Source organism: Chanos chanos, chromosome 3 (assembly GCF_902362185.1).
Source record: "Chanos chanos chromosome 3, fChaCha1.1, whole genome shotgun sequence".
NCBI lineage: Eukaryota > Metazoa > Chordata > Actinopteri > Gonorynchiformes > Chanidae > Chanos > Chanos chanos.
Window position 1 is genome coordinate 54,849,223 of NC_044497.1, and position 72,089 is coordinate 54,921,311.

Here is a 72,089-nt window from a genome sequence, read left to right on the forward strand (position 1 = left end):
ATGGAATAGTGTAACACTGCGAACTACTACAGCCCGTGGCCTAAAGGTTAGAAATGCAGGCTTACGATCAAAAGGTCACTGGTTTGAGTCCAATGGCCTTTGTTTGTGCCAGCAAAGGATACTCTCATCACACATCTTGATTATCAGTAATAATGCTTTACACTGTTGTAGAGCAAAACATGTTTCACACATACATGCATGAGCCCTTAATGCAAGCAAAACATTACATCATGTTAGTATGTGTGCATACAAACATGATGTGATGTTGTGCAACCAAATGCTTGTTGTTTCATTATATCCACATTTTTGTTAATTGACTACTTCACTGACTCAGTAGATCAATTATTATTATTACATGCTTGTGGAGTAAAGAAAACAAGTTGAAATTATAAACATAAATGTCAGCTTACAAAAGAATTTACCCATAACTTTACAGAAGAAATCTGTAAATGCCTTTATAGATCAAATCTCGAAAGCTGAAAAATTATCATAGATATTTTTATGTGCAAGAAGAATGGGAATATTTGTATTTAGATCATTTATAGCTTATGGAAAACTGCGTTCAGCTAATTTGATATGATAATTATCTGAGTTTGCATGATCCACAGATATTTGGTAGGTGATAAAGTCATTTATGTATAGGTTAAAGTCATAACATGCTCTTGCAAATTAAGAAACTCACACATGCACAAAATGCACAACTTGAAGAGCTGGCTATTTACTTACCTACACATCCGTTATAAACGCGCTGGATAAACAACAGGCGAAACACAGTAATAACTGATATCTGAAGAAGATTTTACTATCCATTTTCAATAACGGGCAAGAAGTGCAGTTTTAAGATCTAATTCATTCAATTTGGCATTTTTGCAAAATGTTATGCTGTGTGTGACCTGCTTAACTGATGGCTAGTGTAACTTATCAGCTCACTAGCACTGTATTTACTTGATTCTCTAGCTTTGATTTAATTGTCAACTCATGTTTTTAGCCCTACTACAGCTTTCATTTTAGGAGAGACAATGCAAACAAGCTGAATCATAGATGTAGGTTGAAGATGAACTTTTATTTGACCTGAAACCAAATAAACAAGCAAATAAATTGCAGCTACTAGGAACTGAATTCAGGCTGTGTGCACAAAAGACCAGCAGTTTAACTGCAGTTCCAGACGGTCAAGGTCTTGCTAAGGTGTGCCCAGGAAGCAAGGGTAAACAGAGAATTGATGTTCAATAGTTTCACTATCAAATATCAAATCGAATGTGAGACTGGTAGGGTGGTTGTTTCACAAGGGAGTTGGAAACTTAATCTCAGGTGAGGGCTAAAAATAAGTTTTATTAAACCTGACAGGTCATGATAAGAACAACTGTCTTGTGAAACCACCACCCCTACCAGTTTCACTTTTGATTTGATATTTTCACATGTTTTGAGTTCTTATTTTGACTTTGAGTTTCAACTCATGTAGTCAATGAAATTCATGATCCAGAGTGTATATTAAAAAAGCTTGTAGAAGACCTGAATATTTTTCATTCATTTCCAAGACTTAAAAGAATGTTTCCACGAACCTCGTTAGAAATAAAAACTGTTGAGATATGTATGAGATGTAAATAAAGCACATTTAATGAGACAAAATTAATATATGTTTCTGTGTCTTTGTTTTCCATCTTCCAAAGCACATGCACAATACCACATTGATTGTACTTCATCACTTGATGATGCACTCAACACACACAGTCATACTGCTATATATTTTCATTTTCATTTACAAACATTTCATCTACTTAGCTAAGTACCCATATGCTGTTGTAGTTTAACTAGTTATGTATCTAGCTAATCAGTTGGATATAACTAACAGACACATTTCTGCTGTTTTGACACTGTTTGAGAAAATGGGAATATATGACAAAATTATTAAGTTGCAGCAACATTTCACTAAACATTTAACTCTGTCTTAGTCTTATGATTTGTTTGTTAATAGAAATTACACCTCAGTTCCCAAATGTATACTTTGTTGACATTTATATTGTTCCAAGATGTAACTTAGTTTGCAATATTAAAGTGAGCATTTACAATACACTTTACAGCTAACCGGTGGTTTTCAATTAGAATCCTACAGTACTTTTCCCTGGAGATATTATTTAAAAAAAAAAAAAGTTTATGTCACATTGAAAGTAGGGGTGGGTGTCTGATATTACACAGTGAAACATGGGCCAACCTGGCCTGACAAACTGACAGTTTAGGCATCCGCTCTGTTGCTCAGTGAATAAATAGTGCAGCCTGCAACTTCCTGTCCCAGGAGTGTGCCACAGGCCTTGCTATTCAATCAATGATCAGCATTCACAAGACATAAAAAAAGAATCAGAGAGGTGTTCCAGAAAGCGGGTTTAGTGAAAACTCTTAGTTAGCCAACTCAGAGCAAGTAGTAAAACTCCTAATAGAAGAGCCTTATGACTTTGTTTTGCTAGGAGAATGAAGCCATAGAGCTCTTCTATTAGGAGGTTTACTACTTCACTAAACCTACTCTCTGGAATATCCCCCAGATGTTCAATGTTGTTTTGATAAAGCCACTGGTTTCAGTTGGATGTTTGCCAAAGTCAGGCTCAGTGAAACTACTGAACATCAATTCTCTGTTGACCCTTGCTTCTTGGGCACACCTTAGCAACACCTTGACCATCTGTTTGTTTATTTGGTTTCAGGTCAAATAAAAGTTCATCTTCAACCTACATCTATGATTCAGCTTGTTTGCATTGTCTCTCCTAAAATGAAAGCTGTAGTAGGGCTAAAAACATGAGTTGACAATTAAATCAAAGCTAGATAATCAAGTAAATACAGTGCTAGTGAGCTGATAAGTTACACTAGCCATCAGTTAAGCAGGTCACACACAGCATAACATTTTGCAAAAATGCCAAATTGAATGAATTAGATCTTAAAACTGCACTTCTTGCCCGTTATTGAAAATGGATAGTAAAATCTTCTTAAGATATCAGTTATTACTGTGTTTCGCCTGTTGTTTATCCAGCGCGTTTAAAACGGATGTGTAGGTGTTACGTCCTTGGACGTATTTTTGTTACTGCTCGAGTGTTCTCTCTGTCGCTATCTCTCCCTCTCGCTCCCCGCCCCATTTTGCTTCTCAGATTGCTGACGGGTCATGATTAGCTGGGGAACATCCGAGGGAATTTTAAAAGACGACGGCTGCGCAGGACACATCTGGCGGAACCTCCTGCTCAACTCCTGCTCAACTCCTGCTGCCGCGTCTATAGAGTTTTGGTGTAAAATCTTTTTGGTAACGATGTGGACTCGTGAATTATTGTGTTGGTTTCTTTTGTGTTCTTTTCTTAGTCAGCACTCGTAGGGGGTGGGTGCCGTTTCAGTTTGAATGTATTTTCTCCTGTTTATGTTAGTTAGGGAGGGAAGTTGGTTTGTCTTTATTTTGGTACTCTCTTAGATAAGTTATTCCCTTTCCCTTTAGTGAGATGTGTTTTGTTTATTATTTTGGCCTGGCTAACCCCCGAAGTCTTTTGTGTTTTTGTAAATAGTTATATATATAGTAATAAAAAGCTGACTGGTATTATACCGGTGTCGGTATTGGTGTTTCGGGTTCACTCTGGTGGCAGGAGAAGGAGGTTTCTCCCAGGCATGGTGCAGATTCCAGCTGTTAGTGGACAATTTGTCTTCTTCTTTACATTGTCCATACTTTTGATCATATTTTGGAACAGGCCCGGCTCTAGATTTCCCCAATAGGCCTTTTTCACGTAAAGATCATGTAAAAAAAAAACCCTTGTCTTGTTTCTATGATTGTCAAAGAATTCCAGGGGCGCAATACGAAGGAGCAAATTGACACTCAGTCTTATTGCGATGTCTGCTTATGAGGTATTAGGAATCCGACCGATGCACTGATTGTAAGTCACTGTGGCTAAAAGCGTCTGCCAAATGCTAAATTGTAAATTGTAAGATGGTGACTTTCCAGTCTGAGCCAACAGGGGGTATCTTTTCTTAGCCATCTTCCCTATCACTGGCGAATCGACAATGGCAAAGTCGAGAAGCAGGAGGTGGTGTTGCGTACAAACAACAAACAAAAACAGCCCTACTTAAGCTTTCACACATTTCCCCATGATGAAGACCCCAAGAGAGTATGGATTCAATCCATCAAGAGAGGAGGCCCCGCTGTTCAATGTCTGTGATGGCACAGTTGTTTGTAGCATACAGTTTCGCAGCAACGACCTGTTTACAACAATTAGTGGTCTAAACAGAAATAAAAAAGATGCAACAATTTGCTAATTTCTCAAGTATGTTTTATGGGCAACTATTATTTGGTATCATCTACAAATTCATTTTGATGTTATGGTCATGTGAAGGATAGATACACATAAGAAGCTTTTACAGCATGATATGCCAGCTTGGCTGTCGTTCGTCTAAGGTGTCTGTGTGCCTTTTAGGTTCCTAGCTCACTAGTTTAAGACTTCTTACTGCTGCTTTAATGTATTGTTTGGTTCGTCCACACAGGAAGGCGTATTTGTTATTAACACCAAAAAATGCGCAAAAAATCACTCATACTGTCATACAGAGATCGTTCCCATTACTAGGAGGATGTTGTCTATCAGTTATTTAGTACTGCATGAAATCAGTGGCGTTTGGCACTAAACAAACGGCGCGTAGCAGTTGTTTGTCGATTATTGGTGCACACTGTGGGCAACATCATTTTATTGACAAACCAAAGCCATTTGTTGCATGGCTTTTCAATATTATTTTAGCCAAGCATCTCCTTCAGCAGACTGATGCAAACAATAATTTATTCTTCGCTTGTGTTCTTTCCTTTTGCCCCCCAACAGACTCAATGTTATCTTCACTGCACCTCCAGTTTGTGTGGCTCCTCATTCTTTTTAAATGACCTGTAGCACTATGCTCGTATTACAGCGCTACCATCTACTGCGTTGGACACTGTACCGAATGAATATGCACGTAACAAACATGAATAAATATTTAATTGTCTGGCATATGCACATTTCAAAGGGGTTTTGTCCATTGGTGATGTTTAGAGGCTATGCAGTGAAACTGCTAACATTGGGAATTGGTTTACGACTCTGTCGGACCACATGTGAAAACAATTACTCCTCAAAATTATTACAGTATTGACACATGGGCCTTATTGGAAACAATCACCCACCAACGTATGTGCAATTAAGTAAGTGGACATAAAAGCATGCACAAAAGGATGCAATCCATAGCCTAATAACAATGGCAGCTTTGGCCTTATTAGAGGACATTGTCAATGGATGAATCAGAAGGGAATGGGTATTTAGAGACGGTGCCGATTTTTTGGCCCATGATGATGACTGGCTCATCAGCCGTTTCAAATTAATAATGATAATAATGATAATAATAATATTAACAACAACAACAACAACAACAATAATAATAATAATAATAACAATGATAATAATATACGTTTATTTAGAGCCCAGTATCACTATTTGTAGTCTCAAAGGGCTTTACGTGTCTATAACAAAGTCAAATCAAAATTATGTTATCAATAAGTTTGAGAAAATAGATAAGTTTCTAGTCTGGTTTTGAAGGTATGTAGAGAGTTTGCCTCCCTAACTTCTGTAGGTAAAGCATTCCAGAGGAAGGGAGAGCAGTAGGAAAAGGCTCGGTTGTCAGTTGACTTCTTTTTAACTCTTGGAATGACTAATTGTCCACAATCTTGAGAACGCACGGTGCGAGGGGGGTGCAATTAAGTCAGACAGGAGGCTGCAAGCCCATGTAAAATTTTATATGTTAATAAGAGGACTTTAAAATCTGCCCATGCATGAATTGGGAGCCATTGAAGGGAAGGGAAGCCAGGCGGGGGGAGTGTGATCAAACTTGCTTGTTCTGGTCAGAATTCTGGCAGCTGCATTATGGACCAGCTGAGGACTTTTGATACTAGAGGCAGGCAGACCAGAGTACAGGACATTGCAGTACTTGAGGTGAGACATGACAACTGCATGAACAATGTTTCTGCATCAGCCATACTTAGAAAGGGCCTAATTTTAGCGATATTACGGAGGTGATAAAAGGCAGTTTTGGTTGTGTTTTTGATATGAGTGACTGGCATGACAATAGAGTCAAAAATCACACCAAGGTTTTTAGCTGTAGAGTTTTGAGAGATGGTGCAGTTGTCAAAATTTAGGGTACGATCATTAAAAAGATACGAATACGAATACGAAATACTTAATCCAGAGGGAAATTCAAGTGTCGCATCAACACCGTCAGCACACACTCCCCAAATTCCCTCTGACTCCTCACCAGTGCCGTTAATTCGTCCGTGTTATTTGCCAGCGATCTCACATTTCCCATAATGATGGAAGGGAGATACGGCTTGTATCTCCATTTCTTCATTCGCCGCTTTAATTCTGCTCTGCAACCAATGTTTCTTCTGAAACATGTTGTTTGCATCCCCCAGGGGAAAACGCTGTTCGCCATGACAATAATTCCTCCCGAGTGTAAACAAAGGAAGCCTGCACCCCCCTACTTTCGGTTGCATATTGTTTGGACAAAAAAGTGTTCCGATGAGCAGGAGCGTCCGAAAAACCTTCACTAAAGTGAGCGGAATGCTTTCTTTAACATACTAAAGCGCGTAAAAAAACGTGAAAAAGTACTGAAGCTTGGGTAAATAGACAAAACGATACAAACAGGACAGAGCGATTGCTACTGGCTGCCACCTTGGACAGCGCCGGAAGATGCTTATGCGTAGGGGACCAACGATCAGCATCTCAGTCTTAAGCAGGTTTAGGCAAGGGGTGGCACCTGGGTAGAGCATGCAGGAGACAGGAGGATGGCTCATCCGTAATGATGACTGTTTTTGCATTTGATATCAATACTACATGTATTTGACTGATATCTCAAAAATTGAGCTTGCAAGGTTTAGGCTCATTGTAGTTACCGGTAACTAATTTAATTCTTGGTGGTAGGGACAAAATCTTAAAATGTATGTAAAATTTCGAATCTGAGAGAACAAAATGTCGAGAGAAAAAAAGGTTGGTTTCTGAATACCCTTACAAGGCATCTTATGCTTTTTATTGCCAAAAACTGTGTATGGTCAGTAGAGAATCAAATTGTTTGAATATGAAAGAGTTAAACAACTATGTTTGGAGTGGTTTTCTGGAGTGGACACGTAACGTTTCTCTTTGTGTAATGCCATTATCTTGTTTATGTTTAAGGTGATCACCAATTCAAGATTGCTGTCGACCAAGAAGTTGTTAATGACCTCATCAACTCCCTCATTGTGGCCTTGAGCTACACTTCCTCATTGTTTTATGTCAGACATAAAATACCCAAAGGAGATGTCACTTGCCCTGGAATTCATGCAAAGGTAAACAACACATTGTTTATGTTTTGAAATGTTGTGTATAGAGCATATTGTCGTGTTGCTGTTTATTAAATTGGACTACCTCTACAGTTCCTTTCTGGCTGTCAAAATGGTAAAGAGAGTATTCAAATCCTTTACATAAATTCAATAGTGTAATGGATAAATACTCATATACTCCATAAGTCTTGGGGTATATGACTATTTTTGCACCTCAACTTGGTCCGCATGTTACTCTGTAGTTCAGTTTCATTCACTTCATTAGTTGTGTAGCTAATATACACACACACGCACACACACACACACACACACACACACACACACACATATATATATATATATATATTTCTTTAAGAGTCTTCCTGAGAGTAAATCCTGAACAAGGGTCAAAGGCTGAGATGAAGGGAACAAAACAGCTACATATTCCTCCAAGACTGCCAAAGTTCCTTTATGAACTGAACAACTTTGAAAATCCGTGGAAAATTTGAGCTTTCTTTCAAAGCTCAAAGTGGAACTTGTTGGACTGGACATGCTGATGAAAGGAAAAAGTGGAAGCTGTATGCAGTCGCTTTGCTCACACTGGCACATGGAGAGAGGTACCAAGACCGCACAGACAGACACACACACACACACATACACACACACACACACACACACACACACACACACACACACACACACATACACACACACACACACACATACACACACACACACACACACACACACACACACACACACACACATACACACACACACACACACACACACACACATACACACACACACACACACACACACACATATACACACACACACACACACACACACACACACACACACATACACACACACACACACACACACACACACATACACACACACACACACACACACACACACACACATACACACACACATACACACATACACACACACATACACACACACACACACACATACACACACACACACATGGAGCCCTGCCTCTTGCTTCATGCTTGCTCTTCCCTCAACCTTTGATCATGTCGTTTTCTTTTTAGTTTTATTTTGAATAATGTTGTCAGGCATGAGTGCATGTGCAGCGTCTGGAAATATGGGACAAAGATACAAGAAAGCATTGTTGCAGAACCATGGAAATTAAAGTTTGCGACTACCATAATTTAGCACTTGAATGAATAAGAGCTTAGCAACCCAACTTAAAGAATATTTAAGTTTTCAAGTTTCAAGTTTATTTACTTTATTTTATGTTCTGTTAAAGAAAAATGGCACCAACATTGAAACATTTCAGTGATGACAATAGTCTTGTTATGTAGCATAGCCGTTTTGGGGTTTTTTTGTATGCCAAATTTGGTTGGCGCTTGTAATTTGTTTTTTTGCCATCGAAAATGGCTTTGAAAGTTTCTCTTGTTCCGAAGTTTAAAACTTTATTGCGACCGTCCTTTGATGCAACACCTTTATTGTACAGGTATATTGCTCATTATTGAATGTATCTTCATTTCAGTGTTTTATTTTATTGAGTTTCATTCTGTTTTGTTGCTGTTTAAAGCAAAAAAAAAAGTCTTCTACAAAACAAGCACAAAATGAACGAAATAAACATGTTCAGTTTGTATATACTGTGGTGGATTTGTTTGATCATGTTGCTGTATTAACTTTTTAAATGGTTATTTTATCACATTAGAACATTACATTGGTCTGGTGATGAATACCAGTCATTATTGTATTTTAGCATTGTTTTAGAGTGGGGGAAAATACATTTATATTTACCAGAACGTGTAGGCTAGTCACTATACATTATTTTACATTTCAACTTTGAAGAAACTGTCCATAAAAAGAGTTCAGAGTTGATTATTAGAATTCTCAGTGGTGAGAAAATTTTCGGCAAACGCTACCTATGCTGTAATTTTACTGAAATTTCTGCTTAAGTGTGGACAGAAGTGTCCGTGATGGTACAGAGCATATGCTGTAAATCTACGGAATTGTCTGTTTTAGGACTAACAGAAATGCCCCTGATTGGAACACAGGATATACTGCTAATCTACAGCATTTTTCGTTTTAGGGTTGAAGGAAATGTCCATAAATTTAGGAAAAGGCACTGGTAATTTTCTGAAAGGACATTATCCGTTTTTCTACGGATTTTTTCCGACAGTGGAGGAGAATTGTATGTGCTTGCTGATGTCCTCGTTTGGAGTTACCGATACGGTCTGATACGGTTCCTTACTGTGGCCACTCTTTGTCTCGGCAGTAGTTGCTGTAGCCCTATTTTCTGCAGTCATGATAATGTAAAACTTCTCAAAACTCATAATTGATAGCACTCTGTGCTGGAGGTTAACGAGACTAATTGTCTCCACTTTTTGAGTTTTGCGTGTGAGAAAACCCTTACTGATATATCTTGTGAACCAGCGTCTTGACCTTTGAGTCACATTTAACCCCGTTAACTTGTGACGGTATAGCAAGCAATAAAAGGAGAGAGACGAAAACGAAACTAGAACAGACGGATTAAGAGGACACGGAACACCTTTTCCGATGGGTAGGGAATTAAAAACTTCGTGCCTGAGTAGCGAACCCCATTTTCCGTGTGTGTTACACCATAAATTCCCATGGATTCCAAAACTGTAAGGTGAGAAAAAATTTGTTGTTCCTATGAGACAAAGCCTCATTTTCCAATTTATCAATGTTTTATGAAATCGTGACAGGTTTCGTTTCAGAAAAAAGCAGTTTGTTGAATAGCTTCTTGAAATGAGTAACGTAAGAGCAGCGAGGACGCCAAATTTCACCAAACTTTCTTTTAGGGAAATTATAGAGAATCTTTTATTCGATGTAACTGCTAAAGTGTGAAAGTTGTCATTCTTTTATCGGCTTTTGTTCTGCATGTAATTCCAAAGCCCGTGAGGGTTCCTCTTCCAAAGCAGCCGTTACTTTGTACAAGACTACTGACCAGTGTAAATCAAAAAACTGCTTTCTTGTTTAAATCACGAAATGTCATACTGACATACTGCTTAGATGGTGGGGCACCGGGAAACTTACTATTTCTAAAAGGAGTATGAATAAAACGAAAGAAATATCCATGGCGAGCCTGATCATGGGTGGCTGCACTGTCAAATTGTCCGTGAAATTATCAGTGAAGTGCCGTAAAATATATGACATCAAAAACTGTAAACAGAAAAACAATGAAGCAGTGTTTAATTCACAGTATACCATAGCAAAATACCGAACCAAACACAACTGTTCATTTTAAAGTTAGAATATGTTGAAAGAATCAAATTTCTTTGAAGAATTTACAGATTACTGCAGTTTAAACACAGAAAAACTGTCACACAAAAACAGTATAATACAGTTAAAATTACAACATGATAGTGTTAAAATAATGGTTTTTGTCAGGTAGATTTTTTTATACAGAAAGTAGCTATGTTATAACATTTTACAAACGGGTCACAGATAAGAATGTACAAATAGGTCTACAATAAAATTACGTTAATATGAAGAGTTTAAAAAGAAACAGGTGATGTGTCCGTTTAGGAGTGAGTACACTGTAAAAATCAGGTGTCTCCAGCTTAAAAAATGTGTAGTGGCCTGTTGCACCGAAAAGTTTTGGATGGCTCAATTTAAGTAATGTAAAACAAATTTTTTGAGCTATGCTGATGACCTCTTAATGCAGGCTCAAACTGAAGTAAAGCATTGTGTCAATTAAACGTTCTATGTTGACCAGTTAGGGGTAGTTGGTCCAATATTATATTTTGAATTGGATAAGCTATTTTTGTTTAGTTTACATAATTAGAAAACCAAAGGTACAACTTTTCCATTTTACAGTAAAAATCAAATGAATTGCATACAATGCACAACGGACGGTAAAGTGAATTTTAATAAGATCTGTATGCATTTTTCTGTATATACTTTTAGAGCATACTGTATAGAACTGCACAAAGGGCCTGTATACAACAGAGCAGTGCAAAATAGAACACAAGAGATACAATGCACAGTACATTGTAAAAGCTTAAGTGCAATTAGCAGATTCTGTATGTATATTTTACATATGTCAATTTTACAGTACCAAACATTTCAAAACAGAATACAAGAAGGTACAATACACTGTGCATGTTAAAGGCTTAAGTACACTTTAGTAACAATATATATGTAAACAAAATATACAATAGTGCATTTTAGCAACAAACTATGCAATAATGTCACCTAGTGTCAGCTGGTTTGAACTGCAAAAAAAGTGCACATGAGAACTCTGATACTGCTCATGACAATCAGCTTACAAAGCTTTCTGATTTCACTTCACAGTCAAAAGTTACCACAGCTTTACTTGAAAATCAAATGTTTTGGCTTTAGATAAAAAAACAATCTGTTTCCTTACAGTACAATTTGAAAGAAATTAACGTACACTCCATAAAGCTGTCAATTAATTTATGTTGAAAAGTTCAACCATTTGAAATTCAGTTCAACAAAAATTCAAACAATTCTGTCAGAAACATCTGCTCCAAACTGCAATCCTGCAAGATATAATCACTGGCATTGTCACCAGCATGAGTATATTCTATTTACACCTGCAATAACCTGTTCTTTAGAGGCCACACTCTTGCAGCGCACTCATTTCCAAGGTTCAGGAAGATCTTCTGGACTGCCTTGAAGGTGTACCCTAGGTCCTTACGATACTCTATATTAAGAGCATAAAGCAGACCAAAGAGGAGAGTAAAGGCATTTGTGAGGTCTCCCAGATTGTCCTTAACTACTTCCTCTTCTGGTACTACTGCCTCATGGACCACCATGGGATGTGATCCTGAATGGGCAGTGCAGTCATTCACCACTTCAAGGATTCCCAATTTGATGTCCTTTGTGTGTGGCCCAAGAGCCTCAGTATCCTATGAAACACATTGAATAATATTACAGTTTTGAGGTTCATAATGGTCAGCATAAGCTAACACCAAACACCTTCATAAAGAAACTGAAACAACTAAACTGGGGCAAACCTTAAAAAACAGCAGTGCCTTAACAGTTATCAAAATAAATTACCAGAATGGTCTTTGATACTGAATCTGGCCCCGAAGCACGTTATGGATGCTTTAAAAAAAAACTACTCTAAACTCTAAATTTGCTGACTGAGGGTGGTTTCACATATCGTCCTTTTTAAACAAACCAAACTCAGTCCTCCTAAAGTGGACCAAAAAGTGGACCAACAGAAAAGGTACTCAGTTTCTATTTGCATTCACATTGTGAATCAGTTCTCTTTCTGCTCTACTTCAGCTCTGATGGAGCCTCAGTGCTCTTTCTGTTCACACTATAGTTCTTTCTATCGTTACCAGTCTATGGTGGCCCTAAGATGCCATGAATTTACATTTAATAGATTCCATTTTCTCGTGATTATGTGTTATTTATCTTTGTTTTCTTGAGATCTCATGTAATGTATGTCATTATCACAAAATAACGAAACTTTGTTTTCTCTAGATAACAACGTGGTTCATTTGAGATGTGATAACGAATAAATGATCTGTATCAGGGGAAAGCAAAGTTTTGTTATTTCATGATAATGACATAAATAAGTTGAGATCTTGAGAGAACAAAGAAAAATAACACATTATCACAAGAAAACAGAATCTTAATTTAATGTAAATTCATGGCATATTAGGGTTTCCATAGTTACCAGTGGCCATGGTTCCATCTATCGCTGTGTCCGAAATCGCTCCCAACTCACTACTCCCTACTCACTATATGGTGTTTTGTATGTAGAACACTCATTAGGGAATACAGGATAGACAGCTGTTGATACATTTCGTACACTATTTGGATGTTATGCTGCTACATAATTATGTGCCGGATACTTATAATGTTTTATCTCTGTCGCATAAACAAATGCCAGAACATCTGCATCTGATTGGTCTGTAAAGACTTGCCTGCTTTCACGAGACAGGCTGCAATGCACGATGGTCTTAGTCAGTCGATGTAGGGTACATCGGTACATCAACCCTACTTTTCGCAATGCATTGTGGGATACTCTGAGTGAACTATATAGGGTATAACAATTCTCTTTACACATTCAGACTACAAAATTCAGCACTACAAAATGACAGATTCACTGTACAGTGCACTATATAGTGAGTGGTTTCAGACACAGCAAATTCTTTTTTCGAGCGTCCCAGTGCAATAGGATGTGATATGTGTGCAGCAAACTTAGCGGGCTAAAATACATTGACAAAAGGCAAAGTGAATCTGGAGCGCGGTGTGTTCACAATGCGCAGTTAAGCAAACTGCAACTTGGACTTGAAGCGGACCGAACTGAGACCACCTTCCGAACTGAGACCGCCTTCCTTCGTTTCAGAGGGGCCTGAGTTCGTTTGGAGTGTTCACATATGCGCAAAAAATGCTGGCTAATCGCCCTGAGTTCATTTTGAGGGCTGAAAGGGACCAAGTGTGAAAACACCCTAAGTGTACTTTAAGGCAGTGGTTCTCAATCCTGCTCCTGGGGGACCCCTGCTCTGCATATCTGCTGTCCATCCTTGTTCCGAACACACCTGATTAGTGTGATTAACATGGTCTTGAATAAATCAGATGCGCTCAGCCAATCAGAAGTGCCACTGATGAGTTAAGCCAGGTAGGTAAAGCATGGAACGATGGAAAACATGCAGAGCAGGGGTCCCCCAGGGGCAGGATTGAGAACTACTCTTTTAAGGGACTCACCATTCATTTCGTGTAACGTCAGATGACGCCAGACGCGGACAGGTAAAAGATCGTGCGGTAATGTCCAGAAGCCCAGAAGTGTCCTTTTGCGCATGCTTGGAAGATTAATCATGCCCCCTCTTTTGCTAGGCCAACATAATTTTTTTTTTTTTGCAAATTTAAATTTGCCTGAGCACAGTTGTACTCGTTCACTTGATGAAACTTTTAAAGTAAAATGATCAAAATGATGCCATAATTGATAAAGCTCATTTTTCTTTTTTGACACAACCATTATCTTGAGCTGATATTCTTCATTTACGCAACTTTTCCTAAGATTTATTTTTCAAAGTGTAGGCCTATATTTAACAACATATCAGAAGGCTAAAACTATAATAACAGTAGCATAACTGGCATTGTGTATGCAAGCACAGTCCCACACCAGACTCGAACTCACTCTCCGACACCTTAAGAGACATGCTAGTGACAGAAGCTAGCACCCATGGGTTTTAACCTCCTTGCTAGCATGCCCACCTCTCATGTCCGAAGTTGCGTGTTCAAGTCCAGTGCGGGACTGTATTCAAGACTGACACACCTGATTCCACTGATCAGTTAATCATCAAGCCCTTGATTAATTCAATTAACGGTCATAATAAAGAGTTAAAACAAAGGGTTCAGGGGGTCCTCAGGACTGGAGTTTAGAACCACTGTTCTACACAATGCAGGTTACACCTGCACTTTCCTATGTAAAGGCTGCTGGATTTACCAGTTTAAATCGTAATTTTTTGTAAAAAAAAAAAAAAGAACTCTCTGCCCAGCCTCCCTCATACTCAATGCATGGTTGAATACATAGTCAACCAATGTGGCCCTGATCTCATCAGTCCTTCTTCATCCTCCTCTTTTTCCTCTTCCTCCTCTCACTTTTACTCCTTGACTTCATCTGTGGCCTTTTTATAGTTCTAAAGCTCTGATTTCTAAGTGAACATTTAAGCAAATAGTGTTACGCCTGTAAGGAGTAGGTGTTGCTGATTGGTAAATAAAGCTTGGTATTTTGATTGCCGTTGCTTTCCAGAGGAACACAAGAGATTTTAATTTTGAATGTTGTGCTTCCTGTAGAGAACTGTGTGTAGTGTTTTGCAAGAAATGTGGGTTAGAATTGAAAACTGAGTGTAAAGCAAAAACTGTGCTTGCAATTTTGCAGATTCGGTTTAGGGATTTGATACGTGAGTCTCAGGTTTCAGTGACTGCGTTTCAAGTTCCACTTTTAGTCTGTAAACAATTGTGAAAAACTGTAATATGTGCAGAGTGAGGATTGATTCTAATTGTAGAAAAATAGTGTGACGTCTTTATCTGAAACATTCCCTGTGAACGTCAGCCAGTATGCACTGCAGACGTGAAGAGTTTTGTTGGGCTTCCTCAAGTTGGTGGCAGCGTTCCGGTATGAACTATGGAGCATTAGTTACAAGTTCATAATGCATTCAGACCAGTCACAGGTTTCTTTTTATTCTCACATGGTTCTTATTGTTGGGAAAAGGAAAGAGACATCAAGCATTTATTTGTGTCTGCTCATTTAAATAAAGAGAAAACTGTCTTTTGTACAGAGAGGAATTCTGTGAGCTTTTGAGCCAGTATGTCTGGGAAACCCTCACCAACATAGAAGTAGTTCAGGAATTCTGCAGCGAACAGCAAAAATGGTCCAGTCAGAGGGAGAAAGAGCGAGAGAGGTTGCAAGACATCAAGGAGCAGCTGGATAAAATTGATTTAAAGTTTGACCATGTGAAGAAGGCTGAGAAAAAGGCCAAGGCTTTCAGGGAGTGTGTGTGGAGCAGACTGACTCGGGTAACAGCAGACTCCAGGCGCCAGGCCCTGGAAAAGGAGCTGGGAACTGTTCTGAAGCAAACTCTGGAGGGGCTGAAGAAACTCCACCCCTTTCTGGATGCGGTGGAGATCCTAGCAGTGACATCACTGTTTGTGTTTCCTGAAGATAGTTTCCTGCCAAAGGGGCTGAGTGCTGCTGACGTGCGATCAGTGATCTCAGCAGCCCGACTGGTCTCTCCACTCCTCATCCACTTTAAGAGGGACCCAGCTGCCCTCCCTACAATTTTCCTCAGAAATGTGGAGGTCCTGGCCTTTCATCTGGACAAATACATAAGCATCTCACAACAGCTTTGTGAGAGAATGGAGAAAAGGTCAGAGCAAGTATTTAAATGTGATCTGACAACCAGTTTCTTATTTTGTGAAATCTATTTTAATTCACACACAAAAAAACCTTTAAATAAGTTGCAGCAACATTTTGTGCCAACAGAAGTACAGTCATAGAGTTTTCAATCTCACTCATCAAGTGTAGTTCTTGTTTTCAAAATGATGTTGATTTTTGTCCTCTTCAGAGCAAAGACCATATTATATTCTGGAAGCAGACATAGGTAAGTGACATTAAATGTAAAAGCAGTCAGAATCACTCAAAAATTACACATAAAATTTCATAACTTTTTTCATGCAATGTTCTTGGTCAGTCCTTTGTTAGTAAAAAATGAAATGGAGCAAAGAAATTGTTTTCAGATGAATGTTGTGGCTATTTCACAAAGAATGAAAACAAAACCATTTTTAGAGGGAAGAATGGTCACCCTCAACTGAGAATCAGTTTGGAAATGAGTGATGAATCTATTCAGAAAATGCTAGACCATTTGAAACAACTGAACCAAATCAGGTAAGTATATCTTAGTAACGTTGTTTTGTGTTCTTTTTTCCAATTGTAAAAACCCTCTTTGATTAATGAGTTGCTTACACTCACCCTTCAAACTCCTTTAGGATGGATCAAGACTTCCGGATAACCTTCTTGTTTCAGGAGAAGGCTCTGAACTTCATTGGCCTCTTTAACCAGTGCCATGACAGAATGCTGAAGTTCTTATCTGAACTTGAGGAAAGAGCCGAGAAGTTGGACAAGATGAAGAAAGGGGCCAGCATCTCCCGGGTAGCAGGAGGTTCAGTTGGTGTGGCTGGTGGAATCTTGACCATTGTTGGGTTAGCTCTTACCCCTGTCACTGCAGGGGTATCTCTAGCCCTTACTCTAACAGGTGTTAGCTTAGGGTTTACGAGTGGTGTCAACAGCGTGGTCACTGGCATCACTGAGCTGGCAGTTAACAGTCGACATGGGAAAAATGCCAATGCCGTCTCCCAGAAATACATGGAAGATGTTCAGAAACTTCAGGACTTTCTGGAGCAGGTGGCCAACGGTGAAGGTCCTGCAGTGGAGTCAGATCTGGTTAATGGGAAAGTGGTTGCTAGAGCAGGGGCAGTGGTCAAAGGTGTAGATACCATAGTGGATGCTGCCTCAGCAGTCAAAGTTCTCAAATCTGAGCAAGTTATTCAGAGTGTAGCTGAAATGGGGCTCCAGGAGGCTAAAGCAACAAGAAACATGCCATATTTGGCGGCCGACCTGCCTGATATTGGGCAACTAGCTAAAGGGACCCCTCTTGCCATGTCCAAATCAGCCAGATTTGGTTTCATTGTACTTAATGCCCTCTTCTTTGGTTTTGATGTCCTCTTTATCTGCAAAGATAGCGTCAGCTTAGCGAAAGGAAGTAAGAGCGAAATTTCTGAGCTCATTCGTTCCAGGGTAGCACGGTTGCGCTCTGCGCTAGTGTCTTGGAAGAAAGTCGATGACTCTCTGTGCAGAGGGATATGGGGGTTCAGGAAGAGTCAGCGGATCCTCGAGGAGAAATTTCATCCATAGCTGTTAAGTAAAAATGATATAAAAGAAAAGGTTGAGAAATAAACTATTTTGAGTAGTGATCATTCTCATGAGATCATTCTCAATACTTCAGACACACTTTGGCATATTTTGCCAAAATGTTACATTTACATTTAATTATGAAGATCAATGATCAAAACATCTCACTGTTAGCAGTGGGAGTGCAGTGATTACTGACTGATCAAATTAAAATAAGTGATTATTGGATGATCAAATCACATGATTGCATCTCACTTCCTTTATTTCAAATCAATACAGTTTTATATTTAAAAATATAAATGTTTACACGTTTTTATGTACTGCACTTATGTCTCTATATCAGATCAAATTTGATGTTTACCATGTGTACAATATCAGCTCTTTTTAGTGCATACTGTTTGTTGACAGTTTGGAACAGTTGTGATGTAGCATTTTGTCTCATTTTTGTCAGTTTTTGTCTTTTCACACTGAATAACCTAATGAGACACATCAGATTCCAAATGCCTTTTAATATATAAAATTTGTTTTAATATGTGGCTTCCAATTTATGAGATCTTTTCGAAAAGAAATAAATATACTCATTCCAATCATGTAATGACCAATATGTTATTTTCTTCCATGATGAACTGAATAAAAGTTGTCTGAAAACCCTCATGTGGATATAGGTTCATGTCACATTGTGTGAAGGAGGCTGGATGCAAGTGCAAGTCAGTACTTTCTTTATTTAAACCAGCATAAGAGAAAACTTCCAAAAGAAGGTTCAGAACTTCAGTCAAACGGGAACTCCAACGTAACACAGCGTGAACTCCAAACAATGCAAGACAAAGAACGAGCCAAACCAAGGAGTATTTATAGCAAATAAAATGAGTCTTAAACAAACTAAGAACAGGTCTACACAATGATTGAACTAAAAGGGCGAAACAAAGAACTCAGAAGGCGACACTCTACCAAGACAAACTAAAAGAGGAGGAAACAAGAGGAACAGGGAGACAGGAACCAGACTCATCACTAGAGGGGGACAAAAATGAACTAATGAAATGAAAAGGGAACAGAGAGGAACAAAAAGGGACAGGACGTGACAGTGCACTGCTTTTCTCTCAGATAAAGAAAGTTGAGATAAAGATGGATTGTGGACTTTTTGTTCTCATCTTTTGCCTTTTCGTTAATCTCTCAGTGTGTAACTAAAGAGCCATAAACTTCTTTAATAAAACAAAAACAAAACAAGATTGTCTCCTTATTGTGGCGGTGATACTGACATCAGCTTACAAAGTGAAAATACACTTTATTCCGGAACTATATTTTTGGGCAAGAGTGGAGGCCTGCATTCCCACATGAATCCCTGATCTCCTGGTGCAGTGTTTTGGGGTGTGAGACAAACACCTAGTGGAGACTGTGCAGCAGTGGCCAGCATGACACAAACACTATTGTTTTTACTGTATGTCTTACTAACCACAACCTGTGCCAGTGTGACATTCCTCGTTATGGCCACACTACTTTTATATACTTCATTTTGGGGTAATTTCATTAGTAAATTGTTAAACACATTCTCTTGCTGTAGGCTTTGTGATTTCAGTGCATCTGCAGAGAAAAAGGAAAGAATACATTCAGAGTGCCTTCAACATGCTTCAGAGTTGAAGTTAAGATATACAGTGTTGTGGCCTGCATTCTTCCAACCCTATCTGGCATTTGGTAATGTAATTATTGGGATGAAACAGTTAATGTCTACCTGGATGGTTGGAATGAGACATTATGACAGCATTTGGCCTCCTGTAGGTCTGTGCAAGATTGGTTTTGTATCTCACAAATGCAGAGCAGCATCACACATCTTTTGGAGTTATTTGCTGCGTAGCTTCAAAGACACTGTGCACCAGTTGCATTCACTGGCCTGCTTGGAGCAAAAGTAGTCAAGTGAGTGCAATATCAATATTTCAGTCAATATACAGAATGCAATAGTTTCTATCTGATGATTTCTTCAGCTTATAAGAAATCACAAACCTGAACAACTATGTATCAGCCCTTGAGTATTATCCTGACTGCTGTTGAATGGCTTCTGCTTCTAGCTGAGGTGACAGCTCACATCCCAGCCGGCACATGACCGACCTGCAGCATCGAAATGTGGTTGCAATAATGTCAGTTGTTGTTTCAACATTGAAAAAATGTTGAAATAACGTTTAATGCCAATGGCTGTAAAAATGTTAACACATTACTTATAAGTCAAGGGTGAAATTTCGACGTTGAAAGATCTGTACATGGAATTGACATAATGTCTTCAACAACAAGCAAAAGAAAATTGAATCAACTGCTTTCCCTCATATTTATTCAGGAAAGTGCCATAATATCTTTTTCCAGGGAGTCTCATCTGATCACATTCAAGCTTTACTACTGACTTATTTAGATCTGTTTATTTTTTGTGTTTATAGTATAGGGATAGAAGTATTGCAAGTTATGCACAGCGGGTTGCATTACATATAACAGTTGCATTGAAAACATATGACATGCACTGTAAATTCCTGATTCAGACAGTATTGTCATGTTGATCCAACTGCAAACTAAGTTATAATATGGTCGGAGAGTGGTCGTTGGCCCCGCCCCTTTTGCTCTGTTGGGCAAGTTTCACTGTTTGTTTGTTAGATAACGTGTTTGAAGTACATGTGTGTTGGGGGATGTTTACCAGTGTTTTTGGGATATCTGTTTCTATGTTTAAAGTTTTGGTGTTGCAGATAATAATTTGGGACGTCACCATAATTTTCAATGCAATCAAAATACCTTGATTTGAATTCTGAGTTCTTTCTAGAGTTAGAATATATAAATGTCATCACGCAGCATCACATTAGAATGTCATTAAAAATACAAATTTTCAGTTTAGAAAGAAAACAAAATTCAATTCCCAGTAAAACCCTTTCATTGAAAGACGTTGGAGTAACGTCGCGATATCAATGAAGATTCTATTTTTGATATCAACACATAATTCAATATTGACGCAACACCTTCACCCATGTTGAAAAGTAAGACGTTGAAGCAACGTCGCGATATCAACTTTGATTCGATTTTCAAGATCAATACTTAATTCATCGTTAATTCAGCGTCGAAGCAAGACCTTGTATTCACCAAACCAGAAGCTGACAATCCTGTGTGAAGCCCTCAGGATCTGACACAATATTTTGCAGCTTGTAACTAACATTAACTACTGCAGGTGGGAAACAGGCAATCAGTAAGATCCAGACGGCCACTCCTGTTTGTGCAATATTCGTACACACCTTTTGGGGCATCTGCAGAAAAAAGGAAGGTATATTGGTTCTTGTTTTTTTGTTAATGGGTGGTAGATAGCTCTTTTGTGCTATAGCACTGCGTTCAGAATGGATGTTGCCTTTGATGAGTCATGGCGCACACTATTCTGAAGAACCTGAACACAGAGATGTACAAAACTAGCGAGCTCATGCTTGTTACTGAGCATACCTTGTTATTCAATCCTAGTCAGTGACCAGCACAAGTTATATCAATCCACTTACTAGTCTGCCTGGCAAAACACTGCAGATTTTCACTGTTGAAATAAGATACATGTTGATGGGGGCTTTCCCAATGAAAGTGATGCAAAGCATGGAGAAAAATTCAGAAGATTTATAACTGGAGCTGAATCTGTTCCAACACTATCTTTCCACACTGACTGACAACACAAGACAAATAAGGCCATTTTTTTCCTCAAATGCTCTGCTGTCGGCCCATCAAACACATACGGTTTCTCTGGTCACCCCGCCTCCAGAAGCCTCGTTAGCTCCACCCCCAATTTTTCCTTTACCTCCAGGTCTCTCCGCTATTCATTCACCTTCCTCAGACAACACAATGAAAATGCTGAGAACCCTGGAGAACCTTTTATGGTTTTGCTTTTGTTTCTTTATTTTTGTGATTATACTTTTTTATTAATATTTCCAGAAAGGCATGTTCAAAAGTAGTTAAATGCAATGTGGAAAAAAATATAGACGAGATAAAAGAAAATTAAAGACAGAAAAGCAGAATATAAACAAGGGGAGAGATATACATAGATACACGCAAAATATACACAAATCTTAGTAAGGACATCACAGTGGTAATGCCAGAGTATTTGTAATAGATAAGCAAAGTCCCTTCCATGCATGAACTGTGGATAAACTAGCTTTATTCAGTCTAGCAACAGTCTGCTCTAACATAGTGATGTTAAGCAAGGATCTAATCCAGATACATTTTTAGGTTTGTGTCTGGCACAGCTGAAGTATTACTTTTTGGGGGGGGGGGGGCAGTGAACCTGGAGATCCTTCAAGATGACTTGATTGTTTTCTGTGTTGATCTTGACTTGTCCTCAATCTCATTTGTACTCAGTCTTGATTTGGTCTCAACACCCTTTTAGATTCAGTCTTAACTTGACCTCAACTAGTCCTGGTCTTGGATTTGTTTTGGACCACCTGCAAAGGTGGTCTTGACTACCACCCTACATCCTCCTGCATCAGGTAGAGAGACCAGTGTTTTCTTTTTGTTGATTTCCTCTACAAACGGGAAACTGCAAAAGCTGTCTAACTTGCTTTCAGCCCCTCTGCATCATTCTGACTGCTGTCAAAGTGCTTCTACTTAAGGTGCATACAGTCTCAACTCAGATGTGCACGCTGCTTTTTCAGCAATGCCAGCCTGCAGAAGTTTGCTTTTAATAACACAGCGCTGAGCCAGCAGACCTCAACTACATCACTGAGAGTTCTGCATCAAGGGAAATGTGTTTACACCTGCTGGAGAGAATGCAGTCTGGAAGCAGATCCATAATTACTGACTGAACTTGGTTAAGTCCCTGCTGTCAGGGGGTGGGCTATGAGGCAAGATTCTCAGCGAGCCAATTTGGGATTCTCATGTCAAAAAGGATGCACTTGAATTTTTGTTTATATGCTAAACATCTATCACACCTACTGCAAAAATACCACTAATCTGAAATAGTAGTTCTGTAGGACCCAGGTAGTGAAGGATCAGGTTTCCATCTGTAGATGATAAATGAGCAGAGATTTTAGGAAGGAGCATTCAAACATCTTAGGCTAGTTTTTTGTTAAGTATGACTGATGAGTGACAAATATAAATGAATGTTTTCGTTCTGATTAGTCATTCTCAATCTTGCGTATTTCATATCTTTCCTGATTTCTGTAAGGAACACCCTCTACTATTTGTGTCAATCCAGACTATGGGACCAGGGAAATGTTAACACCAGGAATGTAATGTCTTAGTGTTTTCTTTTTATCCGCTGACCAGACTGATGGTATAGTTGGCACTACGTAAAAAGAAATAAATCGGCCCGTTTATTAAGTATCGTTGATAAGAAAATGACTGAGCTTGTTCATCAAACTCATTTTTATACAATACTGCCTCAAAACCTACAAATGGTCTACATATAATATCACAAGAAAAGCAAGACTAGAATTAGAAGTTCTTGCTGATGTCCTCGTTTGGAGTTACCGTTCCATACAGTCGGATATTTCTTACCAGGCTACTCTTCGTCTCGACAGCAGTTACTGTAGCCCTGTTTTTTCCAGTCATGACGATTTTAAATTTCTCAAAACCCATAACTGATTAAACTCTAAAGTGAAGGTCGACAGCACAAATTTTCTCCACTGTTTGAGTTTTGCATGTTTAAATGAGGTGGATGGAGAAAGTCCTTGTTGATTTACCTTGTTAACCAGCGTGTGTCTCTATACTCAAGACGCTGATTAACAAGGTGTGACTGTATTGCGAAAGAAAAACGAAAGTAGAACAGAGGGATTAGAAGGATACGGAACTCCAGTGGGAACAGGTATAAAAAGCTTCATGTCTGAATAGCAAACCACATTTTACGTATAGGCCTACACCATAAAGTCCCATGGATTCCAAAACTGTAAGGTAAGACTAAATTTGCTGTTTCTATGAGACAAAGTCCAGTTAACTAGTTTTTTTTAATGTTTTTATGAAATTGTAAAAGGTTCCGTCTCAGAGAAAAAGCAGTTTGTTGAATAACTTCTTGAAATCAGTAATTAAAGAGCAGAGAGGACGCGCAAGTTTCCCGGATATTTATTTTGGGGAAATTCTAGAAAATATCTTTTATTAGAAGTAACGGCTGAAGTGTGAAAGGTTGTCACTGTTTCATTCGGCTATCGTTCTGCATGTAGTTCCAAAAGCGGTCAAGATTCCTCTTCTGCACCAGCCGTATGTACAAGTTTACTGACCAGCGTAGACGAAGTTCTGAAATGTTTTCGATAAGAAAAAAAAAACTATTTTCGTATTTAAATCACAAAATGTCATAGTGCCATACTGCTTAGATGGCGATTCACTGGGAAATTTTACTTTTAAGAGGTGTATGAATAAAACGAGAGAAATATCCATGACGAGTCTGATCACTACTTGGAGTTGTTGATGGTGACGGTGGTGGTGACAAGATACGTACAGAGTGTGGATCGATTCTAATGGTAAAAATAGTGGTGCTTCTTTATGTTAAACATATCCTGTGGACGTCAGCCAGCATGCACTGAAGGCGTGATCATTTCTGTTGGCTTTAGTCAAATTGGTGGCAGCGTTGAGGAATGAACTACTCGGCGCAATTTATGAGTGCATAATGCATTCAGACCAGTCACAGGTTTTTTTTATTCTCACATGGTTCTTATAATTGGGAAAAGGAAAGAGGCATCAAGCATTTACTTGTGTCTGCTCATTTAAATAAAGAGAAAACTGTTTTTTGTACAGAGAGGAATTCTGTGAGCTTTTGAGCCAGTATGTCTGGGAAACCCTCACCAGCGTTGAAATAGTTCAGGAATTCTGCGACAGGCAGCCAAAATGGTTCCTTCAGAGGGAGATGGAGCTGGACATGATGCGGGACATCAAGGAGCGGCTGGATAAAATTGATTTAAAGTTTGACCATGTGCAGAAGGCTGAGGATAAGGCCAAGGCTTTTGGGGAGTATGTGTGGAGTGGACTGACTCAGGTAACAGCAGACTCCAGGCGTCAGGCCCTGGAAAAGGAGCTGGGAGCTGTCCTGGAGCAAACTCTGGAGGGGCTGAAGAAACTCCACCTCTTTCTGGATGCGGTGGAGATCCTAGCAGTGACATCACTGTTTGTGTTTACTGAAGATAGTTTCCTGCCAAAGGGGGTGAGTGCTGCTAGCATGCGATCAGTGATCTCAGCAGCCCGACTGGCCTCTCCACTCCTCATCCACTTTAAGAGAGACCCAGCTGCCTTCTTTTCACCTTTCCTCAGTAATGTGGAGGTCCTGGCCTTTCACCTGGACAAATACATGCACATCTCACAACAGCTTTGTGAGAGAATGGAGAAAAGGTCAGAGCAAGTATTTAAATGTGATCTGACAACCAGTTTCTGATTTTGTGAAATCTATATTAATTTTATACACAGAAAACTTTTTTCGCTAACAGAGGTACAGCCATAGAGTTTTTAATCTCATTCAAGTGTAGTTCCTATTCTCAAAATGATGTTGATTTTTGTTCACTTCAGAGCAAAGACCATATTATATTCTGGAAGCAGACACAGGTAAGTGACATTAAATGTAAAAGCAGTTAGAATCACTCATATTTCACTCATAAAATGTTATAACTGAGCAGTATTGTACGCAGTACCAATGTCATGCAATGTTCTTACTTGAAATTGTAATTGCCCGCCGGGTCGGCACCTATTGCACACCTGTCTGGCCATGAAGTGGTCTCCTCTCTCTGTGGTCCTTCTCACGATTTCTCTAATTTTCCCATTGCCCTTTTGGGTTTTTGGGGAGTTTTTTCTTGCCTGCCATGAGGATTAAGTCAGGGGGTGCCGTCCTGTTTTGATTTTTATTGTTGTGGCATGTAAAGCCCTTTGAAACTGTAAACAGTGATATTGGGCTCTAAATAAACTTGAAACTTGAGACTTGGTCAATCCTTTGTCAGTAAAAAATGAAATGGAGCAAAGAAATTGTTTTCAGATGAATGTTATGGCTATTTCACAAAGAATGAAAACAAAACTCTTTTTAGAGGGAAGAATGGTCATCCTAAACTGAAAATCAATTTGGAAATGAGTGATGAACCTGTTCAGAAAATGCTAGACCATTTGAAACAACTGAACCACATCAGGTAAGTGAAACTTAGAAATGTTGTTGTGTTGTTTTTTTTCCAATTCTAAAAACTCTCTTTGATTAATGAGTTGCTAACACTCACCCTTCAAACTCCTTTAGAATGGACCAGGACTTCCGGATAACCTTCTTGTTTCAGGAGAAGGCTCTGAACTTCATTGGCCTGTTTAACCTGCGCTATGAGAGAATGCTGAAGTTCTTATCCGAACTTGAGGAAAGTGCTGAGCAGTTGGACAAGATGAAGAAAGGGGCCAGCATCTCCAGCGTAGCAGGAAGTTCAGTTGGTGTTGCAGGTGGAGTCCTGTCCATTGTTGGTTTAGCACTTACCCCTGTCACTGCAGGGGTATCTTTAGCCCTTACTCTAACAGGTGTTGGCTTAGGGGTTACGAGTGGTGTCAACAGTGTCGTCACTGGCATCACTGAGCTGGCAGTTAACAGTCGACATGGGAAAAATGCCAATGCCGTCTTCCAGAAATACATGGAAGATGTTCAGACGCTTCAGGACTTTCTGGAGCAGGTGGCCAACGGTGAAGGTCCTGCAGTGGACTCAGATCTGGTTAATGTTGTGTTGGGAGCAGGGAAAGTTGTTGCTAGAGCAGGGGCAGTGGCCAAAGGTGTCGATAGCATAGTGGATGCTGCCTCAGCAGTCAAAGTTCTCAAATCTGAGCAAGTTATTCAGAGTGCAGCTAAAATGGGGCTCCAGGAGGCTAAAGCAACAAGAAACATCCCCAATTTGGCGGCCGACCTGCCTGATATTGGACAACTAGCTAAAGGGACTCCTCTTGCCATGTCCAAATCAGCCAGATCTGGTTTCATCGCACTCAATGCCCTCTTCATTGGTCTTGACGTCCTTTTTATCTGCAAAGATAGCGTCAGCCTAGCAAAAGGAAGTAAGAGCGAGGTTTCTGAGCTCATTCGTTCCAGGGTGGCGCTGTGGTGCTCTGAGCTCGAATCTTGGAAGAAAGTCAATGACTCTCTGTGCAGAGGGATATGGAGGTTCAGGAAGTGCCAGTGGATCCTCGAGGAGAAATTTCATCCATAGATGTTACACAAAAATTATCAAAGAAAAAGGGGGAAACAAATAACCATTTTTTAAGTAGTGATCATTTTCGTAATATCATTCTCAGTACTTGAGACAAACTTTGGCATATTTGGCCAAAATTGTTAAATTTACTCATGAAGATTGTTGATTAAAATATGTTGTTGTTAGCAGTAGGAGCAGTAGGTGATTTGTATTTTTTAACAGGGGGGATGGCCCTATGGTCACTGACACTATAGAGTATATAGGGGGATGGCAGGTTATCGAGGTGGATGCAGTTTGGACATTTTGCTAACAAAGGGGTTGGCATCCCCCCTCATCCCCCTACAAATTGGCTGCTGAGTAGGTGTGCAGCAATTATTGAATGATCATATTACATGATTGAATCTCTTCCCTCATTTCAAATCAATACGGTTTTATATTTAAATATATATGTGTTTACAGGTTTTTATGAACTGCACTTATGTCTCAATATCAGATCAAGTTTTATCTTCACCAGATGTGTACGATTTCAACTCTTTTTAGTGTATATGTTGACTGTTAGGAGTTTAAAACAGTTGTGATGCAGGTTTTTGTCTAATTTTTGTCAGTTTTTGTCTTTTCATACTGAATAACTTAATGAGTTACATCAGATTCAGAGTGTTTTGTAATATATAAAATTTGCTGTAATATGCTGATTCCAATTTCAAAAAGAAAAAATATATATACACATATATATATATACACATATAATCATGTAATGACCAATATGTCATTTTCTTCCATGATGAGCTGAATAAAAGTTGTCTGAAAACCTTCACTTAGACATTTGTGCTCTACTTTTCTCTCAGATAAAGAAAGTTGAGATAAAGATGGATTGTGGACCTTTTCTGTTTTCATGTTTGCCTTTTTGTTAATTTCTCTGTGTTTAACTAAAGAGCCAACAAAAATTTAATTCACGGGGGAAAAAAACAAAAAACAAGATGCTTACTGTGGAAGTGATACTGACATCAGCATACAAAGTGAAAATACACTCTATTCCTGGAAGTACATTTTTGGGCAAGAGTAGAGGCCCAGAATTCCCACATGAATCCCTGAGTTCCTGGTGCAGTATTTTGGGATGTGGGACAAACACCTAGTGGAGACTGTGCAGGAGTGGCCAGCATGACACAAACACTATTGTTTTTACTGTATGTCTTACTAATCACAACCTTTGCCAGTAATTATCTTTTAAGCAGGCCAGTGTGACATTCCTTGATATTGCCACAGCTTTTATATATTTTACTCTATATTTTCATTAGTAAATTGTTAAACACATTCTCTTGGTGTAGGCTATGTGATTTCAGTGCATCTGGAGAGAAAAAGGAAAGAAAAGATTCAGAGTGGATCCGACATGCTTCAGAGTTGAAGTTAAGATATTCAGTGTTGTGGCTAGGGGCTGCAACAATAACCACATCACCGCCATACCGTGGTATTAGGAGGTATATCGCGATGTTGAGCCCGTCACCGCCATTACCATCATAACAGCTTTTTTCTGCCTTATCTGAGAGTGCTGACGCCCTCATGTAGGTTTTGGCTTGGTCTTTTGCCTTGTCTACATGTATTCGCATATTTTCGAAAATTTGCTTTTTTCTATCAATTTTGAAAAGGATCAGGTCCACAGTAGCCTATATGCATTTTTAATGTCTCCACACAAAAACGAGAAAACGATTCTAAAACGCCCATACCTCCACACAGAGCACACCTAGCAGCACATCACGTCATTGTAACCTTATGGTCGCTTGACCAATCAAATTAATCGACAGCACCGACACCGAGGATAAGCGATTTGCGAGTCTGGTGTTGAAAAGAAGTGAGTAACTGCAACTGTTAACAAACAATGTGGAGGAAAACATTCAGTACATGATAGCCCATGTCTACATCCATGTTTATTAATTATAATGCATAACAACTCACATAAAATGCTTTTTAAAATGTGTGTAATAACTATTTCCTTAGTTTTAAGTTAATCAACCAAATATTTAGCATGTTCAATATTTGAAAGGCACGCCATGAATAAACTAGTACAATTAGCCTAGGCGACGGCTTTGAACTCAATCGATGGATTTTTGTATTTTTAAAGCGATGCGAAGCAAAGCAAAACGTGTCATAGCCAGGTTGCGGACATTTTGGGTTTGAACCCAATGACAAGGGGGAAACAGCCCATTTAGAAGAGGCAGCATGTCGCATTTGTGGTAAAAAGGTATCAGTGAAGCGAGCTATAGCCAGAGTCAGACCACACGACTTTAAAAATTCTAAGATCGCAAAACTTCTCAAATTACACAACATTCTTTCTTGCAATCTGATGCCCTGTCGACGTTGTGCTGCGCACACTACAAAGCTGAGCACAGACAAGGCTTCACAAATTACAAGACCTGTCACCTGAGAGGGATCCCTGACAGGGTTTTTTATCCCTATACTCACGAAATAACAGGCGAGGAGTGAAAACACGCAAAACTGTTTGTTTTCTTGCAGCTTTGTCAAAGCCAGACAAGAATGTAAGTGGTGGGAGACACTTTGCTTACAACATCTTTGTTTTTACCAACAACGGCGGATGAATAGATGCCCTCAAGTGTCGGTTTCAACGTATAAAGGGACAAGTAACGTCAAACAAATGAAAAATTAAACGCAAGGTCGGCATTCTTCAAATACCACGGTAAGGAACTTGCTATACCGCAGCAGCCCTATTCTTTTATGCTATCATATTAATGCAATGAAAATGCCGAGAACCTTTTTTTGGTTTTGGTTTTGTTTTGTTTTTTGCTGTTGTGATAATTCTTCCAGAAAGACATGTACAAACATAAAGATAAATATATATATATGTATATATATTTGCATTATGGTATGATTCAGCCTAAAGCTTATTAAAGAAATTACTAAAACAACACACAGTCACAGTCTTAACTGATTGCTTTCACATGTCATTTTAGAGTACTAATAAATAACAGGGACACGTTTCCATGTTAACTTACTATTTACAAGGCAGTACAAACAAAGATTATTGACATTTAATTATAAGCAAAACAACCCAACATTGAAACAAAATCGAGGTTTCACTGGTTCACTGCCCAACTGTCAGAGTACCAGGCCCGTTGCCATAGAAACTCTCACACACCACGCGTGTACTCCTTACACTAATATAAAAACTATTAATTTTACAAGTACTCTTTACAAATTCAAATATTCAAGTAGCCATCTATAGAGAGCAAGTATTGAGACAGAAAATATACATTAATCATAAAAACAAAACCATGAAAAAAGAAAGAAGCCTGTTACAATCATGACTTCGTTCCGCTAGCACTGGACAATAACGGTTACATTAACTACTTATTTATCACTAACCTTTCACACACAAAAATGAAACTGATGCGATTACTAATTATATTATAATATTGAGGTGGAATATGATTATTACAATAATACAAACCTGTTAAAACACGGGAAAATTGTGGACGGAGGGAGAAGACGCGACTCGCATTCTCCTCTGCCTGAGAACGTGCACAGCTTTCGGTTGGTCTGCGTCTCTCCCTCTTGGGGCTAACACGCACAACAGAACGCACAGAGCATTATTTAAGTTTAACAGCAAAACAATGAAATAAACATTACACAAAGAAATTACTTAAACGTTGAAATATAAGCAAGTGACAAAGACATTTTCCATTTTCCAACCATTCAACCAAACCGTTCAACCATTAGTGAATCAAGCTTTTCTGCATTAGACTTTTCTGTCTTGAGTGATAAATTTATCTTGTCACACATACAGTCGGATATTTCTCATTAGGCTACTCTTCGTCTAGGCAGTAGTTACTTTAGCCCGTTTTTTTTTCAGTCATGACGATTTTAAATTTCTCAAAATCCATAACTGATCACACTCTACAGTGAAGGTCGACAGCACAAATATTCTCCACTTTATGAGTTTTGGATGTTTAACTGAGGTGGATGGAGAAAACCCTTATTTATTTATCTTGTTAACTAGCGTCTTGACTTTAGAGTCACACTGAATGCCATTAACTTGTGACTGTATCGCGAGCAATAAAAGAAAAACGAAAGTAGAACAGAGGGATTAGAAGGACACGGAACTCTTCCAGTGGGAACAGGTATAAAAAGCTTTCTGAGTAGCAAACCACATTTTCCGTGTAAACTGGATTCCAAACCATGGATTCCAAAATTGCAAGGTGAGACTGAATTTGCTGTTTTCTTTGAGACAAATACCAGTTTACAAATTTTTTAATGCTTTTATGAAATCGTAAAAGGTTCAGTGTCAGAAAAAAGCAGTTTGTTGAAAATCTTCTTGAAATCAGTAATAGCCTAAAAGAGCAGAAAGGAATGCGCAAGTTTCCCCGATCTTTCTTTTGGGGAAATTCATAAAATATCTTTTATTAGAAGTAACGGCTGAAGTGTGAAAAGTTGTCACTGTTTCATTCGGCTATCGTTCTATATGTAGTTCCAAAGGCGGTGAAGATTCCTCTTCCGCAGCAGCCGTATGTACAAGTCTACTGACCAGCGTGAACTGTTATGAGATGTTTTCGATAAGTAAAAAAAAAAAAATTTTTCTTATTTAAAAACAAAAAATGTCATAGTGCCATACTGCTCATGTAACCCTTAACTTTGTTACTATAGAAGGGTTGCTATGAGCAGCGGGTGTTGTTCTGTTAGGGCTGTGTAGGCCTACTTAAAGTTTAAGTTTCAGTGATTGCACACTGTGAATAGTGAGCAGTGAATTTGTCCTCTGCATTTAACCCATCCAACACACACAACAGACGCAGGAGCAGTGGGCAGCATACCTCTGCGCCCGGGGAGCATTAGGGTTAAGTGCCTTGCTCAAGGGCACACAGTCACAGTCACAAGCCCGGTTCTCTAACCTTTAGACCACACTGTGCTTAAGGTTTGCTATAGGCTATAATAAAACCACTTATTTCGGGGAAGATGAACGGTCATTCATTATTTGAATGAAGAAAAAAATTAAACAGCATGTAATGCATCGAGAAGAAAACACAACAAAGGAAATGAAAGTACAGTAAACCGCCTTACAGGCCTCGTTGTGCATAACTGAGGCCCTGTTTACACCTTGCATTAAGATCCGATTTTGGTGATCTGATCACAAGTGGACAGCTGAAAAGTACAGGTGTAAGTGCATCCAATGCGAACTGAGGTCACCTCGAGATCCGATCACTCAGATCACATTCGGAGGTGGTCTGGACCGCATATGACCACATTCTTATAGCAGTGTAAACACGAATGCGAACTCGACCACATTGAACGACCGCCTACTCAACTGACATCCCCTGCTTACGCGGAAGTACGAACTCGTTCTCCTATGTACACATTCGCTAGCTAACGGCGTCATATTATTAAAGTGCGACAACAGGCAAGAACAACAGCAACTGGCAAAATGGATATTGTTTTGATTTTTTCTTCTTCTTCTTTTTCTTCTCTTAATTAGGCACGGGAAGTGCATTCATGCCTCCCGCTGATTAAAAACAATAACGTTTAACGTGAAAAAAGCTTAACGTGGCTTAATGTTCCAAAACTGCGCTCAATGATCACCAAATTTGTCTGACATCTCACATATTATAAGCACTAACTCCAATCAAAAAAACAAAACTGAAATTCAATGAAAGGGGTAACGTGTAACATATAGAGCGGGGAAGTGAGATCTGATCTTAAGTGGTCACTGGAGACATGCATTCTAAAGCCAGAGCTATCCACTTGTGATCGGATCAACAAAATCGGATCTTAATGCAAGGTGTAAACAGGGCCTCAGACCACATTCGGAGATGGTCTGGAACACATATGACCACATTCTTATAGCAGTGTAAACGCGAATGCGAACTCGATCACTTTGAACGACCGCCTACTCAACTGAAGTCCGCAGTGATATTGTCTTAATACCTCTGGAGGACTTTTTTTTACGTGTGGTGAGTTGCAAACCGGTTCGTCGAATGTTCCATCCAGGGCTCAGTTGCAGTCACACACGCTCCCGTACGGTGCAGCGATGTCCCAAAGTTACACACACGCACATCGCGTCGCGAACGATCTAAGCACAGTCATCACTCCGCGCCGATATACAGATCCGCCACAGACAACCTCAGTGCTATCAGACAACGGTGCAGACAGCAAAGAAATCCTTGCAGCAATGGAAATCAATGGCGCGCGGCTCATTATAACACACACACATACACACACTCACTTACACAACTTGCATCAGCACCCACACATAATATTTTAAGTAGGCTTACAACTCCAATGACATGTTTTCCCACAGTGTGCTGGGCACTTCATAATCTCCGATTTTAAAATAAACTAGTGCCAAGTAGACAACTATGGACTTGCTAAAGCACAACGATGCATTTTATACACATCTGCACAATTAATATTAAATTCCACTGCATTCATACAAACGCAATAAAGTTCCGGTACCATTCTATTACACAGCTTGCCTTGTACATTAAAAGTTTAAATATGAGAACATAGGCTCACCTATCAGACAACGGTGCAGACAGTGAAGAAATACTTGCAGGAATGGAAATCAATGGCGCGAATTTGCATAAATCCCGCTTGTTCGTAACCATTTGGTTAACCCTTTATTTGCCTGACTACCGCTGTGTTGGCTTATGAGGGTTACACTTAGATGGTGATGCACTGGGAAACTTTATTTTAAGAGGTGTACAAATAAAATGAGAGAAAAATCCATGACGAGTCTGATCATTGCTTCAGGGGCGTCGGAAGCGGGGCAGCAGGGGCACTGCAGCCAGCACTGCAGACATGATCAGTTCTGTTGGGTTTAGTAAAATTGGTGGCAGCGTTCTGGAATGAACTATGCAGCGCAACTTAGGAGTGCTTAATGCATTCAGACCAGTCGCAGGTTTTTTGCTCTCACATAGTTCTTATAATTGGGAAAAGGAAAGAGGCATCAAGCATTAATTTGCTGCCAAATTAAATAAAGAGAACACATTTTTTTTGTACAGAAAGGAATTCTGTGAGCTTTTCAGCCAGTATGTCTGGGAAACCCTCACCAGCGTTGAAATAGTTCAAGAATTCTGCGACAGGCAGACAAAATGGTTCCTTAAGAGGGAGATGGATCTGGACACGATGCGAGACATCAAGGAGCGGCTGGATAAAATTGATTTAAAGTTTGACCATGTGAAGAAGGCTGAGGATAAGGCCAAGGCTTTTGGAGAGTACGTGTGGAGTGGACTGACTCAGGTAACAGCAGACTCCAGGCGCAAGGCCCTGGAAAAGGAGCTGGGAATTGTCCTGGAGCAAACTCTGGAAGGGCTGAAGAAACTCCACCTCTTTCTGGATGCAGTGGAGATCCTAGCAGTCACATCACTGTTTGTGTTTACTGAAGACAGTTTCCTTCCAAAGGGGGTGAGTGCTGCTGACGTGCGATCAGTGATCTCAGCAGCCCGACTGGCCTCTCCACTCCTCATCCACTTTAAGAGGGACCCAGCTGCCTTCTTTTCACCTTTCCTCAGTAATGTGGAGGTCCTGGCCTTTCACCTGGACAAATACATGCGCATCTCACAACAGCTTTGTGAAATAATGGAAAAAAGGTCAGAGCAACTATTTAAATGTACTGTGGCAGCCAGCTTCTGACCTATTCTGATCTAAAATCTATTTTAATTCATGCACAAAAAAATAAGATGGAACAACATTTTCTGCCAACAGAAGTACAGTCAAAGACTTTTCAATCTCACTCATCAAGTGTAGTTCCTGTTCTCAAAATGATGTTGAATTTTGTCCTCTTCAGAGCGAAGACCATATTATATTCTGGAAGCAGACACAGGTAAGTGAGATTAAATGTAAAAGCAGTCAGAATCACTCAAAAATTACACATAATTTTACTAATTAATTTTACTCGTAAAATGTTATAACTGAGCAATATTGTATGCAGTACCGTTGTCATGCAATGTTCTTGATTGGTCCTTTGTCCGTAAAAAATGAAATGGAGCAAAGAAATTGTTTTCAGATGAATGTTGTGGCTATTTCACAAAGAATGAAAACAAAACTCTTTTTAGAGGGAAGAATGGTCACCCCAAACTGAAAATCAATTTGGAAATGGGTGATAAATCTGTTCAGAAAATGCTAGACCATTTAAAACAACTGAACCAAATCAGGTAAGTATATCTTAGAAACATTGTTTTGTTTTGTTTTTTACAGTTGTAAAAACCTTCTTTGAATAATGAGTTGCGAACACTCACCCTTCATACTCATCTAGGATGGACCAGGACTTCCGGATAACCTTCTTGTTTCAGGAGAAGGCTCTGAACTTCATTGGCCTCTTTAACCTGCGCTATGAGAGAATGCTGAAGTTCCTATCTGAACTTGAGGAAAGTGCTAATCAGTTGGACAAGATTAAGAAAGGGGCCAGCATCTCCAACATAGCAGGAAGCTCAGTTGGTATTGCAGGTGGAGTCCTGTCCATTGTTGGGTTAGCACTTGCCCCTGTCACTGCTGGGGTATCTTTAGCCCTTACTCTAACAGGTGTTGGCTTAGGGGTTACGAGTGGTGTCAACAGTGTTGTCACTGGCATCACTGAGCTGGCAGTTAGCAGTCAACATGGGAAAAATGCCAACACTATCTTCCAGAAATACATGGAGGATGTTCAGACACTACAGGACTGTCTGGAGCAGGTGGCCAACCGAGAAGGTCTTGCAATGATGTCAGATGTGGATGATATTGTGTTGGGAGTGGGGAAAGCACTTGCTAGAGCAGGGGCAGTGGCCAAAGGTGTCGATAGCATAGTGGATGCTGCCTCAGCAGTCAAAGTTCTCAAATCTGAGCAAGTTTTTCAGAGTGCAGCTAAAATGGGGCTCCAGGAGGCTAAAGCAACAAGAAACATCCCCAATTTGGCGGCCGACCTGCCTGATATTGGACAACTAGCTAAAGGGACCCCTCTTGCCATGTCCAAATCAGCCAGATCTGGTTTCATCGCACTTAATGCCCTCTTCATTGGTCTTGATGTCCTCTTTATCTGCAAAGATAGCGTCAGCCTAGCAAAAGGAAGCAAGAGCGAAGTTTCTGAGCTCATTCGTTCCAGGGCGGCACTGTGGCGCTCTGAGCTAAAGTCTTGGAAGAAAGTAAACGACTCTCTGTGCAGAGGGAAACAGAATTTCAAGAAGAGTCAGAAAACCCTTCTGGAGATGTTTCCTTTACATGACAATTATGAAAGGGCGCTTGGAGCTATGGAGTATTTAAGGGAGAGAAAATTTGTTTGGTTTTTGTTTTTTGCTTTTTGTTTTTTGCTTTTTGGGTTTCTTTGGGGGGAGAGGGGGTCTCGTTAGATCATTTTCATCATTGTCATTCATTTTAGGCAGATGGAGGTTCAGGAAGAGTCAGCAAATCCTTGAATTTCATCTGTAGTTTCAGATGAATTTTCATCTGTAGAAAAAGGAAAGAGAAAGAGTGGGGAGGGGGGACTTTTTTTGAGTACCGATCATTCCCATAAGATTATTCTCAGTACTTCAGACACACTTTGGCATATCTTGCCAAAATTGTCACATTTAATTATGAAGATCGTTGATTAATATGTGTTGTAGTTAGCAGTAAGAGTGCAGTGATTATTGGATGATCAAATTACGTGATTACATCTCATTTGTCATCTCTTCCCTCATTTCAAATCAATATGGTTTTATATTTGAAAATGTTTGCAGGTCTTTATGAACTGCATTTGTGACTCTATATTAGATCACGTTTTATCTTTACCAGATGTGTACGATTTCAACTCTTTTTAGTGTAGGGTTGATTGTTAGCAGTTTGTAACAGTTGTGATATACATGTTGTCCTCTGTATTTAGTTACCCACAATGGAGTTGTCTCCCCATGTGGAAATGGGCTACAATTGTTTCCATTAGTAACTAATGTTGCACCTTGATGAGGTCATCAACAAATGTCAACAAAAACTCAAGAAAGGTCACCTTCACCCACTTCACATTTTGGATAGGGAAGACAGGTGGTTTGAAAGAGGGGTGAAGGCCATCCATGTTAAAGTAGAGAAGCTATCCCTCAACAGAGGAGGAGGTCTACAACACCACTTCTCAAGCACCTACAATACTGTCCTTTCATCCCTTCCAAGGAGATTTAACAACCATTCACACTTGGCTGCAGGTGACTCCAACGACTCTAAGAACTGTCATTACAACAACCAAGAGAACTAACAAACCAAGTGACATGAATCAACAACCCCACAGAGGTTAAATACGTGGGATTCACCACTAGTCAGTTAGAACTGAAGAAGCCTCTTGGATTAGAGGTGAAACGTCTTCAAGTACCTACAACCAAGTGCAGTTGCCCTCAACTTAACCCTTCTTGGATTACTATGATCTGGGTGACTGAGAATTTTCACAGACTTCATCCACTTGAAACATAAATTAATTTGCTCACATTCAAGCTTAATACGAGCATTGTTGGTATGTTTTACATCTAGTGGATATTTTTACAAAGTATCTTTTTGGTCATTTGATGTATAACATAATAATATTTCATGAAGTATATTTTTTGGTCATTTGATGTGTCACATTTCGTTACATTAAGATACAACTTATTCAGAATGCTTTGTAATATATAAAATTTGTTGTAATATGCTGATTCCAATTTATGAGATGTTTTCAAAAAGACGAAAAAAAACACATATTCCAATCATATAATGACCAATATGTCATTTTCTTCCATGATGAGCTGAATAAAAGTTGTCTGAACCCTTGTTTAGATATTTATGCGCTGATTTTGAAAATTGAAATAAACATGGATTATGGACATTTTGTCCTCATATGTTGCCTTTTTGTTAATCTCTCAGTCCACAACTAAAGAGTCAACAAAGATTTCATAAAAAAAAAACCCAGACTGTCTTCTTATTGTGGAGGTGATACTGACATCAACTTACAAAGTGAAAATACACTTTATTCCTGGAACTACATTTTTGGATAAGAGTAGAGGCCTGCATTCCCACATGAATCCCTGAGTTCCTGTTGTTTTTACTGTATGTCTTACTAACCACAACCTGTGCCAGTAATTTTCCTTTAACCAGGCCAGTGTGACATTCCTTAGTATGGCCACACCTTTTATATATTTTACTTTGGTGCAATTTCATGATTAGTTAATTGTTCAACACATGTCCTTGATGTATCTCATTTCGGTGCATCTGCAGAGAAAAAGGAAAGAAAAGATTCAGAGGTGTTTTTTTTGTTTGTTTGTTTTTTTTTTTTTTGCTTTAAACTTGAAGCATGACAGGGAATTTTCAAGTGGAATTTTGGCCCAATTCAAAGTTAAGATATTCAGTGTTGTCACATTCGAACCCTATCTGAAGAGACTTCAAATTTTTACCTTCACCTCCTGCACTATGACTAAGCCTAGAGCAGTGAGTCTCAACTCCAGTCCTGGGGGGCCACTGTCCAGCACGTCTTTGTTTTAACTCTTCATTGTCAGAGTTAATTGAGGTTATCAAGCGCTTGATGATTAACTGATCAGTGGAATCAGGTGTGTCAGTCCTGAGTTAAAAGAAAGACGTGCAGGACAGTGGCCCCACAGCACTGGAGTTGAGAATCACTGGCCTAGACTAACCAATGATAGAGGAGCACACAGCTAAAAAGCTGACAGTCCTTTATGACGTCAGTGGAATGAGCCACAAGTTCCATGGCTGTGGAGAAGTTGCATTTTACTATAGTTTTCCCTCCTATGTCATCATGAATCTGTTGGAACAAGTTTATACTAATAATCTTAATCACTTTTATGATTTACCTATTTATTACTGCATAGGCATGTGATATCTTGGCTTCAGTCTTCGTTTGTTGCCCAGAGTGCCGGCATGGGTGTCATTTCACATGACGAAATATTTATGCATATAAGGGTAATAAACTGTTGCAAATAAGAAAATGAAGAAGTAGCCTACGTGAACTTCATAATCATTGACGCCATTCAAATATTCAAATATATTAGCACTGCTTCGTTGCTTCATGTAATACTACAAAAAATAATAAGATCATGAGAATATTATGTGTTTGCTGTTGTCCTACTTTTGTAACTGACATGAGATCTCATATTTCTTTATGTGCACCTTTGATTAGACAATTATGTTTTTGCCCTACTTTTTGCATTCATAACAGTTTTGGATTCCTCAAAAGAATTTCTTTGATTAGAATATACGCCACAGCACTTAATCGAAGTAGAGCACCAATATCTTTGGCTTCTCAGAGAAGAAGACTTTTCCCCCCCCTTTTAATTTGTTTCAAATGAATACGTACATAAAAGTATGAAAAAAGATAATGAAATATTCACAAACACAATCAAAGATTTTTGTTATTAAAAACACCTGCAGTGAGCCATGGGAAAACATCCAGTGTTTGACCTAAATAGCTATCATCTTTTAGAGTTTTTGTAGTTGTTGTTAGTTGTTGTTGTTGGTGGTGGTGGTGGTGGTGGTGGTGTTAGGGTATTGGATTACTGTGAACAGAGTGAGGACTGATTCCAACTGTTGAAAAACAGTGCATAGTCTGAGTTCTTTATTTCCTGTTTACAATGTCAGATAACAGGTACTGTGGGCTACTCATACTCAACCCTTGAGGGTGTGGTCAAGTTGGTGGTGGCATTCTGGACTGCAAGTTAGATCTTATATGTGTCACAAACACATAATGTTGTCAGACCAGTCGCCAGAAACAAGTTTTGTTTGTTGCCTGTTCTTACAGTCGTGAGAAGAAAAGAGTGTTGTAATGTTTGATTATGTATGCCCATTAGAATAAAGTAAAGGCACTAAAAAGTGAACATTTTCTTGTACAGAGAGGAACTGAGTCAAATTTTGAGCCAGTATGTCTGAAACCCTCATCAACATTGAAGTAGTTCAGGAATTCTGCAGAAAACAGCCTCCAGAGGGAGACAGAGCTAGACATGATGCAAGACATCAAGGAGCGGCTGGATAAAATTGATTTAAAGTTTGACCATGTGAAGAAGGCTGAGAAAAAGGCGAAGGCTTTCTGTCAAAACGCCAAGCTGTCCTGGAGCAAAATGTGGAAGGGCTGGAGAAACTCCCCCCATTTCTTGATGCGGTGGAGATCCTAGCAGTCACATCACTGTTTGTGTTTACCGAATTTCCTTCAAAAGGGGGTGAGTGCTGCTGACGTGCGATCAGTGATCTCAGCAGCCCGACTGGCCTCTCCACTCCTCATCCACTTTAAGAGGGACCCAGCTGCCTTCTTTTCACTTTTCCTCAGTAATGTGGAGGTCCTGGCCTTTCACCTGGGCAAATACATGCGCATCTCACAACAGCTTTGTGAAATAATGGAAAAAAGGTCAGAGCAAATTTTTAAATGTACTGTGACAACCAGTTTCTGATTTTGTGAAATCTATTTTAATACTATCACACAAAACTAAGATGTAGCAACATTTCTATGAATGAAGTACATTTTTTTTCCACCAGTAGAAGTATAGTCATAGAGTTTTTAATTTCACTCAATTCACTCAATTTTAATTTCACTCCTGTTCTCAAAATAACTTTATTTTGATTTATTTTGATTTATTTTTTGTCCTCTTCAGAGCGAAGACCATATTATATTCTGGAAGCAGATATAGGTCAGTAGCATTAAATGCAGCGGTTAGAATCAATCAAATTTTACTCATCTTTTGCAAACTCAATAATATTGCATGCAGGACTACTACCATAGAATATCCTTGATCAATCTTTTGTGATGGGCAGCACAGTGGCGATAATTAGGATTGGCAGCTTAAAAAGTGAATAAATGAATCTTTTGTTATTAAAATGAAATGGAGCAAAGAAATTGTTTTCAGATGAATGTTGCTGCTATCTCATGAAGAATGACAACAAAATTGTTTTAAGAGGTCAACCTGGTCAACCTGAACTGAAAATCAAGTTAGAAATGAGTGATGAATCTGTTCAGAAAATGCTAGACCATTTGAAACAACTAAGCAAAATCAGGTAAGTAAATCTTAGAGATATTTTTTATTTGTTTGTTTTTCAATGGTAGCAACCATCCTTGATAACTGAATTGCTAACACTCGACCCTCAAACTGTTCTAGGATGGACCAGCATCTCCGAATGACCTTGTTGTTTAAGGAGAACGGCTGGCAGTAAACAATCTACATGGGAAAAATGCCAACGCAATCTTTCAGAAATACATGGAAGATGTTCAGGAGCTTCCGGACTGTCTGGAGCAGGTGGCCAGCTCTGAAGGTTCTGCAGTGGACTCAGACGTGGTTAATAGAATAGAATAGAATAGAATAGAACAGAATCTGTGTGATTGCGCACACACACTGTGAGAAGTGAGTGGTGAATGTAATTTGAATTTTTCCACTTAATGCCCTCTTCATGGGTCTTGATATAGTCTCTTTATCTGCAAAGATAGCATCAGCTTAGCGAAAGGAAGTAAGAGCGAGGTTTCTGAGCTCATTCGTTCCAGGGTGGCACTGTTGCACTCTGAGCCAGAGTCTTGGAAGAAAGTCAACGACTCTCTGTGCAGAGGGATATGGAGGTTCAGAAAGAGTCCATAAATTCTTGAGGAGATATATCATCCTTAGATGTTTCATAAAAATTATGAAAGAGAAAGGGGGAAATTACCTTTTTGAGTAGCGTTCATTCTCATATGATCATTCTCAATATTTCTGACAAACTTTGGCATATTTTGCCAAAATGTTACATTTAATTATGGATATTGCTGATTAATATATGTTGTTATTTGTAGTAGGAGTCCGGCGATTTTTGTATGATCAAATTATATGACTGCATCTGATTCGTGGTGTCTTCTCTCATGTCAGATCAACATAGATTTATATAAAATAATTACTGGTTCTTTATGAACTGCACTTATTTCTCTATATTAGATGAAGTTTGATCTTTACCACATATGTACACTATCAAATTTTTTTAGGGTATAGTGTTTGCTGTTTTCCTCTCAGAGTAAATCTAAAGAGTCAATAAAAATCTCATTTGAAAAAAAAAAACAAGACTGTCTTCTTAATGTGGATGTCGTGCTGACATCAAAATACAGATTAAATACACACTATTCCTGGAACTTCATTTTTGGGCAGGAGTGGAAGCCTGCATTCCCACATGAATCCCTGAACACCTGATGTCACCTGATGTTCCCCTATCCTTGCCCTCCAAAATGAGCACTCCAGCATGACTTCTATGACCTCCACCAAGCCAACAGTCTAACACTGTGCAATCAGGAAGAGCACTTTAAACATAGACTACATTTTATTTTCATAGGTGTTACGTATTGTTTTAGGCAAGCCAGACAGGAGCAGTATCATTTATTAAAGACAGCTACTTTAGTATTCTGAAAGTACTTAACACTTGTTCTGTATACTTTGGAATTCATCCAGAAAAATATAGTCAGTTTTTAGGGAATAACTTATAGTTGGTATAGTAGTATAGGCTTTGTTCAAACAGAAGTAGATTTAGAAGTATTCAAATATCTTTAGACCTATGGAGCAATCTAAAATCTCGCCTAGGCCCTGCACTTCATTCTGCTGAACTTCAAGGTGATGTACCTGAGCCAAGCCTACTTGAGACTCCTGTTAACCTCCTGTGTCACTTGTACATATTCACTCTAAGCAAACTGCTGCTCAGCCACAACATGTTACTTCACCTCTACAATTCCTCATGAACCAGCGGGTAGAGCACTGGCACTCCAAAGCCAAACACTGCACTGTCAGGCACATACAAACCTGACCAAAGAGACATTACATTCAGTCCTGCCACAGGCTGATGTGATGCCAGTTCCATACTTCAAAGGTGAGTAATAAGAACCACCTGCCAACCAACCGAAGTTCAAAGGGTTGTTGCTGAACATATTGTGAGGAGTGATGAGGTTACATCCCAAATCTACGCTACTGCGAACCTCAGGGTGTTCTCTGGCAGATGCCACTGTCCACCTAACAAGCTAGACCATGAAAGTTGGAGAGCTAATGTGGTTCTCTTCCTTACAAATCCAACCATCTTTGCTCTTCACAGGACATGCAAAGTTCTTGACAATCTTTTATCCCCTGATATGACCTTATGAAGCACCACCATAAGTGAATCCATACTTACTGACCGAGCTCCCTCCAGTTAGAGGGGTGAGCTGTGAAGCAGGATTCTCATGTTAACAAATCAATTTTGGGTTCACTTCTGACTTATTCATGTCACAAAGGGTGTGCTTGAATTCATATGTTAAGCATGTATCATATCTACCGCAAAAATATCGCTAATCTGAAATAGCGACTCAGGGATCAGCTGGTACTGAGGTACAGCTGGTACAAATTTTCATCTGTAAATGAAAAAAGGCCACAGATTTTAGAAAGGAGCATGGAAACAGCACAGGTTGATTTTCAGGTGTGGGGCAGGGCTGGGGATCTGGGGGGCACGTGCCACGCTGGAGATTTGTTTGGCCACCCCTGATGCCACCCAAAAATCCTTGTCTATGATTGGCCATCAACCAGGTCAAAGGCGGGACCACCCCCTTGAATGAATCAGTGCTCAATCTGGGCCACCCCAGTGAAAAAAGTCCAGAAGTCACTGCCAATTTTGGACATATTTTCAGTTTGAAAATGAGACTGATGAAATATGAATGGATGTTTTCCTTATGATTACACATTCACCTCATCTTCAATCTGTCATATCTTTCCTGACAGCTTTGTCAGTCTAAGACTATGAGATCAGGGAAATGTTACTACCAGGCACATGATGTCTTGTATTTGGGGGCAGACGTAGTCTAAAGGTTAGAGAACCGGGCTTGTGACTGGAGGGTTGCCGGTTTGTTTCCCAGGCCCATCATCCACGGCTGTGTGCCCTTGACCAAGACACTTAACCCTAATGCTCCCCAGGTGCAAGGAATGCTGCCCACTGCATCTGGTGTGTGTTCACTACTGGTGTGTTGGATGGGTTAAATGCAGAGGACAAATTCACTGTTCACAGTGCGTGTGCACAATCGAGGAAACTTAAATGTATTTACTCCTTGTTTGCTGCCCAGAACGATGGCATGGCTGAGTTTTGCATATTTAAGCGAGATGCCTTATCGAGTTATCTCTTTAACCAGTGTCATGGTTGAATCCGTGTATCATTCGTTCTTTTCATATTCAGCCGAGCATCCAAAATCGAAAAAAAAAATATTCGTTATTTCGTTATTCGTTTATGAATCTGATACCAAACAACACATAAAGCTTTGTTTTTCGTACTTTCGATTTTATGCTCAATAAAGAGGAAATGTTTTTTTCTATTTTGATCTGAGAGTACATTCGAAAGTACGAAAAACAAAGGCCCGGCCCCTGGCCCGTTTTTACATTACTATTTTCGATCTCAGCATAAAATCGAAAGTACGAAAAACAAACCGTTAGCTGTTTGTTGCTTGGTATCAGATTTATAAACGAACTACTAAAAACGAACCGTTTTTTCATTCACCGATTTTGGATTCTCAGTTGAATATGAAAAGAACGAATGATACACGGATTAACCGGTTTAAATTGTTACGGTGTCGCATGCTTCGCGGTGGGCAATAAAGGGAGAGAAGTGAAAACGAATCTGGAAAAGTTGGTTTAGAATGACAAGGAACACCGTTTCCCAGTGGGAAGAGGAATAAAATTTTCGAGCCTGTGTAGGGAACCACATTTCCCGTCCACACCATAGATACCCATGGATTCCAAAACTGTTAGGTGAGGAAGCCTTTGTTATTCATCAGAGACAAAGCCACCTTAACTAATTTGTTAACGTTTTTATGAAAACATTCCATGCAAGTTTCCCCGATCTTCCTTTGAGGGAAATTATAGAGAACATCTTTTAGTCGACGTAACTGCTGAAAAGCTGTAATATCTCATAGCTCCGCATATTGTTCAAGTGTCAGTGAAGATAACTCTCCCACCTTAATGTTACTATTCTACTGATCATCGGAAAGCAATAACAATTTTCACATTCAGATCACAAAATCTGAGAAGTGCCATGCTGCATCGATGGAGGGGCACTGGGTAATTTTCTTTTTGAAAAATAGCCAAGCGTATGAATAAAAAGAGAGAAATATCCATGACTCTAGTCCTTGGTGGCTATCTAATCTACTTGCACTTAACCTTGAGAAGTGGCTGTTTAGATAATATTTTCTGAATTATTCTGGTGATGTTGTTGCTGTTCTGGTGGTGATAGGAAATTGGATTACAGTGAGCAGACGGAGGATTGATTCTAAATGTAGACAAATAGTGTGACTTCTTGTTCATAGGAAACATTTAACGTCGGTCAGCATACATACACCATATTTTCAGAATTCGTCTCGCGTTGCACGTTGGTAATTGGATACGAATACGATGGATACGAGTTTATGCGAATAGACAGAGGATCGATTCTAATTATAGAAAACTGGGGTGACGTCTTTATCTGAAACATTTCCTGTGAACGTCAGCCAGTATGCACTGCAGACGTGAAGAGTTTTGTTGGGCTCCCTCAAGTTGGTGGCAGTGTTCCGGTATGAACTATGGAGCATTAGTTACAAGTGCATAATGCATTCAGACCAGTCACAGGTTTTTTTTTTTTATTCTCACATGGTGTTTATAGTTGGGAAAAGGAAAGAGGCATCAAGCGTTTATAAGTGTCTGCTCATTTAAATAAATAGAAAACTGTTTTTTGAGAGAAATTCTGTGAGCTTTTCAGCCAGTATGTCTGGGAAACCCTCAACAACATTAAAGTAGTTCAGGAATTCTGCAGCGAGCAGCAAAAATGGTCCAGTCAGAGGGAGAAAGAGCGAAAGAGGTTGCAAAACATCAAGGAGCGGCTGGATAAAATTGATTTAAAGTTTGACCATGCGAAGAAGGCTGAGGATAAGGCCAAGGCTTTCAGGGAGTATGTGTGGAGTGGACTGACTCAGGTAACAGCAGACTCCAGGCACCAGGTCCTGGAAAAGGAGCTGGGAACTGTCCTGGAGCAAACTCTGGAGGGGCTGAAGAAACTCCACCCCTTTCTGGATGCGGTGGACCCTTCAAACTCCTTTAGGATGGATCAAGACTTCCGGATAACCTTCTTGTTTCAGGAGAAGGCTCTGAACTTCACTAGCCTCTTTAACCAGCGCTACGAGAGAATGCTAAAGTTCTTATCTGAACTTGAGGAAAGTGCTAATCAGTTGGACAACATGAACAAGGGGCCAGCATCTCCACCATAGTAGGCAGTTCAGTTGGTGTTGCAGGTGGAATCTTGTCCATTGTTGGGTTAGCACTTGCCCCAGTCACTGCTGGGGTATCTTTAGCCCTTACTCTAACAGGTGTTGGCTTAGGGGTCACGAGTGGTGTCAACAGTATGGCCACTGGCATCGCTGAGCTGGCAATTAACAGTCAACATGGGAAAAATGCCAAAACCATCTTCCAGAGATACATGGAAGATGTTCAGAAACTTCAGGACTTTCTGGAGCAGGTGGCCAACGGTGAAGGTCCTGCAGTGGAGTCAGATCTGGTTAATGTTGTGTTGGGAGCAGGGAAAGTGGTTGCTAGAGCAGGGGCAGTGGCCAAAGGTGTCGATAGCATAGTGGATGCTGCCTCAGCAGTCAAAGTTCTCAAAGCTGAGCAAGTTATTCAGAGTGCAGCTAAAATGGGGCTCCAGGAGGCTAAAGCAACAAGAAACATCCCCAATTTGGCGGCCGACCTGCCTGATATTGGGCAACTAGCTAAAGGGACTCCTCTTGCCATGTCCAAATCAGCCAGAGCTGGTTTCATCGCACTTAATGCCGTCTTTATTGGTTTTCATGTCTTCTTTATCTGCAAAGAAAGCGTCAGCCTAGCAAGAGGAAGTAAGAGCGAAGTTTCTGAGCTCATTCTCTGCAGGGTGGCACTGTTGTGCACTGAGCTAAAGTCTTGGAAAAAAGTCAACGACTCCCTGTGTAGAGGGATATGGAGGTTCAGGAAGAGTCAGGAGATCCTTGAGGAGAAATTTCATCCATAGGTGTTACATAAAAATTATGAAAGAGAAAAAGGGGGAAACAAATAACCTTTTCTGAGGGATCATTCTCATAAGTTCATTCCTAGTACTACAGACAAACTTTGGCATATTTGGCCAAAATTGTTACATTTCCTCATAAAGATTGTTGATTAAAATATGTTGTTGTTAGCAGTAGGAGCAGTAGATGATTTGTTATTTTTTAACAGGGGGATGGCCCTATGGTAACTGAAACTACTCTGTAGAGTATATAGGGGGATGGCAGGTTAACAAGAGGGATGCAGTTTGGCCATTTTGCTAACAAGGGGGATGTCATCCTGTTAGAGTAATTTATAAAAGACACTCAGATTCTCCAAAGTCAAGGCAGGTTATTTATTCTCGCAGCGAGGAGACAAGTCACACAACGACACAATCCAGCATCACAGTAGTGAGTTGTCTGTCTTCTTCTAGTTTGCATGCAGTATTTATAGAATAACAAAAGCGGTTATAAGATTCTTAGGCGGAGCATGTTAAATGCGTACAACACGGTTATCTTACTGTGACAGCAGTTTCACTATCTGCTTTCAACATCTTGCAGTTAGTTGACCTTTCATAGTCCCAGGTCATGTTCTTCTTTCTGCTTAAATGCCCTTAAGTCGAGCTTTGTTATAATATTTAACATTTGACACCTCTGCACACGGCATCTTGCATGTTTTGCACACTATATCTTATTTTTGCACACGATATGTTTAATTCAGTTGGTTATACTAGGCCTACATGTTTACCGTCTGAAGAGCATCCTGCGGTTAGTTCGCTCATCACTATCAGTGAAGTACATCTAGTTTCAGTTCTTCACGTGTCTCGGCTCAGCGTCCCCAGTTGAACTTTTGCTGAACCCTAGTAACCATGATCATGGCCCTATTACATACAAAGGAATAACATATTTTTTTGACACATCCCCCCTCATCCCCCTACAAATTGCCTACTGAGTAGGAGGGCAGCAATTATTGAATGATCAAATTACATGATTGTATCTCACTTCCTTCATTTCAAATCAGAACAGTTTTATATTTACAAATATAAATATTTACAGGTTTTTGTGAACTGCACTCATGTCTGTATATTAAATCAAGTTTGATCTATACCAGATATGAATGGTTTCAACTCTTTTTAGTGTATATCGATTGTTAGCAGTTTAAAACAGTTGTGATGCAGTGTCTTGTCACTTTTTGTCTTTTCAGACAGAGTACCATAATGAGATACATCAGATTCAGAATGTTTTGTAATATATAAAAAATTGTTGTAATATGCTGATTCCAATTTATGAGATGTTTTTTTGAAAAGAAAACATGTACACATTCCAATCATATAATGATCAATATGTCATTTTCTTCCATGATGAGCTGAATAAAAGTTGTCAGAAAACTCTCACTGAGATATTTGTGCACTGCTTTTCTCTCAGATAAAGAAAGTTGAGAAAAGATGGATTGTGGACCTTTTCTGTTGTCATATGTTGCCTTGTTTTTAATTTCTCGATGTATAACTAAAAAGCCATAGTAAATGCAATTTGCGGAAAAAGAAATCCCAAAACAAAACAAAAAAAAACCCAAGATGCTTATTGTGGAGGTGATATTGTCATCAGCATAACAAGTAAAAATACACTTCATACCTGGGACTACATTTTTGGGCAAGAGTAGCGGCCTGTATTCCCACATGAATCCCTGAGTTCCTGGTGCAGTATTTTGGGGTGTGGGACAAACATTTAGCGGAGACTGTGCAGGAATGGCCAGCATGACTCAAACACTATTGTTTTTACTGTATGTCTTACTAACCACAACCTGTGCCAATAATTATCTTTTAAGCAGGCCAGTGTGACATTCCTTGGTATGGCCACACTATCAAGTCAAAAGGCCTGTTATGAAATGTAACTAACTGTACGTTCACACTGAGAGCGGCGAGAGCGTCAAAAGTCGCTCAAACCTCCGAGCTAACAACGCTGTTGGACATTGTGGACGATCTGACGTTGATGAAATAGGAGGGTATAAGTTCCTTCCGAGGGCTTGGTTATGCAAATGTTTTTTAAAGGAGCCACAAAGCAAACAAACAAGTCGAGCGGTATCTTTGTGCTGACTGACCGACCACCAGAAGGCTATAAGTTAACCTTATGAGATATTTTAAATGTGAAGGTGAGAAATCGATCGATGACAGAAATAAATTAACAATGCTAATTATATATTTCGTAACAAAATAAATTAACGAAAAACACTACTTAAAAGCTTTTTTTGTTGTGTGTATTTTGTGTTAATGCTAGGCTAGGTCAAATTCCAGCATGGAGTTTATAGGACACGTTTACTAGCCTTGGTCTTTAAATAACACTAATGTTTGTGCATAACCTACATTACAGTAATACATGGGGAAACCCGCCACAGTATAATCAGTTTCTCCTGCATTTTGCTTAGAACCAAAAGTTTTGTGGGAACTATAAATTATACTGTTGTGTTCTCTGAAATTCTCTAGGGCGGAGCACTTCCAAATTCCTATTGAAACCGCGTCATATCTCATTACCACAAAGTTAACCGAACTTCAACTGTATTTTGACGCCCAAACCACCCTCGCCGCGACGCCCTTTTGCCGCGACGCTATTCTCATAGAAAATGAATGACTTCCGGTCGCTTTGACGCTCTCGCCGCTCTCAGTGTGAACGTACAGTCAGTGTGAACGTACAGTAACTGATTACACTCTGAAGTGAAGGTCGACAGCACACATTTTCTCCACTTTTTGAGTATTGCATGTTTAAGTGAGGTGGATGGAGAAAGCCCTTATTGATTTATCTTGTTAACCAGCGTCTTGACTTTAGAGACACATTGAATGCCATTAACTTGAGACTGTATCGCGAGCAACGAAAGAAAAATGAAATTAGAACAGAGGGATTAGAAGGACACGGAACTTCTTTTCCAGTATGAAGAGGTATAAAAAGCTTCGCGCCTGAGTAGCAAACCACATTTTCCGTGTACACCATAAATTCCCATGGATTCCAAAACTGCAAGGTGAGACTAAATTTGTTGTTCCTATGAGACAAAGTCCAGTTTACTAATTTGTAAATGTGTTTTTATGAAATCGTGAAAGGTTCCGTCTCAAAAAAAAAGCAGTTTGTTGAATAGCTTCTTGAAATCAATAATTAAAAAGAGGAAAGGACGCGCAAGTTTCCCGGATCTTTCTTTTGGGGAAATTCTAGAAAATATCTTTTATTAGAAGTAACGGCTGAAGTGTGAAAAGTTGTCACTGTCTTATTCGGCTATCGTTCTGCATGTAGTTCCAAAGGCGGTCAAGAGTCCTCTTCTGCACCAGCCGTAGGCTATGAACAAGTCTACTGACCAGCGTAGACTAAGTTGTGAGATGTCCTCGATAAAAAAAAAAACAATTTTCTTATTTAAATCACAAAATGTTATAGTGCCATACTGCTTAGATGGTGATGCACTGGGAAACTTTATTTTTAAGAGGTGTACGAATAAAACGAGAGAAATATCCAGTCAGATCACTGGTGGCTATCAAATCCACTTGGGGTTGTTGATGGTGCAGGTGGTGGTGACAGGATATTGAATTGATATGTACAGAGTGAAGATTGATTTTAATGGTTAAGATAATGCATTTCTTTTTTTCTTTTTTCTTTTTTTTTGATCAGGGAATAAAATCAAAAGTACGAAAAACAAAGGCGCGGCCCTGGCCCGTTTTTTTCATTTTCGATCTGAGCATAAAATCGAAAGTACGAAAAACAAACCGTTAGCTATTTGCTGCTTGGTATCAGATTCATAAACGAATTTTCATTTAGGCTACCGATTTTGGATTCTCAGTTGAGTATGACAAGAACGAATGATACACGGATTAACCGGTTTAAATTGTTACGGTGTCGCATGCTTCGCGGTGAGCAATAAAGGGAGAGAAGTGAAAACGAATCTGGAAAAGTTGGTTTAGAATGACAAGGAACATCGTTTCCCAGTGGGAAGAGGAATAAAATTTTCGAGCCAGTGTAGGGAACCACATTTTCCGTCCACACCATAGATTCCCATGGATTCCAAAACTGTTAGGTGAGGAAGCCTTTGTTATTCATCAGAGACAAAGCCACCTTAACTAATTTGTTAACGTTTTTATGAAAAGATTCCATGCAAGTTTCCCCGATCTTCCTTTGAGGGAAATTATAGAGAACATCTTTTAGTCGACGTAACTGCTGAAAAACTGTAATATCTCATAGCTCCGTATATTGTTCAAGTGTCAGTGAAGACAACTTTCCCACCTTAATGTTACTATTCTACTGATCATTGTAAAGCAATAACAATTTTCACATTCAGATCACAAAATCTGAGAAGTGCCATGCTGCATCGATGGAGGGGCACTGGGTAATTTTCTTTTTAAAAAATAGCCAAGCGTATGAATAAAAAGAGAGAAATATCCATGACTCTAGTCCTTGGTGGCTATCTAATCCACTTGCACTTAACCTTGAGAAGTGGCTGTTTAGATAATATTTCCAGAATTATTCTGGTGGTGTTGCTGGTGTTCTGGTGGTGACAGGAAATTGGATTACAGTGAGCAGACGGATGATTGATTCTAAATGTAGAAAAATAGTGTGACTTCTTGCTCACAGGAAGCATTTAACGTCGGTCAGCATAGATACATCATATTTTCAGAAGTCGTCTAGTGTTGCACGTCGATAACTGAATACGAATACGATGGACACAACTTTATGCGAATAAACAGAGAATCGATTCTAATTATAGAAAAATAGTGTTACGTCTTTATCTGAAACATTTCCTGTGAACGTCAGCCAGTTTGCACTGCAGACGTGAAGACTTCTGTTGGGCTTCCTCAAATTGGTGGCAGCGTTCTGGTATGAACTATGGAGCATTAGTTACAAGTGCATAATGCATTCAGACCAGTCACAGGTTTGTTTTTTTTTATTCTCACATGGTGTTTATAGTTGGGAAAAGGAAAGAGGCATCAAACATTTATTTGTGTCTGCTCATTTAAATAAATAGAAAACTGTTTTTTGCACAGAGAGGAATTCTGTGAGCTTTTCAGCCAGTATGTCTGGGAAACCCTCACCAACATAGAAGTAGTTCAGGAATTCTGCAGCGAACAGCAAAAATGGTCCAGTCAGAGGGAGAAAGAGAGAAAGAGGTTGCAAGACATCAAGGAGCAGCTGGATAAAATTGATTTAAAGTTTGACCATGTGAAGAAGGCTGAGGATAAGGCCAAGGCTTTCGGGGAGTATGTGTTGAGCGGACTGACTCAGGTAACAGCAGACTCCAGGCGCCAGGCCCTGGAAAAGGAGCTGGGAATTGTCCTGGAGCAAACTCTGGAGGGGCTGGACAAACTCCACCTCTTTCTGGATGCGGTGGAGATCCTAGCAGTGACATCACTGTTTGTGTTTACCGAAGACAGTTTCCTTCCAAAGGGGGTGAGTGCTGTTGAGGTGCAGTCAGTGATCTCAGCAGCCCGACTGGCCTCTCCACTCCTCATCCACTTTAAGAGGGACCCAGCTGCCTTCTTTTTACCTTTCCTCAGTAATGTGGAGGTCCTGGCCTTTCACCTGGACAAATACATACGCATCTCACAACAGCTTTGTGAGAAATTGGAGAAAAGGTCAGAGCAACTATTTAAGTGTGATCTATAACCGATGTCTGATTTTATTAGATCTATTTTAATTCTTACACACAAAACTTAATAAGATGTAACAACATTTTCTGCCAACAATTCTGCCATCAATTGTAGCTCCTGTACTCAAAATGATGTTGATTTTTGTCCTCTTCAGAGCAAAGACCATATTATGTTCTGGAAGCACACACAGGTAATTGACATTAAATGTAAAAACAGTGATAATCAATCAAATTTTAATCATAAAATGTTATAACTGAGCAATATTGTATGCAGTACCAATGTCATGCAATGTTCTTGATTGGTCCTTTTTCTGTAAAAAATGAAATGGAGCAAAGAAATTGTTTTCAGATGAATGTTGTGGCTATTTCACAAAGAATGAAAACAAAATCATTTTTAGAGGGAAGAATGGTCACCCTGAACTGAAAATCAATTTGGAAATGAGTGATGAATCTGTTCAGAAAATGCTAGACCATTTGAAACAACTGAACCAAATCAGGTAAGTATATCTTAGAAACGTCTTGTGTTGGGGTTTTTTTTCCAATTGTAAAAACCCTCTTTGATTAATGAGTTGCTAACACTCACCCTTCAAACTCCTTTAGGATGGATCAAGACTTCTGGATAACCTTCTTGTTTCAGGAGAAGGCTCTGAACTTCACTAGCCTCTTTAACCAGCGCTACGAGAGAATGCTAAAGTTCTTATCTGAACTTGAGGAAAGTGCTGAGCAGTTGGACAAGATGAAGAAAGGGGCCAGCATCTCCACCATAGCAAGCAGTTCAGTTGGTGTGGCTGGTGGAATCTTGTCCATTGTTGGGTTAGCACTTGCCCCAGTCACTGCTGGGGTATCTTTAGCCCTTACTCTAACAGGTGTTGGCTTAGGGGTCACGAGTGGTTTCAACAGTATGGCCACTGGCATCGCTGAGTTGGTAGTTAACAGAAGACATGGGAAAAATGCCAAAACCATCTTCCAGAGATACATGGAAGATGTTCAGGAACTTCAGGACTTTCTGGAGCAGGTGGCCAACCAAGTTCTTGCAATGAAGTCAGATGTGGATGATGTTGTGTTGGGAGTGGGGAAAGTGCTTACTAGAGCAGGGGCAGTGGCCAAAGGCATAGATAGCATAGTGGATGCTGCCTCAGCAGTCAAAGTTCTCAAATCTGAGCAAGTTTTTCAGAGTGCAGCTAAAATGGGGCTCCAGGAGGCTAAAGCAACAAGAAACATCCCCAATTTGGCGGCCGACCTGCCTGATCTTGGGCAACTAGCTAAAGGGACTCCTCTTGCCATGTCCAAATCAGCCAGATCTGGTTTCATCGCACTTAATGCCCTCTTCATTGGTTTTGATGTCTTCTTTATCTGCAAAGAAAGCGTCAGCCTAGCAAAAGGAAGCAAGAGCGAAGTTTCTGAGCTCATTCGTTCCAGGGTGGCACTGTGGCACTCTGAGCTGGAGTCTTGGAAGAAAGTAAACGACTCTCTGTGCAAAGGGAAACAGAGTTTCAAGAAGAGTCAGAAAACCCTTCAGGAGATGTTTCCTTTACATGACAATTATGAAAGGGCGCTTGGAGCTATGGAGTATTTAAGGGAGAGAAAATTTGTTTGTTTTTTGCTTTTTGCTTTTTGCTTTTTGTTTTTTGCTTTTTGGGTTACTTTGGGGGGAGAGGGGGTCTCGTTAGATCATTTTCATCATTATCATTCATTTTAGGCGGATGGAGGTTCAGGAAGAGTCAGCAAATCCTTGAAGAGATATTTCATCTGTAGTTGTTACATAGAAATGAAAGAGAAAGAAGGGGAAAAAAAATTTTTTTGAATACTGATCATTCCCATAAGATTATTCTCAGTACTTCAGACACACTTTGGCATATCTTGCCAAAAATTGTTACATTTAATTATGAAGATCGTTGATTAATATGTGTTGTAGTTAGCAGTAAGAGTGCAGTGATTATTAGATGATCAAATTACATGATGACATCTCATTTGTCATCTCTTCCCTCATTTCAAATCAATATGGTTTTATATTTGAAAATGTTTGCAGGTCTTTATGAACTGCATTTGTGACTCTATATTAGATCACGTTTTATCTTTACCAGATGTGTACGATTTCAACTCTTTTTAGTGTAGGGTTGATTGTTAGCAGTTTGTAACAGTTGTGATATACATGTTGTCCTCTGTATTTAGTTACCCACAATGGAGTTGACTCCCCATGTGGAAATGGGCTACAATTGTTTCCATTAGTGACTAATGTTGCACCTTGATGAGGTCATCAACAAATGTCAACAAAAACTCAAGAAAGGTCACCTTCACCCACTTCACATTTTGGATAGGGAAGACGGGTGGTTTGAAAGAGGGGTGAAGGCCATCCATGTTAAAGTAGAGAAGCTATCCCTCAACAGAGGAGGAGGTCTACAACACCACTTCTCAAGCACCTACAATACTGTCCTTTCATCCCTCCCAAGGAGATTTAACAACCATTCACACTTGGCTGCAGGTGACTCCAACGACTCTAAGAACTGTCATTACAACAACCAAGAGAACTAACAAACCAAGTGACATGAATCAACAACCCCACAGAGGTTAAATACGTGGGATTCACCACTAGTCAGTTAGAACTGAAGAAGCCTCTTGGATTAGAGGTGAAACGTCTTCAAGTACCTACAACCAAGTGCAGTTGCCCTCAACTTAACCCTTCTTGGATTACTATGATCTGGGTGACTGAGAATTTTCACAGACTTCATCCACTTGAAACATAAATTAATTTGCTCACATTCAAGCTTAATACGAGCATTGTTGGTATGTTTTACATCTAGTGGATATTTTTACAAAGTATCTTTTTGGTCATTTGATGTATAACATAATAATATTTCATGAAGTATATTTTTTGGTCATTTGATGTGTCACAGTTCGTTACATTAAGATACAACTTATTCAGAATGCTTTGTAATATATAAAATTTGTTGTAATATGCTGATTCCAATTTATGAGATGTTTTCAAAAAGACAAAAAAAACACATATTCCAATCATATAATGACCAATATGTCATTTTCTTCCATGATGAGCTGAATAAAAGTTGTCTGAACCCTTGTTTAGATATTTATGCGCTGATTTTGAAAATTGAAATAAACATGGATTATGGACATTTTGTCCTCATATGTTGCCTTTTTGTTAATCTCTCAGTCCACAACTAAAGAGTCAACAAAGATTTCATAAAAAAAAAAACCCAGACTGTCTTCTTATTGTGGAGGTGATACTGACATCAACTTACAAAGTGAAAATACACTTTATTCCTGGAACTACATTTTTGGATAAGAGTAGAGGCCTGCATTCCCACATGAATCCCTGAGTTCCTGTTGTTTTTACTGTATGTCTTACTAACCGCAACCTGTGCCAGTAATTTTCCTTTCACCAGGCCAGTGTGACATTCCTTAGTATGGCCACACCTTTTATATATTTTACTTTGGTGCAATTTCATGATTAGTTAATTGTTCAACACATGTCCTTGAGGTATCTCATTTCGGTGCATCTGCAGAGAAAAAGGAAAGAAAAGATTCAGAGGTGTTTTTTTTGTTTGTTTGTTTTTTTTGGCTTTAAACTTGAAGCATGACAGGGAATTTTCAAGTGGAATTTTGGCCCAATTCAAAGTTCAAATTTTTACCTTCACCTCCTGCACTATGACTAAGCCTAGAGCAGTGATTCTCAACTCCAGTCCTGGGGGGCCACTGTCCAGCACGTCTTTGTTTTAACTCTTCATTGTCAGAGTTAATTGAGGTTATCAAGCGCTTGATGATTAACTGATCAGTGGAATCACGTGTGTCAGTCCTGAGTTAAAAGAAAAACGTGCAGGACAGTGGCCCCACAGCACTGGAGTTGAGAATCACTGGCCTAGACTAACCAATAATAGAGGAGCACACAGCTAAAAAGCTGACGGTCCTTTATGACAACAGTGGAATGAGCCACAAGTTCCATGGCTGTGGAGAAATTACATTTTACTATAGTTTTCCCTCCTATGTCATCATGAATCTGTTGGAACAAGTTTATACTAATAATCTAAATCACTTTTATGATTTACCTATTTATTACTGCATAGGCATATGATATCTTGGCGTCAGTCTTCGTTTGTTGCCCAGAGTGCCGGCATGGGCGTCACTTCACATAGCGAAATATTTATGCGTATAGGAGTAATAAAGTGTTGCAAATAATAAAATGAAGTAGCCTACGTGAACCTCATAATCATCGACGCCATTCAAATATTCAAATATACTAGCACTGCTTCGTTGCTTCATATAATATCACAAAATAAATTTAATAAGATCATGAGAATATAACGTGCTTGCTGTTGCCCTCCCTTTGTAATTGACATTCGGGCTCATATTTCTTTATGCTCGACTTCGATTAGACAGTTATGTTTTTGGCCCTACTTTCTGCATTCATAGCAGTTTTGGATTCCTCAAAACAAGTAATTGATTGCTCTTCATAACCGAATACACTGCTCTGATTTTCAACGTTTTTGCGTTTCACACGTTAGATTCTGATTTGATGTAAGCGCGCACTGAGATGGGGAGAGAAGGACAGTGTTGATACATCTGTTAACCTCCTGACGTCCTGTCAGCTTTCAGGCGAACCATCCACGCGTAGCGATGATAACATTGAACACGTTTAACTTCCGTCAGTTCCGTCAGTCACGCTTGTTTGAATAGGCGTGTACTAAAACGAGAAAGGAAAAACACGAAAACTGGAAACGGGGCAAGGAAGACAAGGAGGAGGCGATCGTCTCTAACGTCAAAGAATGTGTCCATGTGTGGTACTGAAAGGTGAATTTAATAATTTTCTTTTTTGTTTTTATTAACTGTATTATGAACTACTCGTCCATAAACTGGCCACAAGATAACCTTTAAAAATCTTATGTCTGGATGAACTGTTTTCGTTCAGAGACGACAGCTTTCAAGATCTCTCTGAGTTAACAATAAAGTACAGTTTCTGTGTAAAGGAAAGATTTACATGGATCCCGAACTTGGCAGGTGAGAGAAACCATGTTGCTTCTTTGTGACTTTGCCTCATTACCCAAAATTTGAATGGAAGTGTGAAACGTTTACTTGTGTCCATACACAAAAACTTTGTCGACCAACTTCCTCAGACAAATTATATAATAGTAATTTGGACAAGCAAGTGTCAGCAGTCTTTCTCTGAAGGAAATTATATGATACCAGTAGAGCATCGATTCCTCAAGTAATCGTTCCGAATGTAATTCCCCAACTGATGAGGTACTCCCCTACGCCCCCGTAGGGACTGGTTGAATATATTGGTCCAATGGCTAATGAGTATGCAGAAAAACATTGTTTGTCTCATTTCTTCGACTAGTACATATGCCATACTGCTTAATCGAAGGAGAGCACCAAGATATTTAAGGTGTTTAAATAGTAGAGGATTGAGGGTGATTTTTCAAATAAACGAATACGTAAACGTATGAAAATAAGAGAACGAAATATCCACAAATGCAATCAAAGATTTTGGTTATTAAAAATACCTGCAGTGAACCATGGGGAAATATCCAGTGTTTGACCTAGATAGCTATCTTCTTTTAGAGTTTTTTGTAGTTGTTGTTGATGGTGGTGGTGGTAGTGTTAGGGTATTGGATTGCTGTGGCCAGAGTGAGGGCTGATTCTAACTGTTGAAAAACGTTGCATAATCTGCCTTCTTTATTTCCTCTTTACAATGTCAGATAACAGGTACTTTAACCCTGTTGGGTGTGGTCAAGTTGGTGGCAGTATTGTGGACTGGAAATTAGATCTTATGTGTCACAAGTACATAATGCTGTCAGACCAGTCTCCAGAAACAAGTTTTGCTTGTTTGCTGACATGTTTTTACAGTCAAGAGAAGAAAAGAGTGTTGTAATGTTTAGTCATGTCTGCCCGTTAGAATAAAGGCACTAAAAAGTGAACTTTTTTTGTACAGAGAGGAACTGAGTGAAGTCTTGAGCCATTATGTCTGTGAAACCCTCACCAACATTGAAGTAGTTCAGGAATTCTGCAGAAAACAGCCAAAATGGTTCCTTCAGAGGGAGACAGAGCTAGACATGATACGAGACATCAAGGAGCGGCTGGATAAAATTGATTTAAAGTTTGACCATGTGCAGAAGGCTGAGAAAAAGACCAAGGCTTTTGGGGAGTATGTGTGGAGCGGACTGACTCAGGTAACAGCAGACTCCAGGCGCCAGGCCCTGGGAAAGGAGCTTGGAACTGTTCTGGAGCAAACTCTGGAAGGGCTGAAGAAACTTCACCACTTTCTGGATGCGGTGGAGATCTTAGCAGTGACATCACTGTTTGTGTTTACCGAAGACAGTTTCCTGCCAAAGGAGGTGAGTGCTGCTGACGTGCGATCAGTGATCTCAGCCGCCCGACTGGCCTCTCCACTCCTCATCCACTTTAAGAGGGACCCAGCTGCCTTCTTTTTACCATTCCTCAGTAATGTGGAGGTCCTGGCCTTTCACCTGGACAAATACATGCGCATCTCACAACAGCTTTGTGAGATCATGGAAAAAAGGTCAGAGCAACTATTTAAATGTAATGTCATTAAATGTCTCTGTGAAACTTATTTTAATTAATTTACGTGAAACTGAGTAAAATATGACAACCTTTTGGTCAATCATTGAGTGTAGTCCCTGTCCTCAATACATTACTCAGATTGTATTTTTGTCCTCTTCAGGGCTGAAACCGTACTATACTCTGGAACCAGTGATGGGTAAGAGGCATTAAGTATAAATATAGTCATGAACCTCTTATGGTGTTGTTCACAGTTGTAGTTTGGCTCCCCTGCAAAAAAACTGATACATGGTTGCATTTTAGTTCTCGTTCACTTAGGGTTCACGCTGACAGTTATCATTGAACGAAAGGTTGTGAAGAAATGCACCAAAAGCCACATGGGTAAAAAGTCATACCCGGATTGGACAGATTTCACGACTCAACATACTATGATAACTGCGACAAAATTGTGCCAAAAAGAAGAGGAACTGATGGTACTGGAATCGTAAGAAGCTCAGGAATGCTTGTGCTCGTGGTTTTTATTTTAACTCCTCTGGTACCTTAACAAAGTAAGAGCTCTTTAAAGAATAGGACTGGAGTTCAACTAAGGCCAGAGAATGTCAAAGGATACAATGCGTCCAGTGCCAATGCCGGAACCTAGTGGGCAAAATAGCTGCTATTATCAGAAGAACTAGGTGTGCTTTTATAGTCTGTCTTTTCGATGCATAGAGGAAGTACACATCTAGACATGTCTGATAACTTGTAGGTACATCCTGTCAGGATTTAGTCCTTGTTTTCTGTTGTTTTGGCAAATAAAATTAGCCTCTTTGTTCAGTCGACAACTGCCTTTTGCTTACCGTGTCTCAATTTGTCTGCGTGTTGTTTGTTTGTGTCAACATCTGATCTGTACCTTTGAGCGTCATATCCTGTGATTGGTCTGTATTGTGTCCACACTGCAAGTGAATCACACCAAAGGTTACTTGGAGGTGGACAGAAGCCGACCTTTTCAAGTGGTATAGGCTTAAAGTGGCACGTTTTACTCTTCTTCAAATAAACTGCGTTAACGGAGCAATCATACCAATGTTCAGTTGAATCAGACCAAACAGGTCTGGTGTGAACACACCCTTAAGTAAAGTTTCTCTGCGTTTTATTATGTTTGTAAGAAAACAACTTTACAATATCTTGCAGTGGGATATGGAACAAAACTGAATCTTTTCCTCATGTTGTTATTGACAAAAAAATGTCTGCATTTTTAGCGAGAAGAATGATGACTCCAAGCTGAAAATCAGTTTGGAGATCGGTGACGAATTTGTTGAGAAAAAGCTAGACCACTTGAAACAGCTGATCCAAATCAGGTAAATAAGTCCACTTCTTTTTTTCTCGGTATTATCAATTCTGATATGATGAATAGGTTCACTTTATATTGATGAATATGTTTACATTTTTTTCACACTTTGGATTCTGGTTGTCCAAACACATTCCTCATTGACATTTACAAAGGTGAAATACTGAGATTAAGACTGTAACTGAGTTGCCAAAACTCAACCCCCATACTCTTCTAGGACGGACCAGCACCTCCGGATAACCTTCTTGTTTCAGGAGAAGGCTTTGAACTTCATTGGCCTCTTTAACCAGCGCCATGAGAGAATGCTGAGGTTCCTATGTGAACTTGAAGAGAGCGCAGTGCAGTTGGACAAGATGAAGAAAGGGGCCAGCATCTCTGGTCTGGCAAGCAGTTCAGTAGGAGCAGCTGGGGGGATCCTGTCTATTGTTGGGTTAGCGCTTGCCCCTGTCACTGCAGGGGTATCTCTAGCCCTTACTCTAACAGGTGTTGGCTTAGGGGTCACGAGCGGTGTCAACAGTGTGGTCACAGGTGTCGCTGAGATGACAGTTAACAGTCGGCACGGGAAAAATGCCAACAACATCTTCCAGAGATACATGGAGGATGTTCAGAAACTTCAAGACTGTCTGGAGCACGTGGCCAGCAGAGAGGGTCCTGCAGTGGAATCAGATATGGTTGATGTTGTGTTGTGAGCTGGGAGAATGATTGCTAGAGTAGGGGGCGTGGCCAGAGGTATAGATGGCCTAATAGATGGCGCCTCAGCAGCCAAGGTCCTGAAGAGCCAGGAAGTTGTTCAGAGTGCGGCTAAACTTGGGCTCCGGGAGGCTAAAGCAACAAGACACATCTCCAGCGCAGGTGCCGACCTCTCTGATCTTGGGCAGATAGCTAAAGGAACCCCTCTTGCCCTGTCTACAACAGCGAGGTCTGGTTTCATTGCTCTTAATGCTTTCTTCATTGGTCTGGATGCCTTGTTTATCTACAAAAATGGCGCCAGCCTAGCAAAAGGGAGTGAGAGCAAAGTGTCTGAGCTCATTCGTTCCAGGGTGGCACTGTGGCGCTCTGAGCTGGAATCTTGGAGTAAAATCAACGACTCTCTGTGCAGAGGGATATGGAGGTTCAGGAAGAGTCAGCGAATCCTTGAGGAGACATTTCATCCATAGTTGTTTAACAACACATAAGAAAGGGAAAGGAACAGCCCAAGCTAAACTGTAGTGTCTTGGATTTTTTTGTTTGTTTGTTTGTTTGAGTATTGATCATTCTTGTCAGACTTTTTAGTATAGCGTACTTCAAATGCACTTTGATGTATTCTGCCAGAATTGTTACATGTAATAATGAAAATCATTCATTATGAACTAAAAGTTTAGACTGGTTGGGTTGAGCTGTTCTTATCAATTCACTGCTTAACATGATTTCCTGTTCATGAAAGTTTATGGGGAGACCAATTATGACAGCCACTGAGCCAAAGAACTCCAGCTCTGGTTCACACTTTTGCAAAGTGTTTGTAAAGAAAAGGCATGGACAAAATATGTTGTTGTTTGCAACAAAAGTGCAGTGATTATTCAATGATCAAAGAATACGCTTGTATCTCAACAGTGGTCTCTTCCTTCTTTTCAATTTAATGTAGTTCTTCAGAAGCACTTCCTAAATGTTTACAGAACCCTCATGAGTGGTATTCTGAGCTGTCTCTATGTTACATTTTTATCACTTGGTGCTTGATTAAATGTGTTAGGTTGGCATCAGGGCTGATTTAACCATGTATTTACTCTAATCCTAAGCCTACCCCTAACCATGTATGTCAACTCTTTTTACCGTTAACAGTGTGAGCCAGTCGTTACATTGCATTTGTAAATCTGTTGAGGACACTCAAAGTCACTTCTTGTCTTTTTGTAGTGAACTGAATGAGATAGAGTGGATTCAGAATGTTTTGTAATATGCTGAATCAACCCCATGAGATGTTTTTGAGCGGAAGAAGAAGACACATTCTAATCACTCACTCACTCACTATCTAAGCCGCTTATCCTAACTAGGGTCGCGGGGGTTGCTGGAGCCTATCCCAGCGGTCACAGGGCGAAAGGCGGGGAAACACCCTGGACAGGTCGCCAGTCCATCGCAGGGCAGACACACAGACAATCACACTCACACACACAATCATACCTAGGGACAATTTAGTGTCTCCAATTCACCTAACCTGCATGTCTTTGGACTGTGGGAGGAAACCAGAGCTCCCGGAGGAAACCCACGCAGACACGGGGAGAACATGCAAACTCCACACAGAAAGGACTCTGGCCGCCCGGCCGGGAATCGAACCCGAGACCTTCTTGCTGTGAGGCGACAGCGCTATCCACTGCGCCACCGTGCCGCCCACATTCTAATCAGATTCTGATCAATGTGTCTTATTCGTTTTTAGAATACCTGCAAGCATCCTCAAAGTTGGTTTGTTTGTTGCTTCCTGCATTATCAGAGCTTCCAAACAGGGGTCAGGCCGTTTTGGATTGGAGGCCATCTTCTTGTAACTTCAGCCCAGTCATTTGTGTGCTTATTTTTTCCCTTTCAGCTTCATAGCATGTGGATTATGTGGTGGGTATCTTCTTTTGCCACTTTGTTACCTACAGAGGAACACGGTGGTACATTGAGCAAGTCGCCTTTTACGGCTCTTTTTCTTGCACTGTCACTTTCGTTTTTTCATTTCTCAACGCAAAACTGTAGAGAGTCAGTACAGATTTTGGCGGAAGAAAATAACGTACAAAACAGTTAGCGTATTGTGGAGGCCAGCCTACCTACATTAACATAACCTTATAAAAATACACTTTAACGTAAAACACAGCAAAGACACAAGTTCAGAGATAAACAAACAGAGATAAACTCAGTGGTGCTGCGAATGGAAGCTACTGATCAGTCCAACCGCACGTCCAGGAGCGGGACCGCAAGCATGTCAACACAATCAGACATCAGAATGATGAGCCTCAGGTTCAACGGCGGTGGAAACATACCGGTAGCAACTTTAGAACAGAGAGAAAAAAAAAACATTTAAAGAGTAAAATCATTTTTTTTCCGTTGTAACCAATGAGGATGGAAGCCATGTTTGCAATTCGGTATTAGTTTGAAAGTTACAGCAACGCACACGTTACGATGGCAAAGCTAAACTGACATTGAGAACAAGTAAAAAGTTTAAAGGTTTGGATCTCTTTTATAAGACAACTTTATGTTATAGCACCTGGACCTAAGTGCCAAGCTTTGTGTGTCTACAATAATTCACCTTTTTTATTCATGCCATCGTGTGAAAGAGTTTTGGAAAGAACTAGAAAATTGGTTTAAGAATGCTGAAAATGTATCCATACTAAACTTTAGAAGCGATGATAACTTATGTGAATGTGTAGTTGAGGACAAAATTTTGGAAACAGTACCAAATGTGATAGTTGCAATTCTAGCCAAAAATTTGTTATAGATCAAACAAGATTCTTTAAAAGTAAATCCCTATTTGCCAGTTTCATTTATGAATTTAAGTTTTATTTAAAGTCAATAAAAAGAGAACTAAATATACCAAAGCCATGGTACAAAAAATTAACCTTTGTGGAAGGATTTGTTTGACCTACATTATAATTGTGTTCTTGTTTTCTCGTTTGTTATTTTACCGTTTTTACTTACTTTGTCTAGTCATTTAGACTATTTTTTCTCACTCCTTTCTTGTTGCAATGATTTGTGTGTGTGTGTGTGAGAGAGAGAGAGAGAGAGCGTGTTGGTATCATTGTAGTGGATGTATGTTGAGAGCAGTTGCTTCTTCATAGATGATGTGAAACTTCACAGACTGGTTCCTGCTGATCCAAATGCAAATTTGTGTAGCTTTTATTTTATCTAGTGTGCCTAGAGTATGTTTGGTGTTGGTGAGGGGTTACCACAGCAACAGTCCAGCATTGCAATGGATGAGTACCATGCACATTATCATTACAGCTCGTGGCAATACAGTGCTTTCTTGGGCGATAATAAAATTTATTATGTGTGGACATAATGGTAATAATTTACAAAAGAGTCCTTTTGGTGCAGACATGAAAAAATGGAAATTACAAGGGTAAATAAGACTGCACTGTGGAGCCAGTGGAGCCAGTGTAGCTTTGACTTTAGTGTACTTTGTTATTTGTTTGAATTTTTTAAAAATAAACAAGATGAATTTTTAGCTAGTTTAGAAAATCTAACAAAGAGTAACAAGGGGTTTAAGTGGTTACCTTTAGCAGCTTAAGCAATCATTACATCATACGTCCAGCCAATATTTTCTTTGCATCTTATAATAAAAAATAGATTGGATATGGGTCATCAAACAATGTGGAAAATGAATGTAAGCTCAGAGGAGTGCTTCGTGCAGCATACACTGTAATCTAAGCCTTATATCTTATAAACATAGCAAATGCAACTAAACAAAAAAGCAGCATTTGCCTTGTGCGGTTTAGAGCTGCAGCCCACTGACAAGTAGCGCCATCTCCTGGCGACTGTCATAAATAGTTCTGAAAAGTGTCAGTAGTAGAGTATCTCAACATCCAATTAATTCTCTTTCCTAAAGCTGTTCTGAAATAGCAAAAGACCACAGAAGGCATTTATTATTATTATGTGTTCGCCTGGGGCATGAGTCATATCCTGTTAATTAGCATACATTTGGAAAAGTAATTAGAATTATCATTAACAAGTACAAGACACTACAAGCATCTCACTCATGAGAGGCAGTGGGGGTCTCAGTCTGAAGAATATGACTCTCCCTTGTTTGTTCCCTCTGTGTGAAATACTGGAGCCTCAGGAGATGAAAGAGATGGAGCTGCAGGGCTTTGAGTGAGTGGATGAGTGGATGAGCCTCAGCACTGTGACACAGGGGCTGGACATCAGACAAAGCACACGCAGAGGTTGGAATATGTGATTATCAGAAAAAGCTCAGTAAGGTGACCTTGCCCAAGAAAATGAGCAAAAAGGGAAATAGTTAAAAACTCAGATAGATTAGCATCAACTGTGTGCGCGCGTGTGTGTGTGTGTGTGCATGTGTGTGTGTGTGATGCAGCGGGTTGTGAGTGTATGTGTGTGTGTGTGTGCGTCCGCCTTTTTCAATTTGTTGTAAACAAATTACTGCGAGTACTTTTTGTGTCATGTCCTGCCTCCTGCACGCTCTACCCAGGCACCACCCCCGCCCAAATCAAACGGAGTATTTCGAGTATGAGTGAAAGCATCTGACTCGGACTATCTGCTGCTGTGTGCTGCATGTGTGAAAGGGCAGCTTTGGACATAACGTGAACCTGATCCTGCGGTTATAGTCCGTAGTGCATATGTGAAAACAGCTTATGATGCAGCAGATTGCCAGAGAGATGACTCAGCTGATGGAGGTTGCGCACCATGCTTAGGCCCAACTCAGCTCCACCAATCAGGAACTGGTTTACCACAGCATGGATCTCCTGAGACGGGTCTCCCATCTGCAACTGTAGCGCTTGGCTTCACGGCTAAAGTAGATATGTGATCCTCTCTGACCCTGAAGACCGTTCTCAGTGAGAAATTTAAATTTTTTGGGTCTGACACATGGTTAACACATGGTTGGTTAACGGTGCCAAAAACAGCCTGCAACCCCATGGTGTGTTCGAAATCACAGCCTGATCCCCAAATAGGGCATTATTAAAGACAAGACTGAACCTGCACTACCTACAGAATAGTCAGCGTACTGAACTGTAGAGAATCTTTAGTGAGTCGTTTGGTCCGTAACGACTCCTACAAGTGGCTGGTAAGCTACATCAGTCCCCAGGCCTGAGTGCACCATTTGGAAATCATTTTTTTAGCTCTGGGTGAAAAGCTGCAGGTGGTGAATCAGAGGAGCAGGGAGCTGGAGAAAGAACCGGAGGCTCAACAAGATCAGACCATTATCAGTGATGACCAGCAGGAGGCGCTGAGTTCTACCCCGGAGAAAGAGGGAACGTCCACTCTCAAACTCACACACTGCATCTGTACTGTCGTATGCTGTTATCAACCCATGATATCAGCGTGTGATGTCGTCGTGTTCAATATCTATAGATATAATAATGTTTTAAAAGCCCTCTGTGTCTTCTAACTGTTATCCAGGTACAAGGTCTCCAGGAGTAGCTAAAGACCATACAAGGGGATCTCCAACAAGTGGAGGAGGCTAGTGACACAGAGATAGACTGTCTGGAGAAGAGAATTAAAGATAAACTTAATGAGTGCTTTCCACTTAGGCTCCCAGTACAAGAGGCCCAGAAGGAGAAGGGCACATGAGAGCAATCATGTGCACTTCTCATTTTATTTCTGTCACCCCTTGGGCCCAGCATCCTGCATACCTCACCATGCCCTGTCACAAACCTGGTTCCACACGTCTATTAGCTCCGCAGGATTACAACAGTGCATAGCGGAAAGGCTGCTGTTTGATTTTGCCATTTCAACTTCCTGCTTATCATACTGCATTGTTGATCTTTCCTCCACTTCATTCATCAGTGATTAATGTGTATTTGTACAGTCATTTGAGGTCTGGTTTTTATTTTCAGGTTGGATTATTTGAGACACAAATTATTATTATGAATTATTTGGGGGGGGGGGGGGGGGGGGCGGGGGGGCGTGCCAGTGAACTGCACGCGAGACACAAAAATATTAACATCCAATGAGATTTCAGCTTTAGAGCAAGCCATTGGTAACAGGGACACCATGTCTAGCACTGAAGTAAATGTGTACACAGATTAAAAAAAAAATTATGCAAGGGCTGTGATAGAATCAGGAGGAAGGAAGTCAAAGCCCAGAATGAGGATTAATGAGGATTATAAACTATGACAAATGTCATTCAAGATCATGGACAGATGTTGTAGCAACGTAATCTTTGGCACCACGCTATAAAGTTGGGATCTTAAGATTTAAGTAACATTTTTTAAAAATCAATTTAGTCATTTTTTTCCCTTTTCATCAACAAGAGTAAACAAGATATCAAGACATTTTTCTTTAACAACTAATAGGCGAGCAATGCTGTTCATCTATACGCATTGTTTTTAAGATATTTGTAGAATTCATTTGTCATCTCTACCTTTTTACATGTCACTGATTTTGTTACCCCCTCAATTATATTCTGGATAGCCTGCTCTAAATACTCTGATTGAAAAGGCATATTATAAACCAATAAGAAGAGCTGTCAAGTATCACATGACTCAAGGCGGAAGAAAATGAAGAGTCGGCGTTCTTTCCCTAGCTTGTAGTTCTTTGGATTTAGCACTAGCAAGTCTGACAGGCTAAAATTTAGCAGTTGCTGTGTTTCGCTGTTAATGTTTGTCGCAAAAAGACGTGAGAGGAAACGTCTGAAGGTAAATTCAGCGATTGAACAGTATTTACTTTGGGGTTGTTAGGAGGCAGTACTAACTAAGAAATTGAGCAAAATAGCCGTATTGTTACTTTACGTCGTTTTATTTGCTAAGCTATCCCAGTCAACTGAACGTTAGATTGCTGTGGTTAGAGTTACCCTAGTGCTAACCTGGTTAATGTAGATTATCTAAACCAGTCCTGGTATTAGTTAACAAGTTGTCCTTGAAAGCTCTCTGTTATTCAACGAGGAACCAGATATAACTGACAAGTTACTCGCTGTCGGAGAAGCAAAGAAAAACTGACAAGCCAACACTATGTTATTGTAAAATGCTGTGATTATGTCAAATAACAGTTGTTTTTTTAAATCGACCGTCAATCCAGACTAGTTCTCTTTACAATTTGCCCTCTACAAGGGCGCTCAATCTGGAATATACTGTCAGACTATGAAAGCTGATCAGCTCGTTTTTCTTAAGATAGATAATTAACTAGCCAACTAGGTTATGGATTGCCAACCACTCTAAAACCGTCAGGGGTCAACTGATATTAGGCGAATAATCCTGCAGAGACCCTTTTCGACAGAGCTGTCTGAAATCGTTTGGATTTCGTCATTCGGACGCTGACACTGGCTGTCATTCAAATGACAGTTGTTAAATCCGTCAGCGGTTTTCTGTTTTCAAGCCGTGATACTCTTAGTTGGCTTAAAGGACTAGCTTTCACAACTGTTTAGTAACCTGACAGCCGGTAGATGCTGTCAAAGTTCTGCGGTCGGTCATTTTGCCTGTGACCCGAGTGCTTTCATTCGGTCCACAAACTTGCATTTGTTTGGTTAGCAGATACTATCAGATACTATGCCATATCCTTAGTCCATAGTCAGAAGCAAGGAGTTCGTGGCAACACATTACGAATCTGCCGTGTCGACCATGGATTGATGTTTTTGAGAACGCCACTTCAACTGAAAAAATTTACAAGGCTCTAACGCCTCTAAGCCTGTCATAACAGCGCTAGTTGTAGAAGTCACGGAACTATTGAACGAAATTACAATGGCTAAAGTTCAACAAGGTAATGGGCTACAGTCTGGCGTTTCAAAGAGTCTTCGGGGTACCACAGAAAGTTTGGCCGACCAGGAGAGTAATTCATTCGGCTCCGACAACGAAGTTAACGGATTTGCCAAGACCGAGAGTCAGACAGACAAATACGGATTCATCGGAGGGGCACAGCAGCACACTGGAGAATCGTAAGTAAATCCCCAAATAAGAAAACAGTACAGTTTACACAGCTCAGCGGATGTTTGTAATCCTGCTCTCTAAGTATTTCAGCGGATATCATATTACACAGCCTTTCCGCGAAGAGGAATGAGGACAGAAAGGTGGTGATTGTTTATGTGTTCTGTATATCAGTGTTGACTGTTCCGTCAAAGCAGGCACGCGGGCTGAATTTCAGGTACGGTACAGTAAGATGCGAAAGAAAGACTAGCTTCAGGCTTTGTTATTCAGCTGTAAAATATATCTTTCTGAGCTTGCCAGAGCATCCAGCTGTCGCTGTCACCAATGGAGCAATGTCGTATCGCTCACACTACGTCACGTTAGACCACAAACTGACAACAATTGGCAGAGAGAGAGCAACCCTCTCTGCTGTTTGCCCCGGAGTGCCGTTTCACTATGAAGAAGACGGCGCTTCGCAAGGGAGGAGTCATTAGGTACTTTTTCTGTGTGCATTTAATGCGGACCCCTGTGTAATGTTTAACCCTGGTCAAATTCCTAGCGCTGCCTCTGCTTTCTTGGCAGGATTCTGCCGCAGGAGGAGAAGGAGAATTCCCTCCTGAACCTGCTATCTCGACAAAAAAACGCTGATGAAGCAGAGTGGGTGTAAACAAAAGAAACTGTAGGCGTAGAGCTGTCCTGGGTCACACTGGCTTACTTTGAAAAACATACTCTCTTTCTCGCATGAAAAATAAAACCCCGATTATTCAGTGAACTGAGATATATGGGGGTGGGGGGGGGGGGGGGGGGGGGGGGGGCGGAGGGGGGGTATTGCAGGTTTTGTCTTAATTTTGATATGTTGTTTAGGCTTTTGGGGAATTCTGTTTATGTCTCTGTCTTTTTCTTTCTCTTTCTCACTCTCTCTCTCTCTTTCTGTCTCTCTCTGTATTCTTCTAGATATACATCTATACACGTTTCCTTTCTGGCTGCTCACACCCTGCTGGCTTTGCATAATCAGTACCGTAGGGTTTTTTAATGGAAATGTAGACAGTGCAGTTCTGTTTGTCTAGCTGGGATGATAAATGCCAAGAGAAGGACTCTTGTGTTTCAGTACAGTGAAGGCCAATCCATAGGAAGGTCTGCAGCCAATCAGGGATGGCTTTTCACCCCTGCATAACTGCTTGTCTGGGTTTAGTGTGAATCTTCTCCAGCAGTGTCTTCTGGTCCTGCTCATGAAGGCCCCACAGCTCTGTACTTTTTACATCTCTCTCTGTCTCTCTCTCTCTCTCTCGCTCTGTCTTTCTCTGACTCTTTCTCTTCTCTGCTCTAACACACAGATTCATCTACTCATCAGCTAATGACCAAACCCTTAATTATTCTAGCCAGGGAGAGGCCAAACAGTGGTCCCCCTGAAGCTACGTTGGGAAACACTCAGAAAGAGGTGGAGGTTTAAGCTTAGAGTGATTTATTTAGAATTGCATCATTGGTGACTTGATGCATGATGTGTTCTTGCTTCTTGACTGTTAAGGCTTTGTCTCCAGGAATCATGAATCACTAAGCATGTTTTGGTTGCAGCTGATGGAGTTAATGTAGGCAGCCCAGAATCAACAGCCAGTTGTAGATTATTCTAAATGTTGTAAGTGCGTTTTTGTGCAAAAGATGGGTTGGGAAACCTTAAGGAAAAAAAAAAATGTGGTAGACTGCAGTGCTTTTGTTCTGTGCCTCGGCTTTTCTCTTGTGGATAATGTTTCTCCCTCGCTCTTGTGAGTTTTTAATGTCGGAGTTTAGAGGCGATCAAAGGAGAGTTCTGGCTGGGAACAGAGAGTCCTTGTTTTTCCACTGGAGTTCAGTGGGGAAGTTCTTGAGGATTCCGGAAGTGCCGTGGTTTTTATTCCATGGTGGCACAGTGCCTCGGACACACACATGACATTTTCATTCACAAGCGGCTTGAACCTTAATGTCACTAACGTAACGAAGACAGATATGGCTCCAAATATGTTTGAGATTACTCACAAGTGTGTTTGTCTCTGTTGAGAGAGTGAATGAAGGAGACTCATTGACTCGAGTACAGATTCTTTACAGTATGGCCTCTGTCTCTATGGAATTGTTTACTTCTGCCATGACAACAAACTTTGTTGCTTGGCGCCCGGTATTGCTTTTGTGAGATATCGTTCCGTGGCCTGTTAGATAATGAAGCAAAATGTGGCAAAACTAGAGCTTTGTTTCAACCCAACTTGTTTCTCAACCAAAACAAAACACTTCTAGGCCTATATTCTGTTTGGACTCCAAACCAATCTTAATGCCCAAAATGTTTTGGGTAGCTGGAGTTACTCAACTCTCAGCCTGCAATAGCACTGTTCTAATCAGTGCTCCTTTTTTCCTTGTGATCTTACTCTGTTTATTTAATAGGATAAACAGCAGTTTGGACTCTCTGTGGTGTTTGTGGCGTTTGTTTGGCATTGCTTGAGCACATTCAGTCCTTCTGACGTTTTCGTGTCTTTTAGGAGGGAAGGATATAAGGTAAAGGAACCATGAAAGAGTGTTGGGACAGGGCCCAGTCACTCAAATACCTCACATACTTATTTGACTTGACTCTGTTTCCCTGATTGCACCGTGAGTTTGGCCTTATGTGGAATTGAGCATCAGGAAGAGGAGAGAGAGAGAGAGAGAAAACAGGAACAAGGTGTTCTAAGTACTCTCTTTGGCACCTAGCTTTTTCTGTTCTCCATTTTTCTGCAAACAGTTATAAACAGAGGCAGAGGTACCCGATCTGTCATTATGTCACCCGATTAAAATGCCGACAACTCTCTCTCCTCATGCTGGGGTGTCACCTTAATCTTTAACACCGTCTCTCAGTTTGTGTGTGTGTGTGTGTGTGTGTGTGTGTGTGTGTGTGTGTGTGTGTGTGTGTGTGTGTGTGTGTGTGAAGTGTGTGTAAAATGAAGAGGCTTTCTTTGTCTCGACGAGATAGAGAAAGTCCAGAAGGCTTTTCCCAGAGTGGCTGCGGAACGTGGATAATCTGTAGTCTGGGATTATCCAACATGTGTAATCCACATTCACCATGTGCTGGAAGGCTGTGTTACTGTTCTCCTTCTGAAGAAGGTGCGTGTGGAGCCCTTGTGTGCTTAGCAAGCACAAATGGCTTTGAGTCAGGGATAACGGCATTCATATGCTGCAGAGCCTTACAGAGAGACTATAAACACACGCTCTGTTCATTCGCCTGCCCTGTTTTAGACTAATTCTGTGTACACAGGTAGGTTTGCTAAACACACTCCACTACACTGGATGGGTTCATTCTGATGGCCTTTTTGTTGTCCTGCCTGTTCTGA

At 40.0% G+C, this 72,089-nt stretch overlaps 4 protein-coding genes and 3 pseudogenes across 4 annotated transcripts in view; all 7 read left to right on the forward strand.

Annotated features, from left to right (window-relative positions):
- The first annotated feature begins 14,039 nt into the window (after nt 1–14,039).
- LOC115807210 (uncharacterized) lies at nt 14,040–17,768 on the forward strand (annotated as a pseudogene).
- Nucleotides 17,769–21,102: 3,334 nt separating this feature from the next.
- On the forward strand, nt 21,103–26,854 carry LOC115807211 (apolipoprotein L1-like). The gene is made up of 5 exons (XM_030768082.1): nt 21,103–21,140; nt 24,444–25,066; nt 25,213–25,231; nt 25,715–25,813; nt 25,915–26,854. The coding sequence occupies exons 1-5, from the start codon at nt 21,103–21,105 to the stop codon at nt 26,852–26,854; spliced, it is 1,719 nt and encodes a 572-aa protein (XP_030623942.1).
- Nucleotides 26,855–31,024: 4,170 nt separating this feature from the next.
- Nucleotides 31,025–36,222, forward strand: LOC115807213 (uncharacterized). Its single transcript, XM_030768083.1, has 5 exons — nt 31,025–31,044; nt 33,862–34,450; nt 34,898–34,989; nt 35,091–36,062; nt 36,186–36,222. The coding sequence occupies exons 1-5, from the start codon at nt 31,025–31,027 to the stop codon at nt 36,220–36,222; spliced, it is 1,710 nt and encodes a 569-aa protein (XP_030623943.1).
- Nucleotides 36,223–39,384: 3,162 nt separating this feature from the next.
- Nucleotides 39,385–46,768, forward strand: LOC115807214 (apolipoprotein L3-like; annotated as a pseudogene).
- Nucleotides 46,769–49,768: 3,000 nt separating this feature from the next.
- Nucleotides 49,769–54,128, forward strand: LOC115807215 (uncharacterized). The gene is made up of 6 exons (XM_030768084.1): nt 49,769–49,788; nt 51,791–52,398; nt 52,610–52,639; nt 52,793–52,889; nt 52,993–53,961; nt 54,092–54,128. The coding sequence occupies exons 1-6, from the start codon at nt 49,769–49,771 to the stop codon at nt 54,126–54,128; spliced, it is 1,761 nt and encodes a 586-aa protein (XP_030623944.1).
- A 3,254-nt stretch (nt 54,129–57,382) lies between these two features.
- On the forward strand, nt 57,383–61,404 carry LOC115807216 (uncharacterized; annotated as a pseudogene).
- A 7,114-nt stretch (nt 61,405–68,518) lies between these two features.
- The window catches only part of LOC115808030 (TBC1 domain family member 10A-like), a 17,608-nt gene continuing 14,037 nt past the window's right edge, over nt 68,519–72,089 (forward strand). The window contains exon 1 of the mRNA XM_030769269.1: nt 68,519–68,795. Coding sequence (XP_030625129.1) covers nt 68,602–68,795 — 194 coding nt within the window. The 5' untranslated portion in view covers nt 68,519–68,601. The remainder of the gene's footprint in view (nt 68,796–72,089) is intronic.

Excerpts from the sequence above, each read along its gene's own strand:
- LOC115807211 (XM_030768082.1), top strand. The coding sequence starts at position 21,103 with ATGGCGCACACTATTCTGAAGAACCTGAACACAGAGAT. Across the intron at positions 21,141-24,443 it reads AAGAACCTGAACACAGAGAT|AGAGGAATTCTGTGAGCTTT; the intron begins GTACAAAACTAG and ends TTTTTTGTACAG. Across the intron at positions 25,814-25,914 it reads AAACAACTGAACCACATCAG|AATGGACCAGGACTTCCGGA; the intron begins GTAAGTGAAACT and ends AAACTCCTTTAG.
- LOC115807213 (XM_030768083.1), top strand. The coding sequence starts at position 31,025 with ATGGATTCCAAAATTGCAAG. Across the intron at positions 34,451-34,897 it reads AGCAACTATTTAAATGTACT|AATGGTCACCCCAAACTGAA; the intron begins GTGGCAGCCAGC and ends TTTAGAGGGAAG. Across the intron at positions 34,990-35,090 it reads AAACAACTGAACCAAATCAG|GATGGACCAGGACTTCCGGA; the intron begins GTAAGTATATCT and ends ATACTCATCTAG.
- LOC115807215 (XM_030768084.1), top strand. The coding sequence starts at position 49,769 with ATGGATTCCAAAACTGCAAG. Across the intron at positions 52,890-52,992 it reads AAACAACTGAACCAAATCAG|GATGGATCAAGACTTCTGGA; the intron begins GTAAGTATATCT and ends AAACTCCTTTAG. Across the intron at positions 53,962-54,091 it reads AGGGCGCTTGGAGCTATGGA|GCGGATGGAGGTTCAGGAAG; the intron begins GTATTTAAGGGA and ends CATTCATTTTAG.